This window comes from Aegilops tauschii, chromosome 3, assembly GCF_002575655.3.
Source record: "Aegilops tauschii subsp. strangulata cultivar AL8/78 chromosome 3, Aet v6.0, whole genome shotgun sequence".
Taxonomy (NCBI): domain Eukaryota; kingdom Viridiplantae; phylum Streptophyta; class Magnoliopsida; order Poales; family Poaceae; genus Aegilops; species Aegilops tauschii.
In genome coordinates this window covers 345,712,650-345,784,738 of record NC_053037.3, presented here as the reverse complement: position 1 = coordinate 345,784,738, position 72,089 = coordinate 345,712,650, and the positions used below count along the sequence as shown (strand labels likewise).

The following is a 72,089-nucleotide window of genomic DNA, read 5'->3' as shown; positions in this document are numbered from 1 at the left end:
TCCAAACCTTGCGACTCCAAAACTATTAGGTCTGAGGGGAAAACATGCCTACCTATGGCCAATAGCATCTGAAAACATCCTTGGCTTGCCATATACTCTTCTCCTGGCGAGGTTACTAACATAGGTGTTCTGAGAACTTTGGTGGGCACCTTAAACTTATCCACAAATCCCCTTGATATGTATGAATGCGATGCACCAGTATCAAAAAGAACGAGTGCAGTAAATGACTTAACCAAAAACTTACCCATTACTGCATCTGGCTGAGCTTCAACCTCCTCCACGCTAACGTGGTTCACATGTCCTTTGTTGAAAGGGTTCGGCTTCTTCCCAGAGCTTCCATTGCCATTTCCATTCTGGGCTTCAGGACATTCATTGGCATAATGTCCAGTCTTCTGGCACTTAAAGCAAGTGACTTGGCTCAGGTCTCTCTTAGCTGGGGTTGAAGGGTTGGTACGGTTCTGGCCATTGCTTCCTCCATTCCCATTACCATTCTTGGGGCCATTATGGTTGTGCGAACTACCTCCTCCATGGGTATGCTGAAACTGTCCTCCCGATTTCGGGGTAAAACGTGGCTTCTGCTGAGCTCCAGCATTGTACTTCCCTTGTCCATACTTCCTCTTACGGTTTTCAATCTGCTGCTGCTTCCCTTCAATCATGAGAGCTCTATCTACCAACTCCTGGTAGTTGTTGAAGGTTGCTACCATCAACTGCATGCTCAGCTCATCATTCAGTCCTTCCAGAAACTTCTCTTGCTTGGCTGCATCTGTAGCAACGTCATCTGGAGCATAACGTGCTAACTTACTAAAGCCCTCCACATACTGACCTACGGTGCGTCCTCCTTGGCATAGGTTGCGAAACTCACGCTTCTTCATGGCCATAGCTCCTGCTGAAACATGGGCAGTACGGAAAGCTTGCTGAAACTGGTCCCATGTGACAGTGTCAATAGGGTGTGTGGCTGTGTAATTCTCCCACCATGATGCTGCGGGTCCATCAAGCTGATGTGCGGCAAAACGCACTCTCTCCGCATCTGTGCATCCTGCAGTGGTCAACTCCCTTCCAACTTTGCGGAGCCAATCATCTGCAACAATCGGCTCGGTGCTGCTAGAAAACACCGGCGGATTTAGCCTCAAGAAACGGGCTAAGTGATCAACAGGTGGTGGTGGTGGGTTGTTGTTGTTGTTGCCTTGGTTCTATACTAACACTTGCATCAGGGCATTCTGCTGCTGAATCAACTGAGTGATCTCCGGTGGGAAAACAAATCCGATGTTGCGTCTCGGAGGCATCTGATAGGTTTAGAAAAGATGAGATATAGAATAGAATGAGATCTAGAGGGAAAACACTACCCATATGCTCATGAGACAAACACAATCAATATCACTCCATCAATTCAAACAAGGCATACAATCGATCTAACTATCGTTACTAAGTGCTCGGACTATACTATATACATGGGGGAAAATACTACTACTGATATGGTGGTCTACTAGAAATTTTGATCGGTCGAAGACTCCATGATATCTGCTCCAGCTTCATCAACAAAGTCATCTTCACTGGGGTCCGAGTCGGTGTCGTCGATGATGATGTAGTTATCCGGGCAAGCGCAATCATCATCTTCTCCTCCTGGTGCTAGGTCTCCCATGAATACTCCGATCTTCTTTATCAGGTCGTCATTCTTCTCCAATAGTGTTGCGATTTCCTCCTCATATCCATCGCGTGTAGACTTGATTTCTTCCTCCAACTCCGTGATTTTGGTCAATGCCTTCTTCAGATCTATCATGTCTGCGCACATCTGGTTCTCCTGGCAACGAATGTGTTGGTTTTGCTCCTGGATGAAAGCTGCAATTGATCCATACTTCTTGGTGCTGATCATCTCCCATTGCTCATCTCGGCGTCCACAAATCTGATAAATAGTATCCTTAAGCTCCCTATGGTAGACTTCTCCAATGCGTCCCATAGTGATGTGGGCTGCCATGCTCTTCCCTAAACTCCAGGTTGGTGCATCAAAGGAAAATTCTATAGGCTCAGTGACTGGCGTAAACGTCCTACCTAGAACTTGAACTTGAATCTTCCAGCGCTCCTCTTCTGGTAGTGTGGCTTTGTAAGTCCCGGTGAAGCTTGGTATTCCGATGTTCAGGTACTTAGTGACTTCCTTCAAGTGTCGTCCAAAAGGTGTATCTTCATCCGGTTGCATGAACTTGTTCCTTGCATCCGCCATTCCTAAAAGGGTAGAAAGTGGAGAGGAGTCAAAAATGAGAAGAGAGTAGTGTTCTAGGGTTTAAGCTTAGTGGTCGTGTCCTACAGTCAGCGTGTGCTCTGATACCACCTTTGTAGCAACCAGACCTCAAATAGTCTGATCTACCGTGCACCAGTGTCATCCCTGGATCAGTAATGCTGACACGCACAGTACTTGGAGGATTTATAACAGAGTAGCAATCACACACTTATTATATCGAGTATCTCAAGAGAGAAATAAGTATGACAAATATGGCTTAAGGCCATCTAAAACGATAACAGCGGAAGACTGGAAGATAAGTGAGTCCACCAACTCCAACGGCATCACTGAGTATAAGACCACGACCTAAGGCACCTTACTCGTCGTCTGAAAAGTCTGCAACATGAAACGTTGCAGCCCGAAAACGGGTCAGCACATGGAATATGCTGGCAAAGTAACACATAGAGAGTAATGAACAGAATAATGCTATACTACATGCATATATGGCTGGTAGAAGGCTCTATGCTTACAGTTTTTGCGAAAAGCCAATTTTTCCCTACTGCAAAGGAATAAATTTTATTTAACTATCATGCTGGTTGTTAAACATTGAGAATGGTTGACAGCATTCTCAATCCCAATTAAGTATCATCATCAAAACCCAACAAAATTAATTAAAGTAACATGGTGAGATTCACATGATAATCCAAGTACTAGATACTCAAGATGTCCATAACCGGGGACACGGCTAACCATGATTAGTTTATACACTCTGCAGAGGTTTGTGCACTTTTCCCCACAAGAATCGATCGCCTCCGCTTGATTCTGGCACTACATGATGTTTGAGAAACGGATGACCGAGACACAGTCTTTCAGAAACAATAACTCTTTACTCCGGGTGGACAGTTACACCTACTTTCCCCTACATCTGCTAGCCCACCTCTTCAAGAGATCATGTAACCTACTCAACTATGCTAGAGCCCATAATAGCTTGTGGCTGCACACGGAAGTTTCTAGCATGAATAATCTCATGATCCCTTTGAACCTGGGTGGCGGTCCAAAAGAAAAACAGGCAATCCTGGAATACCCAGGTACCTCAATCCACACAGATGTGAGTTTTAGTTGCCACCTTAAGGTTAACCATTAATTAACAATCTCACATCTGTCATGGTAACACTCAAACCCAATCCACGTCTACTAGCATAGCATAGCAATATGAGCAAACGTAGAAGTAACTCCCAAAGGTTTGATATAAACAGGTAATAGGTACTACCTCAACTACTTCCCAATACCCACAGTTTAATTAGATCCTAATCATGCAATGCTTGAGGATTGATCTAATGCAATAAAACTGGGTAGTATAAGAAGTATGATCAAAGTGTTACTTGCCTTGCTGATGATCCGTGAAACCTAGATATTCGAAGTAGCAAGCGGCGCACTCCGGGTACTCTGTTGCAAAAACACAAGCATACAATAAGCACTCACTAATGCACAGGTAAAACACAAATAAAGAACTAGCCAGAAAGTTCAACTTAAGAACTCCGGTTTGCAAAAAGAATCGAATCAAACGAAGCAACGAAAGTCAAACGGTGAAAGAAACAAGCTTCGCTTACTAATCTCGATCTAGGTCAAATTTTACAGTAGCATAAACTTGTTTGAGTAGGTTAAACGGAAAGAGAATTTCGAGACGAAACTCTAGGCGCTTGAACCGCCTGATTCCGATAAACGAGCGAAAAGATATACCAGAACGAAAATCTGATCAGAAATCGCGATCTAGAATAATCGCGGAAAATCCGACAAAAAAGAAAACTAACGAATAGTTAAACGAACGGACGTTCGTTAACTGCGACTAAACAGCGAATACGTTCGTTAAAACGAACGAACCGGCGAACGTTCACTAACTGCTAAACCGAAGAAAAAATAAACCGATCTATTAAAAAAATCTAGGGTTTCGAAAATAAACCAAGGCGGTTTTTAAAAAAACGGACGGCGAACGGCGGCGGCGGCTAACCTCCGGCGAGGCTCGGGACGGGGCTCCGGCGGGGTTCTGCGGGTGCGGCGAGGGGCGGCGGGGCTCAGGCGTCGTCGGGGGCGGCGAGGGGCGACGGGGCGGCGGCGTTTGGGGCTTGCCGAGGCGGCGGCGATGGGCGGCTCCGGCGCGGCTCCTCCGGGCGGTGTCGGGTGCGGGGCGAGGTGAGGAGAGGGCGGCGGGGCTGGGGTACTTAAAGAGGGGGTGCCGTGGGGGAGGGGTAAGGCGGCGGCGGCGTCGTCCTCGAGTAGGACTCGGGCGGCGGCGGGTCTCCAGGTCGGGGACGACTCGGGCGGGAGCTGGGCCGTCGGCTGGGCTTCGGCCCAGCCGGCGCTCGCGCGTTTTTTTTTAAATTTCACCGAACCTAAAAAAATCGTAGAAAAATAAATAAAAATCCAAAAATGCCAAAACAAATTTTCACCGTCTAATTAATATAATTAGAACGAGATGAACATTTTCTTGGCCCAAAAAATGCAGTTTTGAAAACGTGCAATTTTTCTAATGCAATTAAAATTGCAAATAAAATCCGAATAAAATCAAATATTTGACTTTAATATTTTTCCTCCAATATTTCAATTATTTTGGAGAAGTCATATTTTCTCCTCTCATTTATTTTAATACGAAATATTTTTCGGAGAGAAAAATAATTAAAACCAAAAATCCTCGTTTCATTATTTGATAAAAGTCAATGAAAACCGCGAAAAATCCCCAACTCTCTCCGAGGGTCCTTGAGTTGCTTAGGATTTTCGAGGATTTTGCCAAAATGCAATAAAATATGCTATGCAATGATGATCTAATGTATAACATTCCAAATTGAAAATTTGGGATGTTACATATATACAATGAGATAATTATTTTCAGGGAAGCTTCCATGAAATTTTTACATTGTTTCCATGAGCATGAACACAAGTGCTCAAGGTCGACCCTCACTTCTTCAATGCATAATCTTCCAATCACTTCTCTTATTGAAAAACTTTTTAGGCATGAAAGGCAAGTATTTTTTTTTGAATTTTCATTCTTTTAAAAAAAATTGTATGTTTCACCCACAACTAAGCAGAAACAAAAAGGAAAAACAAAATCTACTTTGTGAAGAAAGCAAACAGACACACACGAGAATATTAACCCCACGCTATTGCTCCCCGGCAACGGCGGCAGAAAAGAGCTTGATAATCCCCAAGTGCAGCGAATCATCGTAGCAATTCCCAATGGTGGAGTGATAAGTATGGAGTGTCGAACCCACAAGGAGCTAAAGGTAAGATCAATATTCTCTCAAGTCCTATCTGCCACTGATACGATGGTGGAGTGATAAGTATAGAGTTAGATTTTGCCTTCATAGGTTATTCAATCTTTGTGTGAGTATTTCAAGTTCCCTGGTGATTGAGTGTTGATTTTCAACATATTCTTCTTCATCTTGAGAGGTACCATACTGTGACAGAATTTCTCCTTCGCTTTCCGAGGAAGTATCTGGTTGACCATTTTCCAATTCCATCTTTTCTTTGTGAATTGTCAATAGTGTCATGACCACAACATAGTGAAGATCTTCAAAGTTTGGTCTTTGCTTGATTTTAGTGACGATTGGATTAAAGGAAGCATCAAGAGCGCCGAACAGCTTGTTAACCACATATCTATCGGTGATATCAGTAACTCCTCTTTGATGAAGCATTTCAACAATGTTTGCCAGTCGATCAGTGAGTTCCATGGCACCTTCCTTTTGAAGACTTCTAAAGTTAGCAAACATGGCACCAAGCATATCAGTGTGGGATCCTATTCAGAGAATTAGTCCTTCATGGTCATTTTTTATGGCATCCCAGAGTTGCTTCGCAGTTTCGACGTCTCTGAACCGAATGAACATTCCTCTTGATAGGTTGCGGCATATGATATATTTTGCATGCGCGTTCAGACGAACGTTAGCTTCATCTTCGGGAGTGGGTGTTTCTGGATGTTGATTTGTGTATCCATTCTCCACTATCTGCCATAGCTCAGTACTGATAGCCTGAAGTCTGATTCTCATTCTTCCTTGCCAATAGACATAGTCATTTCCATCGAAGATAGGAAACCTTTCAGAGTGCGAGGATCTACCGGCGTACAACATACTCAAAACTCCAAGGTTGTTAGACCTTTAATAAACAGAGATAGGGAGAACCTGGCTTTGATACCAATTGTAGGGACTGAGAGTATATCGACCAGAGAGGGAGGGTGAATGGGAGATTCAATAATTCTTGCGAATGTTTTGCATCTGGCCCAAACACAATAGCGGAATAAACTAGAACGAAATGAGCTTTAGACATATATCCTATTGAGGAACAAAACCTTCAATATAGGAAGCAATGATAGCTCGAGCATACTAGATTATGGGCTTGACTATCATGATGGTAATGCAACACATAAGCAATTGCAACAAGATGTATGGAAACTATATGTGAATAGTGAGGTAAATGCAAGCAAAGGTGATTGTACTAAAATACTGCTCGACAGATAAGTGATATATGCAGCAGTTTACACACGAAAGATAAATGATCAATAGATGAACAAATACATGATCATCGCAGCGTACGAAAGATAATTCCTGAATGAAATACAGAGTAAATTGAATGGACCAGTGGTGCTCGATGGCGACAAGTGTATTTGGTAGACTAGTTCATCCTTCTGCCAAAGGACTACATCTGGTTGGATAGACTTGTGATTAAACACATGAGCAAACCTCTCTCCGTCATGTTCTCCTTCAACTGGGAACTGATCAGACTCCGGTTGATTTCACTCATGGTAGATTCTTATCGGTGATCTCCAAACCTTCGACAGACTTCCTTCGCAAATCATAATTACTCTTGGTTGCTGAAATCTTGCTCGGTGAAGACAACAACTCTTCAACACTCGAGCCGACACCTCTCCATCTAGAGAGTGCGCAGCTCTCAAGAGTAATAGGTAGAAGAACTCTAACTCAGAACTACTGTTATGCTCAACCACTGTCTAAGTTTTGGTTCTTGGTGGATTTTAAACTCAAATCTCTCGGAGAGGGTATGCTCAATCAATCTTCTCAAAAATCTTAAGCGAAGCAGCCGACGGACAACGTTTGAGCAGGGTGGCTATTTATAGCCACAACCTTCCCTGATGGGAAATGACCAGAATGGACATGTGGGACAACCAATGGCTGAATGAAACGAGTCCAACTGTCTGATTTTGAGCACAACGGTAACATTTCTCGCGGAGCAAGAAATGCTAACTCCTTAGTCCGAAAGATATCTCCAATAGAAATGAAGATCTACGACTTCTGCTGACAAGTAATCATTTGGAGCATAAAGAGATTCCTCTCATACTTGCATAGGTTTGGGCTAAGCATCACAGCAGATTTAAGCTTCGAGAACCTATACCCCTCTTAATAGTACGGAGGTCCTACAACTCAAGAAAGAGAAGAAGAAGAACGAAATGAATGCTACATCTTAGCTTCGCCTTCGGTCTTCTCAGTCAATTCTCTTTGAACGAACACCGAACCAATTGCTTCTCATCAGCAATAGATTTTATGAGGTCAACTTTTTCACATCAATCTTCTCGCCTGAACAACCTCGAGAGATCGATATGACTGAATCTTCTCTGCATCTCAAATATCCTTCCGTGAAGTTCCTCAAACTCGGCACCAAGGATGGCATTCTCTTCGGTTCTGTATGGACTATTTACCTCTGTTGGCATTAGCAAACAAATCAGTCCACATTTGTTTCTATCAACAATCTCCAAAACACAAGAGGGTAAGAATTGCACCAACAGGTTTTTTTATTGCAGACAGTTACTAAGACAACACCATGGGCGATGACCTCAGATAACCCACACAGTTTGTAGGAAGTAAACGTGCTGGATCAATGAACAATCATAGACGATTTTTGAAGGAAATATGCCCTAGAGGCAATAATAAAGTTGCTATTTATATTTCCTTATATCATGATAAATGTTTATTATTCATGCTAGAATTGTATTAACCGGAAACTTAGTACATGTGTGAATACATAGACAAAACAGAGTGTCCCTAGTATGCCTCTACTTGACTAGCTCGTTGATCAAAGATGGTTATGTTTCCTGACCATAGACATGTGTTGTCATTTAATGAACAGGATCACATCATTAGAGAATGATATGATGGCCAAGACCCATCCATTAGCTTAGCATAATGATCGTTAAGTTTTATTGTTATTGCTTTATTCACGACTTATATATATTCCTCTGACTATGAGATTATGCAACTCCCGAATACCAGAGAAACACCTTGTGTGCTACCAAACGTCACAACGTAACTGGGTGATTATAAAGATGCTCTACAGGTGTCTCCGAAGGTGTTTGTTGGGTTGGCATAGATCAAGATTAGGATTTGTCACTCCGAGTATCAGAGAGATATCTATGGGCCCTTTCGGTAATGCACATCACTATAAGCCTTGCAAGCAATGTGATTAATAAGTTAGTTACAGGATGATGCATTACGGAACGAGTAAAGAGACTTGCCGGTAACAACATTGAACTAGGTACGATGATACCGACGATCGAATCTCGGGCAAGTAACATACCGATGACAAAGGGAATGACGTATGTTGTTATGCGGTTTGACCCATAAAGATCTTCATAGAATATGTAGGAACCAATATGAGCATCCAGGTTCCGCTATTGGTTATTGACCGGAGATGTGTCTCGGTCATGTCTACATAGTTCTCGAACCCGTATGGTCCGCACGCTTAACGTTCAATGACGATTTGTATTATGAGTTATGTGTTTTGATGACCGAAGTTTGGTCGGAGTCCGGGATGAGATCACGGACATGAGGAGGAGTCTCGAAATGGTCGAGAGGTAAAGATTGATATATTGGAAGGTTATATACGGACACCAGAATGGTTTCAAAGAGGTTCGGGGATTTTTCGGAGTACCGGGAGGTTACCGGAACCCCCTGGGAAAGTTAATGGGCCTTATGGGCCATAGTGGAGAGAGGGAGGTAGGCCACAAGAGGTGGCGCGCGCCTCCCCCCTGCCTAATCCGAATTGGACAAGTGGTGGGGACGCCCCCCTTTCCTTCTCCCTCTCCTCTCTTTCCCCTTTCCCCTCTCCATTGGAAAGAAGGGGGGTGAATCCTACTAGGAGTGGAGTCCTAATAGAACCCCCCCCATGGCGCGCCATCCCTAGGGCCGGCCACCTCCTCCTCCCCTCCTTTATAGACGGGGCGGGGGGCACCCCAAAGGCACATCAATTGTTCTCTTAGCCCTGTGTGGTGCCCCCCTCCACAGTTTACTCCTCCGGTCATAGTGTCGTAGTGCTTAAGCGAAGCCTTGCGCAGATCACATCACCATCACCGTCACCACGCTGTCGTGCTGACGGAAATCTCCCTCAACCCTCTACTGGATCAAGAGTTCGAGGGACGTCATCGAGCTGAACGTATGCTGGACTCAGAGGTATCGTACGTTCGGTACTTGGATCGGTTGGATCGGTTGGATCGTGAAGACGCTCGACTACATCAACCGCATTAACCTAACGCTTCCGCTTTCAGTCTACGATGGTACATGGACACACTCTCCCCTCTCGTTGCTATGCATCTCCTAGATAGATCTTGCGTGAGCGTAGGAATTTTTTTGAAATTGCATGCTGCGTTCCCCGACAGTGGCATTCGAGCCAGGTCTCTGCGTAGATGCTATGCATGAGTAGAACACAAAGAGTTGTGGGCGGTGATCATCATACTGCTTACCACCAATGTCTTATTTTGATTCGGCAGTATGTCGGGGAACGTAGCAATAATTCAAAATTTTCCTACGTGTCACCAAGATAAATCTAGGAGATGCTAGCAACGAGAGAGAGGGAGTGCATCTTCATACCCTTGAAGATCGCTAAGCGGAAGCGTTCAAGAGAACGGGGTTGACGGAGTCGTACTCGTCGTGATCCAAATCACCGATGATCCTAGCGCCGAACGGACGGCACCTCCGCGTTCAACACACGTACGGAGCAGGGACGTCTCCTCCTTCTTGATCCAACAAGGGGGGAGGAGAAGTTGATGGAGATCCAGCAGCACGACGGCGTGGTGGTGGAAGTAGCGGGATCCCGGCAGGGCTTCGCCAAGCGCAAGCGGGGAGGAAGAGGTGTCACGGGAGGGAGGGAGGCGCCAGGGCTTGGGGTTGATGCTCCCATGCACCTCCCCACTATATATAGGGGTGGAGGGGGCTGGTTTCTTGCCCTCCAAGTCCATTGGGGCGTTGGCAAAGGTGGGGGAAAGAAATCCCATCATTTCCCTTCCCCACCGATTGTTATCCCCCTTTTTTAGGGATCTTGATCTTATCCCTTTGGGATATGATCTTATTCCTTCTAAGGTGGGATCTTGGTGCGCCTTGACCAGGGGTGTGGGGCCTTGCCCCCACTACCCACGTTCATGTGGGTCCCCCCATGCAGGTGGGCCCCACTTCGGAACCTTCTAGAACCTTCCCGGTACAATACCGAAAAATCCCGAACATTTTCCGGTGGCCAAAATAGGACTTCCCATATATAAATCTTTACCTCCGGACCATTCCGGAACTCCTCGTGATGTCCGGGATCTCATCCGGGACTCCGAACAACTTTCGTTTAACCGCATACTAATATCTCTACAACCCTAGCGTCACCGAACCTTAAGTGTGTAGACCCTACGGGTTCGGGAGACATGCAGACATGACCGAGACGACTCTCCGGTCAATAACCAACAGCGGGATCTGGATACCCATGTTGGCTCCCACATGTTCCACGATGATCTCATCGGATGAACCACGATGTCGAGGATTCAATCAATTCCGTATACAATTCCCTTTGTCAATCGGTACGTTACTTGCCCGAGATTCGATCGTCGGTATCCCAATACCTTGTTCAATCTCGTTACCGGCAAGTCACTTTACTCGTACCGTAATGCATGATCCCGTGGCTAACTCCTTAGTCACATTGAGCTCATTATGATGATGCATTACCGAGTGGGCCTAGAGATACCTCTCCGTCATACAGAGTGACAAATCCCAGTCTCGATTCGTGCCAACCCAACAGACACTTTCGGAGATACCTGTAGTGCACCTTTATAGCCACCCAGTTACGTTGTGACGTTGTGGTACACCCAAAGCATTCCTACGGTATCCGGGAGTTGCACAATCTCATGGTCTAAGGAAATGATACTTGACATTAGAAAAGCTCTAGCAAACGAACTACATGATCTTGTGCTATGCTTAGGATTGGGTCTTGTCCATCACATCATTCTCCTAATGATGTGATCCCGTTATCAATGACATCCAATGTCCATGGTCAGGAAACCATAACCATCTATTGATCAACGAGCTAGTCAACTAGAGGCTTACTAGGGACATGTTGTGGTCTATGTATTCACACATGTATTACGGTTTCCAGTTAATACAATTATAGCATGAACAACAGACAATTATCATGAACAAGGAAATACAATAATAACCATTTTATTATTGCCTCTAGGGCATATTTCCAACAGTCTCCCACTTGCACTAGAGTCAATAATCTAGTTCACATCACCATGTGATTAACACTCAAAGTTCACATCGCCATGTGACTAATACCCAAGAGTTTACTAGAGTCAATAATCTAGTTCACATCACCATGTGATTAACACTCAATGAGTTCTAGGGTTTGATCATGTTATGCTTACGAGAGAGGTTTTAGTCAACGGGTCTGCAACATTCAGATCTGTGTGTGCTTTACAAATCTCTATGTCATCTTGTAGATGCAGCTACCACGCGCTACTTGGAGCTATTCCAAATAACTGCTCTACTATACGTATCCGGTTCACTACTCAGAGTCATCCGAATTAGTGTCAAAGTTTGCATCGACGTAACCCTTTACGACGAACCCCCTTTCCACCTCCATAATCGAGAAAATTCCTTAGTCCACTAGATACTAAGGATAAGTTCGACCGCTGTCATGTGATCCCTTCCTGGATCACTATTGTACCCCTTGACTAACTCATGGCAAGGCACACTTCAGGTGCGGTACACAGCATAGCATATTGTAGAGCCTACGTCTAAAGCATAGGGGACGACCTTCGTCCTTTCTCTTTCTTCTGGCGTGGTCAGGTCCTGAGTCTTACTCAATACTCACACCTTGTAACACAGCCAAGAACTCCAGCTTTGCTGATCTATTTTGAACTCCTTCAAAATCTTGTCACGGTATGTATTCATTTGAAAGTACTATTAAGCGTTTTTGATCTATCCTTATAGATCTTGATGCTCAATGTTCAAGTAGCTTAATCCAGGTTTTCCATTAAAAACACTTTTCAAATAACCCTGGATGCTTTCCAGAAATTCTACATCATTTCTGATCAACAATATGTTAACAACATATACTCATCAAAAATTCTATAGTGCTCCCACTCACTTCTTTGGGAATACAAGTTTCTCATGAACTTTGTATAAACCCAAAATCTTTGATCATCTCATCAAAGCGTTCATTCCAACTCCGAGATGCTTACTCCAATCCTTAGAAGGATTGCTGGAGCTTTGCATACTTGTTAGCATCTTTCAGGATTGACAAAACCTTCTGGTTGTATCACATACAACCTTTCCTCAAGAAAATCGTCGAGGAAACAATGTTTTGACATCCTATCTGCAAGATTTCATAAATAATGCAGTAACTGCTAATATAATTCTAACAGACTCTTAGCATCGCTACGAGTGAGAAAGTCTCATCGCAGTCAACTCCTTGAACTTGCCGGAAAACATCTTAACGATAAGTCGAGCTTTCTTAATGGTGACACTTACCATCATTGTCTGTCTTCCCTTTAAAATCCATCTGTACCCAACAGCCATACGACCATCAAGTAGTTCTTTCAAAGTCTATACTTTGTTTTCATACATGGATCCTCTCGGATTTTATGGCCTCGAGCCATTCGTCGGAATCCGGGCCCACCATCGCTTCTCCATAGCTCATAAGTTCATTGTTGTCTAGCAACATGACTTCCAAGACAGGATTACGTACCACTCTGAAGTAGTATGCATCCTTGTCGTCCTATGAGGTTTGGTAGTGACTTGATCTGAAGTTTCATGATCACTATCATAAGCTTCCACTTCAATTGGTGTAGGTGCCACAGGAACAACTTCCTGTGCCCTGCTACACATTAGTTGAAGTGACGGTTCAATGACCTCATCAAGTCTCCACCATCCTCCCACTCAATTCTTTCGAGAGAAACTTTTCATCAAGAAAGGACCCGTTTCTAGAAACAATCACTTTTGCTTCCAGATCTGAAATAGGAGGTATACCCAACTGTTTTGGGTATTCTATGAAGATGCATTTATCCGCTTTGGGTTCGAGCTTATCAGCCTGAAACTTTTTCACATAAGCGTCGCAGCCCCAAACTTTTAAGAAACGACAGCTTAGGTTTCTCTAAACCATAGTTCACACGGTGTCGTCTCAACGGAATTGCGTGGTGCCCTATTTAAAGTGAATGTGGTTGTCTCTAATGCCTAACCCATAAACGATAGTTGTAATTCGATAAGAGACATCATAGTATGCACCATATCCAATAGGGTGCAGTTATGATGTTCGGACACACCATCACAATATGGTGTTCCAGGCAGTATTAGTCGTGAAACAATTTCCACAATTTCTTAATTGTGTGCCAAACTCGTAACTCAGATATTCATCTCTATGATCATATCATAGACATTTTATCCTCTTGTCACGACGATCTTCAACTTCACTCTGAAATTACTTGAACCTTTCAATAATTCAGACTTGTGTTTCATCAAGTAAATATTCTCAGCATCTACTCAAATCATCTGTGAAGTAAGAGCATAACGATATCCACTGCGTGCCTCAGCACTCATTGGGCTGCACACATCAAATGTATTACTTCCAACAAGTTGCTCTCTTGTTCCATCTTACTGAAAACGAGGCCTTTCAGTCATCTTGCCCATGTGGTATGATTTGCATGTCTCAAGTGATTCAAAATCAAGTGAGTCCAAATGATCCATCTGTATGGACTTTCTTCATGCATATATACTAATAGACATGGTTCGCATGTCTCAATCTTTTCAAAAACGAGTGAGTCCAAAGATCCATCAACATGGAGCTTCTTCATGTGTTTTATACCAATATGACTCAAGTGGCAGTGCCACAAGTATGTGGTACTATCATTACTATCTTATATCTTTTGGCATGAACATGTGTATCACTACGATCGAGATTCAGTAAACCATTCATTTTAGGTGCAAGACCATTGAAGGTATTATTCAAATAGGCAGAGTAACCATTATTCTCCTTTAATGAATAACCGTATTGTGATAAACATAATCCAATCATGTCTATGCTCAACGCAAAAACCAAATAACAATTATTTAGGTTTAACACCAATCTCGATGGTAGAGGGAGCATGCGATGCTTGATCACATCAACCTTGGAAACACTTCCAACACATATCGTCATCTCACCTTTAGCTAATCTCCGTTTATTCCGTAGCCTTTTATTTCGAGTTACCAACACTTAGCAACCGAACCGGTATCTAATACCCTGGTGCTACTAGGAGTACAAGTAAAGTACACATTAATATAATGTATATCCAATATACTTCTGTCGACCTTGCCTGCCTTCTCATCTACCAAGTATCTAGGGTAGTCCTGCTTCAGTGACCGTTCCCCTTATTACAGAAGCACTTAGTCTCGGGTTTGGGTTCAACCTTGGGTTTCTTCACTAGAGCAACAACTGATTTGCCGTTTCATGAAGTATCCCTTCTTTCCCTTGCCCTTCTTGAAACTAGTGGTTTTACTAACCATCAACAATTGATGCTCCTACTTGATTTCTACTTTCGCGGTGTCAAACATCGCGAATTGCTCAAGGATCATCATATCTATCCCTGATTTGTTATAGTTCATCACGAAGCTCTAGTAGCTTGGTGGTAGTGACTTTGGAGAACCATCACTATCTCATCTGGAAGATTAACTCCCACTCGATTCAAGCGATTGTAGTACTCAGACAATCTGAGCACATGCTCAACGATTTAGCTTTTCTCCCTTAGTTTGCAGGCTTAAGAAACTTGTCAGAGGTCTCATACCTCTTGACGTGGGCACTAGTCTGAAATCCCAATTTCAGTCTTTGGAACATCTCATATGTTCTGCGACGTTTCAAAACCGTCTTTGGTGCCACAATTTTAAACCGTTAGCATCACACACTGAACTATCACGTAGTCATCAAAACGTGTATGTCAGATGTTCGCAACATCTACAGACGATGCTCGAGGTTCACACACCGAGCGGTGCATTAAGGACATAAGCCTTCTGTGCAGCAATGAGGACAATCCCCAGTATACGGACCCAGTCCGCATAATTGCTACTGTCAACTTTCAACTAAATTTTCTCTAGGAACATATCTTAGTAGAACTAAAGCGTAAGCTACGACATAATTTGCAAAGACCTTTTGACTATGTTCATGATAATTAAGTTCATCTGATTATTTAATGAACTCCCACTTAGATAGACATCCCTCTAGTCATCTAAGTGATACATGATCCGAATCGACTAGGCCGTGTCCGATCATCACGTGAGACGGACTAGTCAACATCGGTGAACATCTCCATGTTGATCGTATCTACTATACGACTCATGTTCGACCTTTCGGTCTCTTGTGTTCCGAGGCCATGTCTGTACATGCTAGGCTCGTCAAGTCAACCTAAGTGTTTTGCTTGTGCTCCGAGGCCATGTCTGTACATGCTAGGCTCGTCAACACCCGTTGTATGCGAACGTTAGAATCTATCACACCCGATCATCACGTGGTGCTTCGAAACAACGAACCTTTACAATGGTGCACAGTTAGGGGGAACACATCTCTTGAAATTTTAGTGAGGGATCATCTTATTTATGCTACCGTCGTTCTAAGCAAATAAGATGTAAACATGACAAACATCACATGCAAATCATAAAGTGACATGATATGGCCAATATCATCTTGCGCCTTTTGATCTCCATCTTCGAGGCACGGCATGATCACCTTCGTTGATCTCCATCATCGTGTCTTCATGAAGTTGTCTCGCCAACTATTACTTCTACTACTATGGCTAACGGTTAGCAATAAAGTAAAGTAATTACATGGCGTTTTCATTGACATGCAGGTCATACAATAAATTAAGACAACTCCTATGGCTCCTGCCGGTTGTCATACTCATCGACATGCAAGTCGTGATTCCTATTACAAGAACATGATCAATCTCATACATCACATATATCATTCATCACATCCTTTTGGCCATATCACATCACATAGCATACCCTGCAAAAACAAGTTAGACGTCCTCTAATTGTTGTTGCATGTTTTACGTGGCTGCTATGGGTTTCTAGCAAGAACGTTTCTTACCTACGCAAAAGCCACAATGGTGACATGCCAATTGCTATTTACCCTTCATAAGGACCCTTTTCATCGAATCCGATCCGACTAAAGTGGGAGAGACAGACACCCGCTAGCCACCTTATGCATCAAGTGCATGTCAGTCGGTGGAACCTGTCTCACGTAAGAGTACGTGTAAGGTCGGTCCGGGCCGCTTCATCCCACAATGCCGCCGAATCAAGATAAGACTAGTAACGGTAAGCAAATTGAACAAATCGTCGCCCACAACTACTTTGTGTTCTACTCGTGCATAGAATCTACGCATAAACCTGGCTCTGATACCACTGTCGGGGAACGTAGCAATAATTCAAAATTTTCCTACGTGTCACCAAGATCAATCTAGGAGATGCTAGCAACGAGAGAGAGGGAGTGCATCTTCATACCCTTGAAGATCGCTAAGTGGAAGCGTTCAAGAGAACCGGGTTGATGGAGTCGTACTCGTCGTGATCCAAATCACCGATGATCCTAGCGCCGAACAGACGGCACCTCCGCGTTCAACACACGTACGGAGCGGGGACGTCTCCTCCTTCTTGATCCAGCAAGGGGGAGGAGAAGTTGATGGAGATCCAGCAGCACGACGGCGTGGTGGTGGAAGTAGCGGGATCCCGGCAGGGCTTCGCCAAGCGCAAGCGGGGAGGAAGAGGTGTCACGGGAGGGAGGGAGGCGCCAGGGCTTGGGGTTGATGCTCCCATGCGCCTCCCCACTATATATAGGGGTGGAGGGGGCTGGTTTCTTGCCCTCCAAGTCCATTGGGGCGTTGGCAAAGGTGGGGGGAAGAAATCCCATCATTTCCCTTCCCCACCGATTGTTATCCCTCTTTTTTAGGGATCTTGATCTTATCCCTTCGGGATATGATCTTTTTCCTTCTAAGGTGGGATCTTGGTGTGCCTTGACCAGGGGTGTGGGGCCTTGCCCCCACTACCCACGTTCATGTGGGTCCCCCCATGCAGGTGGGCCCCACTTCGGAACCTTCTAGAACCTTCCCGGTACAATACCGAAAAATCCCGAACATTTTCCGGTGGCCAAAATAGGACTTCCCATATATAAATCTTTACCTCCGGACCATTTCGGAACTCCTCGTGATGTCCGGGATCTCATCCGGGACTCCGAACAACTTTCGTTTAACCGCATACTAATATCTCTACAACCCTAGCGTCACCGAACCTTAAGTGTGTAGACCCTACGGGTTCGGGAGACATGCAGACATGACCGAGACGACTCTCCGGTCAATAACCAACAGCGGGATCTGGATACCCATGTTGGCTCCCACATGTTCCACGATGATCTCATCGGATGAACCACGATGTCAAGGATTCAATCAATTCCGTATACAATTCCCTTTGTCAATCGGTACGTTACTTGCCCGAGATTCGATCGTCGGTATCCCAATACCTTGTTCAATCTCGTTACCGGCAAGTCACTTTACTCGTACCGTAATGCATGATCCCGTGGCTAACTCCTTAGTCACATTGAGCTCATTATGATGATGCATTACCGAGTGGGCCCAAAGATACCTCTCCGTCATACGGAGTGACAAATCCCAGTCTCGATTCGTGCCAACCCAACAGACACTTTCGGAGATACCTGTAGTGCACCTTTATAGCCACCCAGTTACGTTGTGATGTTTGGTACACCCAAAGCATTCCTACGGTATCCGGGAGTTGCACAATCTCATGGTCTAAGGAAATGATACTTGACATTAGAAAAGCTCTAGCAAACGAACTACACGATCTTGTGCTATGCTTAGGATTGGGTCTTGTCCATCACATCATTCTCCTAACGATGTGATCCCGTTATCAATGGCATCCAATGTCCATGGTCAGGAAACCATAACCATCTATTGATCAACGAGCTAGTCAACTAGAGGCTTACTAGGGACATGTTGTGGTCTATGTATTCACACATGTATTATGGTTTCCAGTTAATACAATTATAGCATGAACAACAGACAATTATCATGAACAAGGAAATACAATAATAACCGTTTTATTATTGCCTCTAGGGCATATTTCCAACACAGTATTGTGGGATGAAGCGGCCCGGACCAACCTTACATGACCACGTTCATGAGACCGGTTCCACCGACAGACATGCAACTAGTTTTGCATAAAGGTGGCTAGCGGGTGTCTATTTCTCCAACTTTAATTGAATCGAATTTGACTGCGGCTGGTCCTTGTTGAAGGTTAAAACAGCAAACTTGATAAATCACTGTTGTGGTTTTGATGCGTAGGTAAGAACGGTTCTTACTAGAAGCCCGTAGCAGCCACATAAAACTTACAACAACAAAGTAGAGGACGTCTAACTTGTTTTTGCAGGGCATGTTGTGATGTGATATGGTCAAGACATGATGTGATATAAGTTATTGTATGAGATTATCATGTTTTGTAAAATTTATCGGCAACTGGCAGGAGCCTTATGGTTGTCGCTTTATTGTATGAAATGCAAACGCCATGTAATTTCTTTTCTTTATCACTATGCGTTAGCGATAGTTGTAGAAGCAATAGTTGGCGAGACGACCACGATGCTACGATGGAGATCAAGGTGTCAAGCCGGTGACGATGGAGATCATGACGGTGCTTTGGAGATGGAGATCAAAAGCACAAGATGATGATAGCCATATCATGTCACATATTTTGATTGCATGTGATGTTTATCTTTTATGCATCTTATTTTGCTTAGTACGGCGGTAGCATTATAAGAGGATCCCTTAACTAAATTTCAAGGTATATGTTGGGGACATAACTATTGGGTATGACCCGCCCAGGAGAGGCCGGGTTATCCCAATGGCGGTTCATCAAAACAAAGCCCATGAAGATACAGATGATGGCGGTTCATGAAGCAGACTTGTTAAGGGCCCAAAGCCCAAAGGCGGCTTAAGGCCCATAAGTGTAAACCGCCATATATGTATGACTTGTATTGTAAGGTATGTACAGTTAGTCACCGAGCTGGACACGTTTCTGGATGAGTCGGCCGGGACTCCGTGAGCCGCAGGGCGTCAACCTGTGTATATAAAGGGACGACCCGACGGTGGCTTATGGCAAGAAACAATAGATCAAAAGCTAGGTCAAGCGTATTCGCTCCCTGGTAATCAAAACATAAGCAATACCACTTCAAACTGGATTAGGCCTTTACCTTCACCGCAAGGGGCTGAACCAGCATAAACTCCTTGTGTCCTTTGTCCCGTTTAACCCCTTTAAGCTAACCCTGTTGCGATGGCTCCACGACTAAGTCCTTCTGCTAGGACATTTGCCGTGACAATTCCATGACAGTTGGCGCCCACCGTGGGGCCAGCGCATGGTGGTTTCAAGTTCTTACAGGGCAGCTTCGAAGGGATCAAGGGATATGCTATGGGCCGAATGACCAAGAGTCGTCACGGCAAGCTCTACATCGACGATGCAGGCTGGGGCCCCAAGGCCGGCTCAATCGAGTACGGGTACTGGGTCCCCTTCGGCGGAATTCACGTCTTCATCGGCAAGATCGGCGAACCGGGCCCCGAGCCGGACATCTGCACCGACATCATCGAGACGGCTCAGCGTGCACGACCCGCCCGGGTTCAACCCGCCGTGAAGCTTACCTTCGTCGGATTTATCCATGGGGCGGAATTTGAGGAAGGATTTGTGTCTGGCGATGAGACGGCCATCTATTCTGATGGTGAGTCACCCACGGGCGAGACTACTTCATTATATCAACTGCAAGACGGCAGGCTTGGGGGCTATTCCGATGGCGATAGTATTCCGAACCCCTATGAGCTGCTGAACCGGGTTGCAATTTTCATGGCCGGTACACAGCCAGGGCAGAATTCTATGACTACAGCAGCAATGATTTCCGGGTCAGCAACGACAACGGTGGCCGGGGCAGGAGGCCCTGTGCGCCCGCCGGCTCAGGTCTTGTCTGACTTGTTGGACACTTTGACAACATTGTTAACAACAGAGGTTAACCCTGCAAATCAAGCTCAGCATAACGCGGAAGTTGCGAAGCTACGAGACGAGATAGCTCAAGCCAAGGAAGATCTGGCAGCTGAGAACGCTAGGATGACTGCGGAACGGGCTGCTCTAGAGGTTCAGGCGCAACGAATTCAGGCAGAGTCCTTCCGGCTCACATTGGATCAGAATGCTTCAAACGAAGTCATGAGGAGGAGACATCGGAGTCGTTTGCCTCCGGTTTATGAGGCGAGGAACCTCTTCAACACACCTGGTGCAGGGACCAGTGACCGCCAGTGGTAAACCGGATAGTTGAAGCGCCTGGGAGTGGAGCGTCGGTTCAGCCACGAGTCATAGGCTCTCCTCGTATGAACAATACCCCGCCTCAGCATGTTTTGACGCCGCCGGGTCATTATTCCAACCCCATGGACAATATGATTGTTGCGGCAACACGATTGACGGCTCTGCCAGTTGAAGGCAAGTCTCCAATAGCGGTTGAAACACGAAGGGCCAGAGAACTTCTTCAGACAGCATTGGAGCAGCAAGCGGCTTATTCCTATAGTCGTGAGCGGATTCACTCAACCCCTCGTCCAAGCCGGAGTTACAGCCGGCACATTGATTCACCAGCGGTTTCAAGTATGGAGCAGCGCCATAACCAGCCCCGTGGACATGACCCGGCACATGGAGGAGCCAATGCCCAGACTTTGGTGGATCAGGGCAGAGCGCGAAGGGAGGCCGAGCTAGCGGCTCAGCTAGCGGCTCATCAACACGCCCCGGCTTACCCGATGAATTCGGTGGAGGCAGGCATGACCTCCAGAACCTTGGGTGTACCGTGTTTGGTGGCAGCTCTACGTAACGAGAGTCTGCCTAAGGATTTCAAGGGTCCTCGTAAGGTGCCTAATTACACAGCAGATCAGCCCCCTTAAGCTTGGGTGGAGAGTTATGAGATGGCCATGGAGATGCTAGTGGTCAGTGAAGCTGCATGCGCTAAGTATTTCACCATGATGTTGGAAGGGCCGGCTCGTACTTGGTTGAAGGGGCTGCCCGCCAACTCCATTGGGTTGTGGGCGGAGCTGAAGGCCCGTTTTATTCAAAATTTCAAAGATACGTGCAAGCAGCCTATGTCAATCATGGATTTAGTCTCTTGTGTTCAAGGTGAGGGCGAGTCGAAAACCAGTTGGGTGCGACGGGTCTCAACTATCATACACTCATCAGATAGTATCAACATCGGCTCAGCAGTTTTAATGTTGGAGAAAATTGTCGATTCATCCCTCTCAAATAGAAACTTGGGCGGCTTAAGCGCCATTGCAGTGACATGGGGGAGCTCATGGTGGCCCTTGTCAAGTATGCCGAATCTGATGGTACCAAGGACGCCGAGTCTAATGATGAAAGGACAGGCAAGGGAAAGAAGAGTAGCGGCATGAAAGGGCAGCAACACAACCCGGCCAGTCAGGGTGGCAATGGTAAACACAGAGCTGAAGGGAATCTAGACTTCGTGGCTAACACTGGTGCGCAGAATAATTACCAGCGTCGCAAGGGGAGGCCGGCTCAGTCTGGAGGGGGAGAACTCGACCTCGAAGTAGTAATGAACCAGCCGTGTCCAAGGCACGGAACAAAAGAGAGGCCATCTAAACATTTGTGGAAGGATTGTTTTATCATGAAGCAATTCAGAGAGTCTCATCTTTTCCAGCACAACCATGGCCCGAATGGCGGTTCAGGGTCCGGCCCTCATGGTCCGGGTCATGGAGGTGGCGGTTCAAGCTTCGGTTTTCAAAGCGATGGCCATCAGGGTGGTTACAACCAACAGAATAGTCAGGGGAGTCAGCAGCAGCAGTCTGGTTATCAGAGTAACCCGAAGCAGTTGAATAGTGGACAGTACCACGTCTTCACCACTAGCTTATTTAAGCGGGATCAGAAGCTTCATAAAAGGGCATTAAACGCGGTTGAGCCGGCGGTGCCCCGTTATTTGCAGTGGTCTGAACATCCCATTCTCTGGAGTCGTGAAGATCACCCGCCCCGCGTTGAGAATCCGGGTCACTTGGCGCTGGTGGTGGCGCCTCAGGTTGGAGAATACAAATTCACTAAGGTGCTCATGGATGGAGGCAGCAGCATCAATATCCTTTACTATGAAACTTTCCGTCGCATGGGATTGACCGACAAAAACCTTAAGCCGTCGAACACTGTTTTTTACGGTGTGGTGCCTGGTAAGTCGGCATATCCAGTCGGTAAAGTATCTTTGGAGGTTGCTTTTGGAGATGAGTATGATTCTAGATCTGAGACGTTGACCTTTGAAGTGGTTAAAATCAAGAGCCCTTATCATGCTCTGTTCGGGCGGCCGGCTTACGCTAAATTCATGGCGAGGCCTTGTTATGTTTACTTACAGCTTAAGATGCCGGGTCACAAAGGCACCATCACAGTACATGGGAGTCGCAAGGTAGCCTTGGAGTGTGAAGAAGGTGATGCTGCTTATGCTGAGTCTATTTGTGCAACAGAGGAGCTGAAGTTTTACAAGGATAATGTTGACCCGACGGATATGACATCTTTGAAGAAGCCAACCACAGAGCATGATCCTTTGTTGAAGTTTAAATCGGTAGATGACACTAAATTAGTTGACTTCATTCCTGGCGACTCATCCAAGCAGTTCAGCATCAGTGCTAATTTGCATCCGAAATAGGAAAGCGTGCTCATCGAGTTCATCCGTGGAAGCCTTCAGACATGCCAGGTGTATAGAGGGAACTCGTTGAGCACACTCTCAATATTGATCCAAAGTTTAAACCGGTCAAGCAATTCCTTCGCCATTTTAGTGAAGAGAGGCGTAAGGCTATTGGTGAGGAGGTCGCCCGGCTCTTGGCGGCTGGTTTCATTGTTGAAGTTTTTCATCCTGAGTGGTTGGCTAACCCGGTGCTGGTGCTTAAGAAAAACAGCACCTGGCGCATGTGTGTGGATTACATGGACTTAAACAAGGCTTGTCCGGCTGATCCCTTTGCTCTCCCCCGTATTGATCAGATTATCGATGCTACGGCGGGTTGTGAGCGTTTGAGCTTTTTGGATGCTTATTTTGGTTATCATCAGATCAAGATGGCAGTTAAGGACCAGGAGAAGACAACTTTCATTACTCCGTTTGGAGCCTTCTGCTATGTGTCTATGCCTTTTGGGCTCAAGAGTGCCCAGGCGACCTACCAACGGTGTGTGCAAAATTGCCTTCATAATCAAATCAGGCGTAATGTTCATGCTTATGTGGATGATATTGTGGTGAAGTCCAGGAAGAAGGAGACCCTGATTGATGATTTGAAGGAGACCTTTGACAATCTTCGGATTTATAAGATGATGCTTAACCCGACCAAGTGTGTTTTTGGTGTACCAACTGGTAAGCTTTTGGGTTTTCTGGTTTCCGAATGGGGTATTGAGGCTAACCCGGAGAAGATAAAGGCTATCACCTCTCTAGCTAAGCCGGCGTGTATCAATGATGTTTAGCGTTTGGCGGGTCGTATTGCGGCTTTAAGCCGGTTCATAAGCCGGTTGGGTGAGAAGGCTATCCCTCTGTACCAGATGATGAAGAAGACATATCACTTTGTCTGGAGTGATGCTGCTGATCAGGCATTTGAGGCCTTGAAGAAAAAATTGGCTGAGCCGCCAGTTCTTGCCGCTCCCATTGATAAAGAGCTTTTGTTGTTATATGTGGCTACCAATAGCCAAGCGGTCAGTGTAGCCATTGTGGTGGAAAGAAAGGAGTCAGGGAAGGAGCATCCGATTCAACGGCCGGTTTACTACATCAGTGAGGTGCTTATTGAGTCCAAACAGAGGTATCCACATTGGCAGAAGCTTGTGTATGGGGTTTTCATGGCTAGCCAGAAGCTTAAGCAGTATTTTCTGGGTCATCCTATCACTGTGGTTAGTTCTACCCCTTTAGGGGATATCATCCAAAACAGAGAAGCCACAGGTCGGGTAGCCAAATGGGCCATTGAGCTTGGACCTCATGGTTTAAAGTATGTGCCTCGTACAGCCATCAAGTCTCAAGCACTTGTGGATTTTATCAATGATTGGACAGAGTTGCAGATGCCTGAGGAGAAGCCGGATAGCACATATTGGACTATTCACTTTGATGGGTCCAGGCAGTTGGAAGGCTCGGGGGCTGGAGTTGTCTTGACTTCCCCACAAGGTGATAAATTTTATTATGTTCTCCGGTTGATGTTCCCTTGTACTGACAATGCAACTGAGTATGAGGCATTGCTCCATGGTCTTCGGATGGCTAAGGAGATGAACTTAAGCTGGGTGAGGTGTTTCAGCGACTCAGATCTAGTAGCTCAGCAAGTTTCTGGCACTTGGGATTCTAAGGATCCACTCATGGCGGCTTATCCTCGACAGATTGATGCTATTGCGGGTCACTTTAAGGGTTATCAAGTTGAACATGTTGTCGCAGGAAAAATGAGGCGGCGGATGCTTTAAGCCGGTTAGGATCTCAGCGTAAGCCGGTGCCACCTAACATTTTCCTGGATATTCTGCATAACCCTTCTGTCAAATTACCTACAGAGGAGGATCTTGCTATTCCTGGCCCGGAAGCACAATTGGTGGCGGCTCTTCATGCTATTCCTGATTGGACAATTCCGTATTTCGCTTATATGACCCGGGGTGAGTTACCTGAGGATGAAACTTTGGCCAGGCAGATAACCCGGCGGTCTAAGTCAATGACTATTGTCAATGGAGAGTTGCATCATCACAGTGTCACAGGGGCGTTTCAACGTTGTGTTTCTCCTGAAGAAGGCTGTGAGATTCTATGGGAGATTCATGAAGGAGATTGCGGTCATCATGCCGGCTCTAAATCTCTGGTAGCCAAAGCTTTCCGTCATGGGTTTTATTGGCTGATGGCTCATGCTGATGCTGAGGATCTGGTCAGTAAATGTGATGGTTGTCAGAAGTTCTCACGACGAGCTCATGTGCCGGCTCAAAAATTGAGGATGATTCCAATCACTTGGCCATTTGCGAAATGGGGGCTTGATATGGTTGGGCCTTTTAAAAGGTCCAAGGATAAAAAACCCACCTTTTGGTGACGGTTGACAAATTTACAAAGTGGGTTGAAGCAGAGTCGGTTAGTAAGTGTGACGCAGCAACGGCGGTTCAATTCATCAAAAAGGTGATTTTCCATTTTGGATTTCCACACAGCATTATAACTGATAATGGCACTAATCTGTCCAAGGGTGCTATGAAAGAATTTTGTCAACGAGAGCATATTCGACTTGATGTATCCTCAGTTGCTCACCCCCAGTCCAATGGTCAAGCTGAGCGAGCTAATCAAGAGATTCTACAAGGTATCAAGCCCCGACTTATGGTCCCTTTGCAAAGGACGCCGGGTTGTTGGGTGGAGGAATTACCCTCAGTGTTATGGAGTATCAATACTACCCCCAACAAATCTACGGGTTACACACCTTTCTTCATGGTTTATGGAGCGGAGGCGGTTCTTCCTACTGACATCCATCACGATTCGCCCCGTGTGGCGGCTTATGTTGAAGCTGATAATGAAAAAGCATGTCAGGATGCACTTGACCTGTTGGATGAGGAGCGTGACCTCGCGGCAGCTCGTTCGGCAATTTATCAGCAAGATCTGCGTCGTTATCACAGCCTCCGGGTTAAAACCAGAACCTTTCAAGAAGGCGACTTGGTGCTCCGGCTTATCCAGGATCAGACTGATATGCATAAACTAACCCCACCTTGGGAAGGGCCTTTTGTGGTCAGCAAGAATCTGAATAATGGGTCATATTATCTTATTGACGTTCGAGACCACAAGGACTCACGCAAATCGGAGGAGGAGACCCGGCGGCCGTGGAATATTGCTCATCTTCGGCCTTACTATACTTGAGCCACGGCTCTCATGATGTACATAGTTTGACGATGTATATATTATAATAAGTATAATAAAGCCGGCACCCCTGATAATTTAGGGCCTCTGTCGTTTTCACTTCTTTGATACTAAGTCTTTATTGTCATTTCACATGATCACTTAAGAGGCTTGACGCCCAAATAACAGGGACCAAAGAGAGTTGGATGCATAGCACAGCTCAAACATAGGTACCCGCTGAGCACAACTTAGAAATATATCACTTGGGGGCTTCCTGTTCAATGAGCATAGATAAAACTACCCTCTTGATTGGCATGGATGCCAGGTGTATTCACCAAAAATCCGGGTTATCCAGCCTGTATCCAAGATGCTCTTCGACCAGGTAATCCTGGATGACCTGCCTTGTTCTTAACAAGTCAATCCCTTAAATGAGACCATGAACTTGTTAAGGTTAAGACATTGATTGGGTCATGAAAGAGTCGGCTTACAGAACGCAAGGAGAAGCTCAGGCTGATAAGCCGCCTTCCTTGAAACTTGGTTAAACCGGCCTATTTTGCATGATGCTACTCCGACCCCGCCATACTCTCGATAAGTCAATCTTTTAAAGACCCTGAACTTATCCAGGTTAAAATGTCGATTGGGTCATGTGAGAGCCGGCTCACAGAAAGCGCGGATACTCCAGCGTCTATCACGCTAGTTTCATTGAAGAAGATATTTTGGCTCGGCGGCCTATGAAAGCCTCGTATTTTTCGGATTTTTTCTTCATCTTGGATTTATATCATTTCTTTTTCTTACATATGGTTTTCACAAGTCGGCCCAAGCAGCCTTGTCTATGTCTCATATTTGAGCATCTTTGGGTTTTTTATAACCCACCATGATGGCGGACTCTAAGTCGCCAGAAAATAATAATCTTGTGTTTAGAGTTATGGCTCTAAAGCTTGGGATGTTACCCCTTATTTACGGCATTGTAAGCCTATAGCATGAGTCTATTGAATATGGCGATGCGTTCTCAATCTTTGGGTTGGAACCCTTCCTGCATGGATCTGATAGCCGGCAGTCTAAGCAAATACCACAGGAATGATATTTTATTAACAATTGTATAAAGATTGCGGTTATACCGGCCCTGGTTATGGACTATTCGTCCCCAGTGGTTTAATACGGGGTATTGTGACCCGTCCTGCGGTAAACCGCCAGGGCACTTGTGATATGTTTGTGTGCAGGGTAATGCTAAATCTGATCTGCATAAATTGACGCTATCATAAGCATAAAGTGGTAGCTTTTCAACTGGCAGATCAGCAGTGTTGCACAAAACAAAACATGCACGATGGACGGCAGATCAAAGTTTCACTAGCCTATTACATGACTCAGTGAGCCAAAGTGATCAAGTGTTTTCAGAAGATCAATATATGAACTGCCCAGCGGATCAATCTTCTTGGCCTTGACGGCTTGAAGCTTCTGGATCATCCTTCTCCGATTCTTTGACCTCCCCTGTTGTCTGGAAGTTTGGTGATGACCAATCGATGCCACACAAGGCTTGGAATTTAGCTTCATCATCTATAAGTTCGGACGGATCAACTTCAGGGGAGAAAGTATGCTTACGGATTGGGGGGATCAGGTCCATCACTTTATAAGCCGGCGTGGGCATCTTCTGATTCTCCATATCATAAGCCGGTTGATATCTTGAAAGATCCGTTTAATCAGTAATCAGACTGGCCAGGGGACGTATTTCTTTCACGCAGGCAGAGAAGTCTTTCTTGTCAAAAGGAGTGCCATCTTCTTTCAAGCTTGGATACGCAGTAGCTAGCTCGGCCGGGTCTAGCTCTGCTTGCCATGCCTTAGCCCCGCTTAAAGCCGTAACGGCACCGGCTCTTGCAGATGACCGCTTCATCTCTTCAATCCTAGAAGGCAGAACAGAGTTTTTTCAAGACATCACTTTAAAAGAGTGGGTGCTTGTTTAGTTGGAGAAATCATGGCCAGCGCGCACTGAGTTCCAGTATATAGCTGTTCAACAAGTGTATATACGGCCTTGAGCTTCACAAGCATTTCTTGACCAAGATTGCTACTCCTGGGACCTGTGTAATAATTATGGATTGATCAGAGACGGTTTGTACCATGAAAGATAAGACTCAATTTTGATGCTGGCAAACCTACTCACCAAAGATAGTAGAAACCATCTGGGATATACGGTGTTTTAAACCGATAAGCTCAGTGGTCACCTCTTGAAGAGCAGCTTCCGCTTTTTCAGCCCGCTGCGTCAGAGCAGTTTTCTCTTCAGCCCAGGCGGTTCTTTCAACATCAAAACTGGTCTTCAGTTTTTCTGTTTCATCCAGACTAAATTTGAATTTTGAGTCGGCTTTCCGGGTCTCAGATTCTTGATGCTCCAGTCAGGTTTTCACATCAGCCAATGGCGATTGAAGTTGAGCAGTGGCGTCCTGTATATGCACAGATAGAAACATATTCATATTTTGGTTACAGGAATAAAGTCCCAAGCCTTTTGCAAGCAACAATGCTTGGCACTTGGGGGCTAATGCGTACAGAAAAATTCTTCATACAATGGCAAAATATGAATAAGTCCCAAGCACTTGCAAGCAAGAGCACTCGTCACTTGGGGGCTAATGCATATTGCTCGCGTTTCATTACTACTTTATGATGACCCGGTTGTGCCGCAAACAACCACAGCCGGCTCATGGGGGCTACACAAGTAAGCTTTCATTTATAAACAATGGTGAACAATATCGGTTCATTCATGCTGATTAAACCGGCCCTTGGGGGCTACGGATGCAATGTTAATTGTTAAAGACCCAGTTTAACTCTGACGGTGAAAGCTGGCCTTTGAAGGATTCTACCAAAGATGCTTTTTATACACATGGCTATTCTAAGTCTACAACATATTCAATCTTATCATACACAGTAGACTTGGGGGCTGACAGGATATGCATAATGTATCAAGCAAGAGTTCATACCTCATATTTCTGATGCATCTGTTTCACCATGTCAATTTCAAGATCGCGGCTGGTATGCACTTGGTTGAGATAACTAGAGAGTACTTCACTGATGTTTAATTGAGAATAATTGGCAATATCAAATCTCACTTTCCGCCTTTCAATGAACTCCTCTTTGGCGGAGTGCTTGGCCAAGACAGTAGGTTTTCCTGGTTCTTTGAAGCCGGTGCCAGTGATTACAACATCGTCGGCATGTGTTCCTGACGGTTTAATTGGGCTTGATGATTCAGTGCTCAAAGGGTTGAGGTTTGTATGGTCACTTGAGAGTTCAGGAATTTCTGGTGGAACATCATGGACAGGCTCTTCGGGTTGTGGCACGGAGGTGTCAGATGCTGGAATTTGTTGTTCCGGTTCATGGACTTTGGGGTCTTCAGCCGGCTTGATCACCTTTGCCTTCTTGCTAGGCTTTGCTTTTCCACTACATGGGTTATGAGAGGTCGGTATAAGAGCATAAGGAGGTAGAGAATAAAAAGTAATTGTTGTTACCCAGGGGCAGTTTTGAAAGCCGGCAGCTGGGTCTGTGATGAGTCGCCGGAAGAAGAGTGAGAAGCCTCCTGATAGTTTGAATCGGAAGAATTAAGTGGCTGGAGAATGAGACCCGCGAGTGGATAAAAAGAGTTTAAATTTGGAAGGACCTCGTTTCGACATTTTCGCGGAGCTGGAGTATATGGTAAGCCGGAGGATAACTCTTCACCTCCGCTGGTCCGAGTTTGTCGTCGGTTATCATGCTGCTGTTGCTTCAAAAGAAAGTGAGGATCCAAATGATCTAAGGGGTGTGAAAAGCTTACTTTCCAGGTTACCCGTCGAATTTTCTATCTTGGCAAAGGTGCTGAGTCGGAGGAAATAATAGTTACCTCTTCTTCGACCGCTTGACTGGCCCTTGTGTCATCCTGATGATAATCAGTGTCAATAAGATAGTTGAAAAAGGAGCCAAGGGAATCAAGGGCTACCTCAGACTCAGAACTGTCATCCAGTTCAAACATCTCGGAAGCGCTTAATTTCTTCTTATTCTTCTTGGCGGCTCTTTTAGCGGCTTTCGATTTGGCCCTCGCTTTCTTGGCAGCTTCATGGTCATATTCCTTATTCCAAAAATCGGATTCAGCCTGTGAAAATCATCAAAGTTGAGTTAATAGAACATTTGAATGATAAGGTGAAGTAAGTGATTTAGAAACTCACATCTGGTGGCAGGTTAAGTTTGCAGAAAGGGTTCAGTCCCACTTTGCTGCAGCTTTCCAGGCTCTCATTCAGAAGGGTCTTTTCATTTCATTGACTGCATTATCAGTTAAGCACACAGAGTTGTGGCGCAGTGGATCTTTTGCACCACCCGTGTAAGTGCACATTAAGTCGGATCGGCGGCTCAAGGGTATGATTCGCCAAGAAACCCAGTACCGAACCAAGTCAATACCGGTTAACCCATTTCCCAGCACGGCATTGACCTTTGGAATAGTGGGTGCAAGCTTTGCACATTCAGCAGTGGTAAGCTTTTCGGGAAGATGATGCTTTGGGTCGAGCCGCTGGAGACGATAACCCGGCAGTGGATTTTCATCAGCCGGAGAAGTATCTTTACAATAGAACCATGTTTGGTTCCAATCTTTGGCGTGACTCGGCAGGCGAGCATAGGGGAAGATAACATCTCTTCTTCGTTGAATTGAGAGCCCACCAAGTTCTAAGCTGGGTCCGTTAGTAAACTCGTTTTGCCGGTTCAGATAAAAATATTCCCTGAAGAGTTCAACACTGGGTTCCTCTTGAAGGTATACTTCGCAGAAAACTTGAAAATTGCAGATGTTTGACACGGAATTGGGTCCGATGTCTTGAGGATGAAGTTGAAAGAAGTGCAGAACGTCTAAGAAATTTTTGGATCCAGGTGGGGAGAACCCCCGATTCATGTGATCAGTAAAAATAATGACCTCACCATCCTTTGGCTGAGGTCTTTCTTCGCCTGGTTTGGGGGCGCGCCAATGCATGATATTTTTTGCTGGTAAATAGCCGATTTTGACAAAATCTTTGAGCGTGTCTTCGGTAACAATGGAGGGAACCCAATTACATGAAGTGACTGTCTTCGGCATTGTGAAGGAAGAAGCCTAAAAGAAAGAAAATTGGCCGGTTTAAGTTGATTCGTTAAGCCGGAGGTGAACGCTGCAGTATATATTTAGATTGGCGGATTAAATGGGGCCTAATGACATATGACTAGTTATAACTGGTCATGTAAGCCGCCATGACAATACGAATATTTAAGATCTATCAAGAGCAAATTCTGCTAAGTGTTGGATAAACAGGTTTTATACATTGGTGCAGTCGATTTTGGATCTGACGCTGTTCGGAAAAGAAAGATAAAATCAAAGTCTAATATCACAGCGGCCAAGGAACTAGCGTATTGGCAAGATTTCCGCGTCTAAGAAGCGTATTTGGTGATTAAGGGAAGGTACAGAAACAGATTCCGCATGTTTTAAGAGTTATCTTTGGATCAAAATAAAGATTAAACAGAGGTAGGGTGAAGAACGACGACGAACTCCTAAGAACTTCAGAAACCCTAATGGAGATCGACAGTGGGGAAAAGTGATGTTTTTACTAGGTCTGTTGAGCAACGGAGAGGCGCCGCAGTTCTCTGGATTCGTTCAGGTCGATGCAGCGGCCGAAGTTGAGGAAGCTGACGAGCTCGGCGGCGGCGGTGCCCAGGTGTGCAGATGCGTCGCGAAGAGAGAGGTTGAAGATGAGAAGGAGAAGGGGGAAATGAAAAGGTTACCTGACCCTATTTATAAGAAAAGGGGTAACAGGCGGGCGCGAAAATCGAGGAGGCCAAAGAATGATTATCTAGCCGCTCGGATGCCTCGATCTTCGAGATGGTTATTAAAGATAAGGATCTATTAAGATATGCTGGGTATTGTGCGAAATTAATGACAGATGACATCATGGCAGGTTTCCGTAATTCCAGGAGATGACGTCATGGCGGGTTACAATATCTTGCAAGAACAAGTGAAGAAGGATTTTTTTTCTAAGTGTTGAAGATTGACATGAACAAGTTCAAATCAACCTGGGGCCTAATGTTGGGGATATAACTATTGGGTATGACCCTCCCAGGAGAGGCCGGGTTATCCCAATGGCGGTTCATCAAAACAAAGCCCATGAAGATATAGATGATGGCGGTTCATGAAGCAGACTTGTTAAGGGCCCAAAGCCCAAAGGCGGCTTAAGGCCCATAAGTGTAATCCGCCATGTATGTATGACTTGTATTGTAAGGTATGTACAGTTAGTCACCGAGCCGGACACGTTTGTGGATGAGCCGGCCGGGACTCCGTGAGCCGCGGGGCATCAACCTGTGTATATAAAGGGACGACCCGGCGGCGGCTTAGGGCAAGAAACAACAGATTGAAAGCTAGGTCAAGCGTATTCGCTCCCTGGTAATCAAAACATAAGCAATACCACCTCAAACTGGATTAGGCCTTTACCTTCACCGCAAGGAGCCGAACCAGTATAAACTCCTTCTGTCCTTTGTCCCATTTAACCCCTTTAAGCTAACCCTGTTGCGATGGCTCCACGACTAAGTCCTTCTGCTAGGACATCTGCCGTGACAATTCCACGACAGTATAAGTGTTCTCCCTGAGTATGCACCGTTGCGAAAGTTCTTCGCGCCGAGACACCACGTGATGATCCGGTGTGATAAGCTCTACGTTCACATACAAGGGTTGAAGAGAGTTTTGTGCATGCAGAATAATCGGGTTAAACTTGACGAGCCTAGCATGCACAGACATGGCCTCAGAACGCTGGAGACCGAAAAGTCGAGCGTGAATCATATAGTAGATATGATCAACATAGAGATGTTCACCATTGAAAACTACTCCATCTCACGTGATGATCGGACATGGTTTAGTTGATTTGGATCACGTGATCATTTAGATGACTCGAGGGATGTCTATCTAAGTGGGAGTTCTTAAGTAATTTGATTAACTGAACTTTAATTTATCATGAACTTAGTCCTGATAGTATTTGCAAATTATGTTGTAGATCAATAGCTCGTGTTATAGCTCCCTATGTTTTTTGATATGTTCCTAGAGAAAACTAAGATGAAAGATGATAGTAGCAATGATGTGGACTGGGTCCGTGATCTGAGGATTATCCTCATTGCTGCACAAAAGAATTATGTCCTTGATGCACCGCTAGGTGACAGACCTATCGCAGGAGCAGATGCAGACGTTATGAACGTTTGGCAAGCTCGATATGATAACTACTTGATAGTTTAGTGCGCCATGCTTTACGGCTTAGAACTAGGACTTCAAAAATGTTTTGAACACAACGGATCATATGAGATGTTCCAAGAGTTGAAAATGGTATTTCAGACTCATGCCCATGTCGAGAGGTATGAGACCTCTGACAAGTACTTTGCCTACAGGATGGAGGAGAATAGCTCAACCAGTGAGCATGTATTCAGAATGTCTGAGTACTACAATCGCTTGAATCAAGTGGGAGTTAATCTTCCAGATAAGTTAGTGATTGACAGAGTTCTCTAGTCACTATCACCAAGCTACTAGAACTTCGTGGTGAACTATAATATGCAAGAGATGACGAAAATGATTCCCGAGCTCTTTGCGATGCTGAAATCGACGAAGGTAGAAATCAAGAAAGAGCATCAAGTGTTGATGGTTGACAAGACCACTAGTTTCAAGTAAAAGGGCAAGGGAAAGAAAGGGAACTTCAAGAATAATGGCAAGCAAGTTGCCACTCCCATGAAGAAGCCCAAAGCTAGACCTAAGCCTGAAACTGAGTGCGTCGACTGCAAAGGGAATGGTCACTGGAAGCGGAACTACCCCAAATACATGGCGGATAAGAAGGATGGCAAAGTGAACAAAGGTATATTTGATATACAGATTATTGATGTGTACCTTACTAGTGTTCATAGTAGCCCCTGGGTATTTTATACCGGTTCAGTTGCTAAGATTAGTAACTTGAAACAGGAGTTGCAGAATGAACAGAGACTAGTTAAGGGTGAGGTGACGATGTGTTGGAAGTGATTCCAAGGTTGATACGATCACCATCGCGCACTCCCTCTACCTTCGGGATTAGTGTTGAACCTAAAATAAATGTTATTGGGTGTTTGCGTTAAGCATGAATACAATTAGATCATGTTTATTGCAAAATGGTTATTCATTTAAGTCAGAGAATAATTCTTGTTTTGTTTACATGAATAAAACCTTCTGTGGTCATACACCCAAGGTGAATGGTTTATTGAATCTCGATCATAGTGATACACATATTCATAATATTGATGCCAAAATATGCAAAGTTAATAATGATAGTGCAACATACGTGTGGCACTGCCGTTTAGGTCATATTGGTGTAAAGCGCATGGAGAAACTCCATGCAGATGGATTTTTGGAATCACTTGATTATGAATCATTTGATGCTTGCGAACCATGCCTCAGGGGCAAGATGACTAAAACTCCGTTCTCCGGAACAATGGAGCGAGCTACTGACTTATTGGAAATAATACATACCGATGTATGCGGTCCGATGAGTGTTGAGGCTCGCGGCGGGTATCATTATTTTCTGACCTTCACAGATGATTTGAGCAGATATGGGTATATCTACTTAATGAAACACAAGTCTGAAACATTTGAAAAGTTCAAAGAATTTCAAAGTGAAGTGGAGAATCATCATAACAAGAAAATAAAGTTTCTACGATTTGATTGCGGAGGCGAATATTTGAGTTACGAGTTTGGCCTTCATTTAAAACAATGTGGAATAGTTTCACAACTCACGCCACCTGGAACACCACAATGTAATGGTGTGTACGAATGTCGTAACCGTACTTTATTAGATATGGTGCGGTCTATGATGTCTCTTACCGATTTTCCGCTATCATTTTGGGGTTATGCATTAGAGACAGCTGCATTCACGTTAAATAGGGCACCATCTAAATCCGTTGAGACGACACTGTATGAACTATGGTTTGTCAAGAAACCTAAGCTATCGTTTCTTAAAGTTTGGGTTTGTGATGCTTATGTGAAAAAGCTTCAGCCTGATAAGCTCGAACCCAAATCGAAGAAGTGTGTCTTCATAGGATACCCAAAAGAAACTGTTGGGTACACCTTCTATCACAGATCCGAGGGCAAGATCTTTGTTGCTAAGAATGGATCCTTTCTAGAGAAGGAGTTTCTCTCAAAAGAAGTGAGTGGGAGGAAAGTAAAACTTGATGAGGTAATTGTACCTTCTCTCGAATTGGAAAGTAGCTCATCACAGAAAACCGTTCCCGTGATGCCTACACAACCTAGAGAGGAAGCTAATGATAATGATCATGAAACTTCAGATCAAGTTACTACCAAACCTCGTAGGTCAACCAGAGCACGTTCCGCACCAAAGTGGTACGGTAATCCTGTCCTGGAAGTCATGTTACTAGACCATGACAAACCTACGGACTATGAGGAAGCGATGATGAGCCCAGATTCCGATAAATGGCTTGAGGCCATGAAATCTGAGATAGGATCCATATAGAAGAACAAAGTGTGGACTTTGGTGGACATGCCCGATGATCGGCAAGCCATTGAGAATAAATGGATCTTCAAGAGGAAGACGAACGCTGATAGTAGTGTTACTATCTACAAAGCTCGACTTGTCGAAAAAGGTTTTTGACAAGTTCAAGGTGTTGACTACGACGAGATTTTCTCACTCGTATCAATGCTTAAAGTCTGTCCGAATCATGTTTGCAATTGCCACATTTTATGAAATCTGGCAAATGGATGTCAAAACTGCATTTCTTAATGGATTTATTAAAGAAGAGTTGTATATGATGCAACCAGAAGGTTTTGTCGATCCTAAAGGTGCTAACAAAGTGTGCAAGCTCCAGCGATCCATTTATGGACTGGTGCAAGCATCTCAGAGTTGGAATATACGCTTTGATGAGGTTATCAAAGTATAAGGTTTTATACAGACTTTTGGAGAAGTCTGTATTTACAAGAAAGTGAGTGGGAGCTCTGTAGCATTTCTAATATTATATGTGGATGACATATTGTTGATTGAAAATGATATAGAATTTCTGGATAGCATAAAAGGATACTTGAATAAGAGTTTTTCAATGAAAGACCTCGGTGAAGCTGCTTATATATTGGGCATCAAGATCTATAGGGATAGATCGAGACACTTAATAGGACTTTCACAAAGTATATACCTTGGCAAAATTTTGAAGAAGTTCAAAATAGATCAGTCAAAGAAAGGGTTCTTGTCTGTGTTGCAAGGTGTGAAGTTGAGTAAGACTCAAAACCCGACCACGACAGAAAATAGAAAGAGAATGAAAGGAATTCCCTATGCCTCAGCCATAGGTTCTATAAAGTATGATATGCTGTGTACCAGACCTATTGTGTACCTTGCCATGAGTTTGGCAAGGAGGTACAATAGTGATCCAGGAGTGGATCACTTGACAACGGTCAAAGTTATCCTTAGTTACCTAAGAGGACTAAGGAAATATTTATCGGTTATGGAGGTGATAAAGAGATCGCTGTAAAGAGTTACGTCGATGCAAGCTTTGACACTGATCCGGATGACTCTGAGTCTCAATCTGGATACATATTGAAAGTGGGAGCAATTAACTAAAGTAGCTACGTGCAGAGCATTGTAGACATAGAAATTTGCAAAATACATACGGATCTGAATGTGGCAGACCCGCTGACTAAACTTCTCTCACAAGAAAAACATGATCACACCTTAGTACTCTTGGGTGTTAATCACATGGCGATGTGAACTAGATTATTGACTCTAGTAAACCCTTTGGGTGTTTGTCACATGGCAATGTGAACTATGGGTGTTAATCACATGATGATGTGAACTATTAATGTTTAATCACATGGCGATGTGAACTAGATTATTGACTCTAGTGCAAGTGGGAGACTGAAGGAAATATGCCCTAGAGGCAATAATAAAGTTGCTATTTATATTTCCTTATATCATGATAAATGTTTATTATTCATGCTAGAATTGTATTAACCGGAAACTTAGTACATGTGTGAATACATAGACAAAACAGAGTGTCCCTAGTATGCCTCTACTTGACTAGCTCGTTGATCAAAGATGGTTATGTTTCCTGACCATAGACATGTGTTGTCATTTAATGAACAGGATCACATCATTAGAGAATGATATGATGGCCAAGACCCATCCATTAGCTTAGCATAATGATCGTTAAGTTTTATTGTTATTGCTTTATTCACGACTTATATATATTCCTCTGACTATGAGATTATGCAACTCCCGAATACCAGAGAAACACCTTGTGTGCTACCAAACGTCACAACGTAACTGGGTGATTATAAAGATGCTCTACAGGTGTCTCCGAAGGTGTTTGTTGGGTTGGCATAGATCAAGATTAGGATTTGTCACTCCGAGTATCAGAGAGATATCTATGGGCCCTTTCGGTAATGCACATCACTATAAGCCTTGCAAGCAATGTGATTAATAAGTTAGTTACAGGATGATGCATTACGGAACGAGTAAAGAGACTTGCCGGTAACAACATTGAACTAGGTACGATGATACCGACGATCGAATCTCGGGCAAGTAACATACCGATGACAAAGGGAATGACGTATGTTGTTATGCGGTTTGACCCATAAAGATCTTCGTAGAATATGTATTAATCAGTATGAGCATCCAGGTTCCGCTATTGGTTATTGACCGGAGATGTGTCTCGGTCATGTCTACATAGTTCTCGAACCCGTATGGTCCGCACGCTTAATGTTCGATGACGATTTGTATTATGAGTTATGTGTTTTGGTGACCGAAGTTTGTTCGGAGTCCCATATGAGATCACGGACATGACGAGGAGTCTCGAAATGGTCAAGAGGTAAAGATTGATATATTGGAAGGTTATATACGGACACCGGAATGGCTCCGAAGAGGTTCGGGGATTTTTCGGAGTACTGGGAGGTTACCGGAACCCCCCGGGAAAGTTAATAGGCCTCATGGGCCATGGTGGAGAGAAGGAGGCAGGCCACAAGAGGTGGCGCGTGCCTCCCTGACACGTCTCCAACGTATATACTTTTCCAAACACTTTTGCCTTTGTTTTGGACTATAACTTGCATGATTTGAATGGAACTAACCCGGACTGACGCTGTTTTCAGCAGAATTGCCATGGTGTTATTTTTGTGCAGAAATTAAAGTTCTCGGAATGACCTGAAAATCCACGGAGACACGTTTTGGAAATAATAAAAAATACTGGCAAAGAATCAGCATCAGGGGGCCCACATCCTGTCCACGGGGGTGCAGGGCACGCCCCTGCCTCGTGGGCCCCCTGGGACTCCACCGACCTCAACCCCAACTCCATATATTCACTTTCGGGGAGAAAAAAATCAGAGAGAAGGATTCATCGTGTTTTACGATACGGAGCCGCCGCCAAGCCCTAATCTCTCTCGGGAGGGCTGATCTGGAGTCCGTTCGGGGCTCCGGAGAGGGGAATCCGTCCCCGTCGTCATCATCAACCATCCTCCATCACCAATTTCATGATGCTCACCGTCGTGCGTGAGTAATCCCATCGTAGGCTTGCTCGACGATGATGGGTTGGATGAGATTTATCATGTAATCGAGTTAGTTTTGTTAGGGTTTGATCCCTAGTATCCATTTTGTTCTGAGATTGGTGTTGCTATGACTTTGCTATGCTTAATGCTTGTCACTAGGGCCCGAGTGCCATGATTTCAGATCTGAACCTATTATGTTTTCTTGAATATATGTGAGTTCTTGATCCTATCTTGCAAGTTAATAGTCACCTACTATGTGTTATGATCCGGCAACCCCGAAGACAATAATCGGGACCACTCCCGGTGATGACCGTAGTTTGAGGAGTTCATGTATTCACTAAGTGTTAATGCTTTGGTCTGGTACTCTATTAAAAGGAGGCCTTAATATCCCTTAGTTTCCAATAGGACCCCGCTGCCACGGGAGGGTATTACAAAAGATGGCATGCAAGTTCTTTTCCATAAGCACGTATGACTATATTCGGAATACATGCCTACATTACATTGATGAACTAGAGCTAGTTCTATGTCACCCTATGTTATAACTGTTGCATGAGGAATCGCATCCGACATAATTATCCATCACTGATCCATTGCCTACGAGCTTTTCGCATATTGATCTTTGCTTAGTTACTTTTCCGTTGCCACTGTTACAATTACTACAAAAACTGCTACTGTTACTTCTGCCACCGTTACCGTTATTTCCATACTACTTTGCTACTAAATATTTTGCTGCAGATATTAAGTCTTTCAGGTGTGGTTGAACTGACAACTCAACTTTTAATACTTGAGAATATTCTTTGGCTCCCCTTGTGTCGAATCAATAAACTTGGGTTGAATACTCTACCCTCAAAAACTGTTGTGATCCCCTATACCTGTGGGTTATCACTCCCCCTGCCCAATCCGAATTGGACAATGGGTGGGGGCGCGGCCCCCCTTTCCTTCTCCCTCTCCTCTCTTTCCCCTTTCCCCTCTCCATTGGAAGGAAGGGGGGGGGGCGAATCCTACTAGGAGTGGACTCCTAGTAGGACTCCCCCCCATGGTGCGCCACCCCTAGGGTCGGCCACCTCCTCCTCCCCTCCTTTATAGACGGGGGCGGGGGCACCCCAAAGGCACATCAATTGTTCTCTTAGCCGTGTGCGGTGCCCCCCTCCATAGTTTACTCCTCCGGTCATAGCGTCGTAGTGCTTAGGCGAAGCCCTGCGCGGATCACATCACCGTCACCGTCACCACGCCGTCGTGCTGACGGAAGTCTCCCTCGACCCTCTGCTGGATCAAGAGTTCGAGGGACGTCATCGAGCTGAACGTGTGCTGAACTCGGAGGTGTCGTACGTTCGGTACTTGGATCGGTTGGATCGTGAAGACGTTCGACTACATCAACCGCTTTAACCTAACGCTTTCGCTTTCGGTCTACGAGGGTACGTGGACACACTCTCCCCCTCTCGTTGCTATGCATCTCCTAGATAGATCTTGCGTGAGCGTAGGATTTTTTTTTGAAATTGCATGCTGCGTTCCCCAACAATTTTCTCTGGACAACTATTTGCGTCAGGCCACCTTGGACAAACGTTTTCCACATAAAAAGTGTGTGTGACAGATAGCCTATGCCACACAGTTTCTTCTAGTCACCGTGCGTGATGCATTCGATAATGCAAAATGATAAAATTATAAATATAGTCTGCAATGGCAACGCTATCACAAATGATGTGATGTGGAAAATTGTGTGTGATATACATACAAATGGAAACGTTTGTTTGGGATTCTCTGTGTGGGATGTACATATGAATGGAAACATTTGCCCGGGATTCACTGTGTGGGATGTATATACGAATAGAAACTTTTGTCTGGGATTCACTATTTGGAATGTACATACGAGCGGAAGCGGTTGTGCATGTATAATTGTCTACGATGGCTCGCCCGATCGCACATGAGCTCTTTTTGCCCCGCATGTGTGACCGGAGGACCTATCGCCGTCAGTTTCTGGGTCATCTTGGATGGACCCTCCTTATCGCACACACATGCAAGGCGACGGTTTAAAAACTCTATCACGAAAAGGGGTTAAAAACCGTTTGTATAGCACGCCGCTGCGCTAGTGATTATTCGGAAGTTTCGGTGGGGGTGTAAGCAAGAAGAGCGCAAATTAGCTTTGGGTCTCATGGAAAGTAATGACAAGACCAAAGTACCCGCCTTGGTTTTAGGGCATGGCCAATGCATAGCCTCATGGTGATGCCCATGTGCCATGTAGGATCGGATGTTATGAATAGTAGGTTCGGATAGAGAAGCGGGATCCTTTGCAAGAGGCAGGTGCTTGGGAAGAAAAAGTGTGGTCCGATGTAAAAAGCTGAAAAAGTTAAAGTGAGGAGTAGAGATGCATATGTATTAAATTATCCACTTCTATTTCTTATGAGGCTCACTAGTAGTAGCTTGCAAGACAATAGTACACGCCCCTGACCTTCGACACGGCCCCCACGTCGCCTAGCCTAGGCGACACGGGCTGCAGCCCCCTGACCGCGCTGCCACCAGCCCCCTCCTCCGGCCAGTCCCTCGCCGTTGCCGGAAGCCACCACCGAGTGAAGCTCGCACTGTGGTAGCGGTGGCGGGGCCTCCTCCCTTTGCGTGGCTCTCCTCGTGCGGCTTCCCCGCGGTTGGCAGCCCGCGTCGTGTTGGTCCGTTGGCGCCTCTCCCGGCGTTCTGGCGGCCGACGGCGCGCCTCCCGAAGGTGGATCCGGTGCCTCCGCTCCCTCCCGCGCCTCCTGGTGGCCGTCTTGGCGGTGCTCCTCCCAGGAACCCCTCCTGGTGGTGGATCTGGCATCGTCTCCGTGTCTCCTCCTCGCCGTCGTCGCCGGCGCTGCCCGGTGCGGTGCGCCCCCTCCTTCCACCCTCCCCTGCGCTCCACCTTGCCCGGACACCCACCCCCGGGGCCCTGGCTTTCCGGTGTCCTCTCAGTGGTAGGATCTCATCCCGGCCAAGCCTCCTCTCGGACTGGTCGTGGTGGTGCTATGGGCCCTCCTACATCCGGCCGTCCAGCGTCCTTCCGGCGGCGGAGCCTCATCCCGGGCATGCCTCTTCTCGTGCTGGCCGTAGTGGGCTGATGGCGGCAGATTTGGGCCTCCCCTGGCTCGATCTGGTCCGCCGTGGTTGTCGGTGGTGGTGGAGCGTTCGGCGGCGCCCCTCGTCACCTACCCCGGTGCTGGGTGCGGCTCTTCTTGCGACAGTTGTGGTCTTGGCCTGCCATGGTTTCCACATCTTCGATTCTTGATCCGCAACCTTTGGGATCGCGCGGACTTTGGCCGGGGCGAAAGCCCTGACCGGCTTGCCGATGTTGGCGGCGTCGACACCTGCGGGTGCCGTTTCCTTCTTGGAGGCGCAACCATGGCCTTTTTCTCCGTGCCCCTACTTGAGTATCAGGGGAAACCCTAGATCTAGTTCACTAGATTGGACGGCGGCGGCGGCTTGACGTTGTACCCTTCTTGAAGGTGTCGTCTTGTTGCTCGTGATATGTTCGGTGTTGGATTCGAAGATTGTGGACGCTTTGTTTGTCAGGGTTGCTCCTCGCGGCGTGGGCACTGGGCGCAATGTACGGCCTCGACGACGCTCTTTCCATGGCTTCTCCTTCCAATCCGGCCTGGTCTTGCACCCCACTTGTCGATCCTCTAGGCGCATAGGTGGGAGGTACGTCGACCCTGTGCGGCCTGGAGTTGTGGTCGTGCGATGATGGTGCTCGGCGTCAGTCGCGACGCGGTCTAGATGCCTTGTATCTCGTCTCTTTGCCCTGTCGGCTGGAGTTCGAGCTAGGAGAGCTTTGTGCTTTGTGTATCTCTTTGTTTTTCCCACACCTTGGGTGGTGCTCCTCTCATTTTCTCATGTATGCCCCTGTTATTTCTCTTCTACCTATCAATAAAAGATACGCAAGCTTTGCATATTCGCGAGGTAAAAGGTAGCAGCTTGCGTTGGGGAGAAAAAATCAATGTAATTGCCTTAAGCTACTTTTTCTCATGGGGCATCTGTATCCATATGTCATCATTGTACATGCCCTTAGAGACATGGAACTTTTTAATTTTTGTTGGCAAGACATGCCTAGAGACTATTGCACATATAGCTTCCCCATCAAAATGCACCACACAAAAGATCAAAAGATCAACGCAAAATTTCTAACAGTATTTTTCCTTGTGCACAAAATTTCAAAAGTTGCTGCAATTAGAAGGCAGCAAGTACGAAAAACCTTTTTTTTCCTGGGGAAAACATGAAAGTAGCCTGCCCAAAGGAGGGAGAAGGAATCTAACCAAATTTGGAAAGGAACCCAACTAACTTCCACTACGGGGGCGTGCAGATCTACGCTTACTGCCCTGCAAAATTCTTTCTCGTAAAAATGCCCCAAAAACGAAAGGTGCCCCCGTCTTGTACCCGAAAAGAGCCCAAATGTTCCGTCAGTTTCGTACGCATATCTGACACTGACAATGTGGTCCGATCATCATCTGCTCAGGGATAACCCTGCATCCACGCTAGTCACACGGTTGGGCGACACGTAGGGATACCGACAATGTTGCCCCACATGCTAGCCTCGGGGGCGTGCACACCATAGCCACGTAACACCGTGACGCGCCCTCTTAGACGCAGAGGCTGCACGCGGGCCCCCTCGAGATGTGTCCCGGCCTGTCAGCTTTAGATATTCGTTCGCACTTCCCATCATCCACATCTCCGCGACAAGTGTACGCGGCGACGGATAGAGATTAGGGAGGAGGGAGCAGAGGTTAGGCGCGGACAGAAGTGGGAAATTAGATTTTAACCCCATTTCTTCCTCCGCATCGCATCGAGCTATATAAAGGTAGGCGAGAGGGAAGCGCGGAGGGAGGGTTTTGGAATTTGGCCGCCGTTAACCGCGCGTGAGCTGAGAACCGAGACCCAGCGGAAGCGGAGGAGACGCTGCTGCTGCTGCGAGCCCGGCCCTCTTAACACACACAGCGGAAGCGGAGGAGGAGGAGCTGTTTTGGCGGCGGTTCCCGGCGGCGAGGATGAGCGGCGGAGGAGGGGGAGGGAGGGGGCCGGCCGCGGGACCGGTGCCGGCGTCCGCGAGGAAGCTGGTGCAGGGGCTCAAGGAGATCGTGAGCCGCTCCGACTCAGAGATCTACGCGGCGCTGCGCGACTGCGGCATGGACCCTGACGAGGCGGTCAGCCGCCTCCTCTCCCAAGGTCCCATCTACTCTGCAGCACCCCGCCCCCCCTCTTTCCCTGCACCCCTTAAGGTCTTTGCTCAAGTTTTGGCTGCGTTGGTTAGCCTTTGGGCTGTGTTTGTGGCCAATGGATTGGAACAAACGTGCCCGTTTCATTCCACCTCAGGGATTTATGCTGATTTGGTACTGTGCTGATGGACTCCCCAGTCCCGGGCTGTTACGAAGATTTGTTCCTCTGTAGAGTTTTTCTTTTTTGCGTTTATTAGGCCTCTTGTTTAGGATGGGGTTGTACGTTATTTGCTCGTTTTCTTTTTGTGCTATTTTTAGTGGTGTTTTTATATTTCCGAGTACGTCAGCATTAACCTTCTGGTTTTGATGAGAGGAGCAGTAGCACATGGATGGAATAATTTGGAATTTTTTTCTTGTCGTAAGGCTATGTTCCGTTTTGTGTTTGACGGTGGATGAAATAATATTTTGAACTTGGGACTAGCCTGCGGTTGTTGAACTATGCTATGCTGAAATGTAGAATATAGTTAGTTAAGGGATGCTTACTAATTCAAGCAAGATTTTGGTGTTGCATCCAAATGTAGAAGTCTGTCAATAGCTATAATGCCCCCAAAGAGAAACAATTAAGGGCTTTTGAAAAGCTAAGCACAGCCTACCTTGATGGGGAGATCGTAGTTGACCCTTTAGGGTAAGGGAAGGAGAAGATGAAAAAGCAAAGCCTTCGATCAAATGCCATGGAGGACCCAAAACCTAGGTTGGTTTTGGATCGTAAGTTCCTTCGTCGTATCCAAGTTCTATTGAACTGGATTTAGGGCCTAACTATCTAAGTCTGTGTTTTATTAGCAATTGAAGATAAGAGGATATGTGGTATAAAAAATGGGTCAATAACATCTGGGATCTTCTTCAACGACGATAGTCCTAAAAAGTTGGTTTCTTCATTCTTCAATTTGAATTAGCAAATGATCAAAGCAATGTGGTTTTGTCCCTTTGATAGTTTTTATTCCTTCCATATCTTGTGTGTGGAGCAGAATTTAGATGAACTTGGCTCGGTTTTATTTTGGAACGAGGCTTAATGTAGGTCTGTTTCACGGGGGACAAAAACCAAATGGAGGGGACAAAAGGTGATGGAGATGGAGGATACCGGCTTCAAGCTGTGGTACATGGGACTACTACAACAGAAACAGAGGGGACAAAAGGCAAAGGAGGTGGAGGATACCGGCTTCAAGTTGTGGTACACAGGACAACTACAAACAAAAATGTAGTAGACATCTTGATCAACAAGAGCCTCAAGTATGGAGTGGTAGACGTCAAGAGGCAAGGGGACCGGATTATCCTGGTCAAGCTGGTAGTTGGGGACTTGGTTCTGAATGTTATCAACGCGTATCCCCCGCAAGCAAGCCACAATGAGAGCACAAGAAGCTCTTCATCGGAGGAGATCTCAATGGCCACGTGGGTACATCTAACACAGGTTTTGAAGGTTTGTATGGGGACTTTGTCTATGACATCAAGAATCAAGAAGGAGATGATGTCTTAAGCTTTGCTCTAGCCTACGACATGATCGTAGCTAACACCTCTTTAAAAGAGGGAATCCCATCTAGTGACTTTTAGTAGTGGTCAACACTCTAGCCAGATTGATTTTGTCCTCTCAAGAGAAGAAATGTGTGCTTTCATAGATTGTAAGGTGATGTTTGGAGAGTGTTGTTGATAGGAGCTAGGGCCCTACCGGATCTAGGGCGTAGGTTGTAGGGAAAGGAGGGGGAAGGGCGAGGGCTGGTGCGCGGTGGCCGGCGGCGTGGCGCTGTCCTTGCGACGGGAGCAGCGGCGACGAAGGCAGGAGGCGGCTAGGGTTTAGGTCTCCCGGCTCCCTAAGGGAAGCCGAGCAAATATTGATTGCTTCTTGCTTGATTAGATTGATACATCTCCTCTCCTTATATAGAGAGGTTTACTTGACTCCTAAGCAAACGATCCTAATACGATAAGATAATTGGGCTAAGCCCCTAATTAAGATACTTGGGCCATAACCCACTGGGCTAAGCCCCTATGCCGGTCATAACACTTCTCCCCGCCTGCACAAACAGCTCGTCCTCGAGCTGTAAGGTGGGGAAGCGCTTGCTGAACTCCTCGAGGTGATCAACCAGCGTCAAACACCTTCGCGACAGCTGGGGCGGCAAGGTCGGCGGCGACGGCGTCCTCCGGAATGTAGTCTGCAACCTCCAGGTAGAAGAGTCGCGGGCAGGCGTGGCCGGGCGTGTAGGGCTCGTCGCAGTTGAAGCACAACCCTTGGCGGCGACGCTCGAGTAGCTCGGCCGAGGTGAGCCGGCGGAACGGGCGCGCCACGGTCGCGGCGAGGGGTGCCGCGGAAGCCTGAGCAGGCCGACCCTGAGCGGATCTGGCCAGGGTAGCGACCCAGTGGCCCGGGACGGTGACTCCTGCTGGACAGCCACCGCGCGGCGCTCGAACGCGCGGGCGTAGTACATGGCTGTCTGGATATCCTGGGGTCCCCGAAGCTCCACGTCCACGCGGATGTGAACCGGAAGTCCACCGACAAAGAGGTCGGCCCGCTGCTGCGCCGTCACGCCCGACGCGTGGCATGCCAGGGCCTGGAAACGGTCGGCGAAGTCCTGAACCGTGGAGGTGAAGGGAAGGCGGCCTAGCTCCGCCAGGCGGCTCCCGCGGATCGGGGGGCCCAAAACGAAGGAGGCAGAGCTCGCGGAAGCGCTCCCAAGGGGGCATGCTGCCCTCGTCCTGCTCGAGGGCGTAGTACCAGGTCTGTGCCGCGCCGCGGAGGTGGTAAGAGGCGAGCCAGGTGCGCTCCGAGGCGAGGGTGCGCTGCCCGCGAAAGAACTGGTCGCACTGGTTGAGCCAGTTGAGGGGGTCCTCCGTGCCGTCATAGGTGGCGAAGTCGATCTTGGCGAACCGTGGCGGTGTCTGGGTCGGAGCGCCGTGTCGAGCTGGCTCGGAGGTGCGGAGCAGCGAGGCGGGTGGCGCCTGGTCGGAGTACTCCGGGTAAGGACCCGCGGAGCTGGATGGCCCGCTGAATTGCGGAAACGGGGTCGGCTGCTCCGGAGCCGTGGTGTAGACCGGCGATGGCGAAGACCCAGCCGCCCAAGCTGGTAGTGGCGACGGGGAGGCCGGAAACCGGACCTGATGTATCGGAAGGCCGGCCGGCGAGGATGCCCCTGAGCTGGGCAGAGGTGGCGCCGGTGGTTGCAGCGTCGGCTGTGGAGGGTGGGCGGGTGCGTCGGTTGCCGCGGGGGAAGGCGGCTGCAGATGCCAGAGGGGAGCTGCAGCTGGCGGCAGCGGCAGATGCCACAGAGGAGCCGCGGCCGGAGTGGTCCCGCCGGGGTGCCCCGCCTGGAACGGCAGCAGCGGCAGCCCGGTGCAGGCCGGCGCGCCCTGGGCCGGCCACGGCAGCGCGGGGGGCCCCGCCTGGAACGGCAGCAGCGGCTGCCCGCTGTAGGCAGGCGCACCTTGGGACGGCCACGGCAGCGCTAGGGGGGGCGCCTGGAACGGCAGCAGCGGCTGCCCGTTGTAGGCAGGCGCGCCCTGGGACGGCCACGGCAGCGTGGGGTGGCCGTAGGCGGCGATCGGCGCAGCCGGCGGAGGTGCGTACGGCCCGGCCATGTACGGTTGGTACTGGTTCAGAATGAGTCCCTGGACGGCCGTCACGAGATCCCGCAAGGTATTGGTGACCTGTTCCGGCGTGAAGATGGCGGTCGTTGGCGGCGCGGAAGTGATGGGGCCGGCGGCGGTGGGGATCCCACGGTGGTGACTGGGCCCAGCAGCAAGGGGGTCCCGGCGGTGGTCACCGGGGCGGTGGTCATCGGCGCGGAGGTGACGACGGGCAGCGGCGGCGAGGGTGTTGATGAAGACATGGTCGGACCCAAGTCTCTGGATACCAAATTGGTAGGAGCTAGGGCCCTACCGGATCTAGGGCGTAGGTTGTAGGGAAAGGAGGGGGAAGGGCGAGGGCTGGTGCGCGGCGGCCGGCGGCGTGGCGCCGTCCTTGCGACAGGAGCAGCGGCGGCGAAGGCAGGAGGCGGCTAGGGTTTAGGTCTCCCGGCTCCCTAAGGGAAGCCGAGCAAATATTGATTGCTTCTTGCTTAATTAGATTGATACATCTCCTCTCCTTATATAGAGAGGTTTACTTGACTCCTAAGCAAACGATCCTAATACGATAAGATAATTGGGCTAAGCCCCTAATTAAGATACTTGGGCCATAACCCACTTGGCTAAGCCCCTATGCCGGTCATAACAGTTGTCCTGTCCCTCAACCTAAGCTTCTGGGTGGTTGACTTTTGCTTTCGGATTCGTGTCCAGTGGGATAAGCGCGCCAAAATTGCTAGAACGAAGTGGTGGAAGCTTAAGGGGGAGAAACTAAGGCTTTCAAGGTGAGGGTTATTAAGGAGGGCCCTTGGGACTGGGAGAAGAGGGTGATGCAAACAATATGTGGATGAAGAGGTGACTTGCATTCGTAAGGGGGCTTTAGAGGAGTTTGGGCTGACTGGGTGGGGTGGGGGTAGTAGAAGCGAATATCCTATACCTGGATATGAGTGCAGACGTACAACGTGGCAAAGAAGGCCGCAAAGCGAGCCGTGAGTGAAGTTAGGGGTCGGGCATATGACGACCTCTACTAGTGCTTAGACACGAAGGCAGGCGAAAGGGACATCTATAAGATGGCCAAGATCCGGGAGAGGAAGACGACGGGTGTCAACCAAGTCAAATGCATCAAAGACGAAGCAGTTCAACTCCCGGTGAAGGACGAGGATATCAAGTATAGACGACAGGAGTACTTTGACAAACTGTTCAATGGAGAGAACGAGAGCTCTATCGTTGAGCTGGACGACTCCTTTGATGATACCAGAAGGCGTTTTGTGCAACGAATCCAGGAGTCTGAGGTTAGAAAGGTTTTAAAAAGGATGAAAGGAGGCAAGGCGATGGGCCTTGATTGTATCCCCATTGAGGTGTGGAGAGGCATCAGAGGCATAATGATAGTATGACTAAGCTTTTCAACTCATTTTTCGGGCAAACAAGATGCTAGAAGAATGGAGGCGTACTATATTAGTACCAATCTTCAAGAACAAGTGGGATGTTAAAGTTGTACTAATTACCATGGAATTAAGCTAATGAGCCATACAATGAAGCTATGGGAGAGAGAGCCATTGAGCACCACTTAAGAGGAATGACAAGTGTGACCAATCAATTTGGTTTCATGCCTGGGAGGTCGACAATAGAAGCCATTTTCTTGGTACGACAACTTATGGAGAGATATAGGGAGCAAAAGGACCTGCATATGGTGTTCATTGACTTGGAGAAGGCCTACGATAAGATACCGTGGAATGTCATGTGGTGGGCCTTGGAGAAACACAAAGTTCCAACAAAGTACATTTCCCTTATCAAGGGCATCTACGATAATGTTCTGACAAGTGTTCAAACAAGTGATGACGACACGGATGACTTTCTGATTAAAATAGGACTGCACCAAGCGTTAGCTTTGAGCCCTTATCCTTTTGCCTTGATGATGGATGAGGTCACAAGGGATATACAAGGAGATATCCCATGGTATATGCTCTTTGTGGTTGATGTGGTGCTAGTCAATGGTAGTCAGACAAGGGTTAATAGAAAGTTAGAGCTAGAAGACAAACTTTGGAATTGAAAGGTTTAGGCTTAGTAGAACTAAAACTGATTACATGAGGTGCAATTTCAGTACTACTAGGCATGAGGAGGAGGTTAGTGTTGATGGGCAGGTGATACCTTAGAAGGACACCTTTCTATATTTGAGGTCAATGCTGCAAAAGGATGGTGATATCAGTAAAGATGTGAGCCATGGAATCAAAGCCGGATGGATGAAGTGGTGCCTAGCTTCTAGCGTTCTCTGTGACAAGAGAGTGCGCCACAAAAGCTAAAAGGTAGGTTCTGTAGGACGGGGATTCGACCCGCAATGTTTTATGGTGCTAAGTGTTGGCTGATTAAAAGGCGACATATTCAACATAGACCCGGGCATGGACAGCCTGTCCGGCCAGCCTGGCCTGAAAGCCCGACATACGGGCCAGGCTCGGGCTCAGCTTTTCCGCCCAAAGCCTGGCCCGAAAGCCCGAAGAGAAGCCCGAACATGGCATAAATCACTATTTATTAGAAATATAGGTATCATATATCATTTAAATATCCCAAAATTCATTATTTTAATTCAAAAAATGCACTGTTCATGTGTTTCAGGCTGGGCCGGGCTTGGGATTTTGAGGTTGGGCTTTGCAAAGCCTGGCCCGAACCAGGCCCGGCCTGGAGGATGCCCAGGTTTAATTCAATACTCGGGTGTAGCGGAAATGACATGTTTAGATGGATGTGTGGCCACACAAGAAAGGATCGGGTCCGGAATGATGATATATGTGGTAGAGTTGGGACAACGCCGATTGAAGAGAAGCTTGTCCAACATTGTTCAAGATGGTTTGGGCATATACAATGCAGACCTCCAGAAGCTCCAGTGCATAGTGGATGGTTAAAGCGTGCTGAGAATGTCAAGAGAGGTCAGCGTAGACCAAACTTGACATGGGAGGCATCCGTAAAAAGAGATCTGAAGGACTGGAATATCACCAAAGAACTAGCCATGGACAGGGGTGTGTGGAAGTTAGCTATCCACGTGCTAGAACCATGAGTTGGTTTCGAGATCTTATGGGTTTCAGCTCTAGCTTACCCTAACTTGTTTAGGGCTTTGTGGGTCTGTTTGGAAGGAGACTAGTCTTGTTCTTGAATAACCCACAAGTATAAGTTCAGATTTCTGTTAAGATATTCAAGCTGTCTCCCCTGGATATGTGCTATTGAAGCTTATACAAAAGCTTAAACTGGCCAAGACAGATCTTTCTGTTTGGAAGGAGACTAGTCTTGTTCTTGAATAACCCACAAGTATAAGTTCAGATTTCTGTTGAGATGTTCAAGCTGTCTCCCCTGGATATGTGCTATTGAAGCTTATACAAAAGCTTAAACTGTCCAAGACAGATCTGAAACAGTGAAATAGTACTGCCTTGGCTGCTTCCCTGGTTTGGTCTTCTGTCTTCGCAGTAGCCGCTGAGAGGCTGAAAGTGATGTTTATGGTTTGAGACTCACATGCTCTGTTTTTTCATTTATTTGTCTTTAACAGAACTAGTAAATGCGTGCGTGCAATGCACATTGATATCTGGGAAGAAATTAATTACACGTTCATATTAGGTAGGATATCAATCACGTGTTAATTATATGATTAGCACATACGTTGAAATTTAGTATGATATTAATTGCACGCTAAACATGTTGAGCGCTCACCATTGGAGCAATCTAGGTCACTGGATTAGCATGGTTTAATGGCCCAGATTGATTGGATCTGCCCCTTTGGGTCTTTTTATATTGGTATAGATAGTTACTTGATTTCTCCTGTTGGTTAGTGCTTTCTTTTTTCCATTGGTTACCGTTTACTATTGACTGTAGTGCATTTTCTTTGGCTCATTGTTTATCACTCATGATCCTTATTTGCATCTCTTGTCATTTGTTGTAAGAGGTACCTTGAGTTTGTAAGTTGTAAAATACCTAAATTTGCGAGGAAAGATGAGACTTGCGTGTGTGGGAGCTGGAATCTTATTTAATTTAATGCTCGTAGTTGCCTATGTGACTTTGCACTTTGTCCATTTGCATACCTTAAGATCGCTACCACTTGTCTCTTACTTTCATGCAAGGAACTGGGGCCTAATTCCTTAGTGGCTTGGTGCCTCCCATTTCATTCTTGTTACAACAGCCCAATTGCTACCACAGAGTTTCTTTGATTTGTATTATCAACCTTTTATTAATCCAAAGATTATGACTGAACATTGTGGATATACTGAGTGAATTATTGCCTCGTCTATATTACTATTTGAATTACATGACCGTCTTTCTTTGATTTACCTGGCATGACAGGAAGTTAATACTAACAGCAGTTTGAGATTGATCTGATGTTATTTCATAGTCCCAGTAGTCTTCTTATGTAAGGCAGCTCACACATTGCCTATCTTTTTCCAGATACTTTTCAAGAGGTAAAGAACAAGCGCGATAAGAAAAAGGAGGTCAGTTGAATATGATACTCAACTTGTATCTGTGCCACTTAGCAAACTTGTAGCTAATATTATTTTTAGTAGGGTCTTCCAGCTCTTCAAAATGAAAAGAAGGCTTGCAGCTAATCTAGTATTGACCATATAAATTTAGTTACTAGGATGAATGAAAGCAATAATAATTTGTCAATATATCAGGCATTTAATTTGTTCACTGTTGGTAAACTTTTGTGTTAGAAAGTTTAAATATCCAACTAATTTCCTAATTATTGATTTACCATGCCATGCTTTAGTCTTGAGAACTTACATCAAGCATGTATTGAAATTTCACACAGGTGAATAAAGGTACACCTGAGCCAAGATCCCGAGGAACAAATAACTCAAACAGTCGTGCTGCTAGAGTTGGCACAGATCGTACTAACCGAAGCAGTTCAGCTCGGTCTGTATCCGGCGGAGTTGGTAAGATAAAATAATGTTTGTATCCATGAGTTTTCACATTTCTTTTTCTCATGTTCATTTCAATCCTACTAGATAACGTGGCTTCAAGGTCATCAATATTGGGACCTGGTGTTCCATCAACCAATTCCGCTCAGAAGCCAACAGTTCCGAGGTAATGAAGGCTGAAGATGTAGAAGTTTCTGCTGGTCTATTTGTGTTTTATTTATTATTATTAACTGACCTTTTTGCTTTCTATGTTGCAGTTCCTTTGCAAACAACGATGTGGTTCCTGATGGATTATGCGGAGCATCACAATCATCGTCAGGATTTCAGCAGAATTGGTGTGGGGTGCCTGGTCAGATGTCAATGGCTGATATAGTTAAAATGGGCAGACCTCAAGGAAGGTCTTCTAGCAAGTCTGCGGCTACGGCAGACAAAGCATTTGCTGGCCAAAACCCATCTTTGTCAAATGAAAAGAACCATAACACAAAACAATCCGCAAGCACAGTCGCCCCGACAACATTTGACCAAGGATTTCCAGCTCTTCCAGATCCCATTCCCCAAGTTATAAATTCTAATCACGCTTCGGCAGACAGCCACCAAACACATGAAAATGTTTGGTTTACACAGGACGGACCACCATCACAAAATCAATTCACAGCCCCTGGGCCATCTGGCGGCCCATTATCATTTGTGGCATCATTGGAGTCATCAGTGCTGGTTGCTGATGCCGTTAACTTGCATGAGAAGTCTCACACAGAAGATAACGCCTCAATTGTAAAGCAGACATCAATACCTTCTGAGAGACACTCGGAAGTTCTTCACGACAAAGTTCAATTCGGTGATGAATTATTGCAGAACTCAAGTACATACCAATCTCAAATGCATTCATTTGCCGATGAAGGTTAGTATAGATCTCAAATCGCAAATCTTGTGACCAATGGAACTTCCTTTTCTGGTTATGCGTCTTAAAAGTCAATTACCGATGTGTTATTTTTTTCTGTCACAAAGTAGATGCTCATACTTTTTGGAGGCTGGATAATGAATAGAATGATCTTTGTATTTCTTTGTGAGGAAACACTGTTCTGTTATCTGATAGGTGATAGCTGTCCTTGGGGAGGTTGAAACGTTCCTCCAACTGGCTAGTCTGATGTTTGGACGTTTGGCACCCTCACCCCTGACCAGCCAACCACCTTAAGTACGTTGAGCATCAAGTGCATATTTCTGTTGTAGTACGACATCACATAAACATGGATCAGGCATACTGTCTAGTGGCTCCCAGGGATGTCTTTCAATATTTAATGGCATTGCCTTTGCGAAAACGAAAACAAGTAGCCGCTCATTGCTCAGTTTTGCACTTTCCGTTTTGCCCTTTGATGCTGTAAAGTGACACATGTTCATGGAGGCTGTGGTGGTTGCAGTTTTGCAAAACTGCTACGCATGGAGATTGCCTTACTGGCTTATTATTTGTTCTACACATCATCTTTATGTGCTACCGATACAAGTGAAAATATTGTTTAGTCCTTTTTTCTATGTTCATTCACTAACAAACTTTTCTTTGTATATGCTATGTCCTTATTGCCTTAAACACTGTTCTTTTATACTTATAACATATATAATTACTAATAAGGAATCTGATGACGCAATCGTTTGCAGTTGAGGTTTCCAACGTTGATGTGGACTCAGCTGCAACGAACTTTCAGCATCTAAGCTTGCAAAAGGAAGATCAAGCAGCAGCTAATTCTGCTGATGATAATCCAGCGGTTATAATCCCCGATCATCTACAACTTGAAAATACAGACTGCGCGCATCTGAGCTTTGGTAGTTTTGAATCTGGTGCCTTCTCTGGGTTGCTTCCATCCAAGGTCCCTAAATATAGTATGGAAGAGGTGCCCAACTCAGATGAAACTCCAGCAGTTGATCAAATAGATATCAGGTGCAAACTAATTTCCTGCTATGTTCCTACTCATGACACAAAATGCATCTTGTCTTATGGCACATTTCTTACAGGAATCAAGATTACTATGACAATGGTGCTCTACAGTCATCAGCAAATGAGGATGTTGAAACCAGAATAGGTACCGACATTGAGAATATTGATGCCCCTTCAGTTTCGCAGCCTGATATACTGATGCAAGGTGCTCTAGATGTGTCTGGTCTTCAGTATAACCCACCATCAGTTTCAGATCATGTGTATCCGAACACAACACAGCCAAGTATAATGGAGAGCCAACAAGGAAACGCTCAAGCACAACATCTTTCTCATTTTTCAAGCTTGCTGGTATAGTTGTCTTCTTCAAGATATGGGATCACATATATAGTGGGTAGTTTGATTCTAAAGGGAAACCAATAAACTTATCTTTCCATCACGAACATAGTGGGTAGTTTCATTCTAAAGGGAACCAATAAAACTTATCTTTTCATCATATGTTTAGCACCTGAACTTTTGATTTATCACCTTGATGATAGCATAGGCACCGTGTGGGAGTCTGGGACTAATATAAGACTTTCATGACGTTGGGACTTGCTGAAGCTTTAGAACTGCATGTTTAGCTTGTTATTTAGTTTTGTTAGAGTGCATATGTAAGCTGTAACTGTTACAAAAGGGTCTTTGTTATTCCTAGACAAATGTGCTACATATAAGGTTGGTCTGTAGCTTATGCATGAAAAATATGCAGTGCATTTAGAACTGCATAGGTATAACAATCAATGTAAATCGTAGACCATACTAATATATAATCTAAAAAAGCTAGATTGGTTTCAAGTTTTTACACGTTTATTGATGTAAGGTTAGCTTTATCTAGTACTGAAATGGTAGAGCCGCTGGATCACTAATGGGAAATATACCTGTGCAAGAGTGGTTCTATTTTGTACGTGCCCGCAAGCACGAAGATCATGCTGTTCTGGGAAGGGTCACGAGAGGCACAACATCCTTTTCTCACTTGGGAACCATTCTCTCTGCCACCCGTCCTCTTCTTTACCCCCAAATCGTGAGAAGGCGATTAATTGTTGCCTTCCTCCCTGTTTGCTACCTCTAGGTTCTGGCTCCAGCTCTATCGTGGCTGCGCCATCATCATGCTTTAGCTATACACACCTTCGATGTTACATGTGCACGTTCCTAGCTCTGGTGAGTCTGTACTGCAGTTTTCTTTGCTCTAGCAATATGGCAGCACACTAAGCGTATCACTTGAGTGTGTTCACTTCTTCCATGAGATGAACAATGCAGTTAGGTTTGTGGCAAGCACAGCTCCTATAGGATGAACTTGTCCCTCTCCACCTGTGCTCCATGTTGTATGTGGTGCCCCTCCTCTTACAACGGCGATCTACTAGCTGTTGTGAAGACACAGATGCGAGTGCTTGATGAGAGCCTCTGGGGCTTGCCTTGGGGACATTGCCAGGGTTTACATTCTTTTCAAAATTCTAACTGAGATGTTCAAACTTTTGATGATCCGAGGAATACCAATTTATTTGTCTCAAAATTGAAAGTCAAATCCATACTGAATTTAAAACTCACCGAAAATCATTTAAGAAAATTCCTGGGGTTATCTCTGATCATTTCGAGGGGACTGAAACCACATCATCACTAGAGTGCAGGCTCGCCAGAAGGTGGGATTACTGCAGATCATCCTGCAGTGCTTGGTCACCTTGTTCCGCAGACCAGCAATCTAGTCCGCCGCTCTCCTGAGAATCAGTTTGCAATCGGCCTAAAATCCATCAATCGACAACCAAATTATCAAGAATTCGAGATATATGTTATTCTCTTCTTTAGAGATCGATGCTTGTGCAAGAAATAGTAATGCAGGGCCATGCGAATTAGTGATTTGAGATACCTTGCTGATGTTTGGAACAAGCAACATACCCAGGCTTCTTCCTTCACTTCCACTCCGCCAGGAGGTTCTTGCACTATTGATATATACATACATTTGCAGATCTGTTAGTAGCGATGGCTCAAAGTAGGGGAGTGTCTCATCTGCCTTCTCTCTGGCATGCATCCTCGCCCAGATCAATGCTGCTCTAGTGCTCGACAAAGGGCCGAGAGAGCTGTTGATTGCACTCTGTGGGGTCAGTGAAGGACCAAAGAAGAGGATTTCGGTGTTGTGGCATGGATAACTGAGGGGATGGTGCTACATACGTACTCGAGCTAGTCTTTTAGGTTGAGAATATTGTGAAGCTTTATTTGTTGGTTAATCACAATCAGATGTGAGCCCAGTTTGATTTGTGAGGTTAGTAGGGGCGTTGCACAGTGAAGGACCAAAGAAGAGGATTTCGGTGTTCTGGCATGGATAACTGAGGGGATGGTGCTACATACGTACTTGAGCTAGTCTTTTAGGTTGAGAATATTGTGAAGCTTTATTTGTTGGTTAATCACAATCAGATGTGAGCCCAGTTTGATTTGTAAGGTTAGTAGGGGCGTTGCACAGTGGAGAGGTAGGAGTTATGACACTGCAACCACCAACTCCAACTTATAAGTTAGCAAAAGATATATAATGATGTATTCCCTCCGTTCCAAAATAATTGAAGTTCTAGGATTGTCCTAAGTCAAATTTCATTAAGTTTGACCAAGTCTATATAAAAATACATCAACATCTACAAAACCAAATTTACTTCATTAAATTCGTTATGAAATATATTTTCATATTATATATATGTGATATTGTAGATAGTTGCGGATTTTTCTAGACTTTAGTCAAACTTTAATGACTTAGAAAAATGAAAGATCATAGAACTTCAATTATTTTGGAACGGATGGAGTAGAATCTGTGTCTGCTTGGTGAATGGCGAAAATGTTTCTTTTTTGTTGCATGCTGCTCTGGTTATATTTATGTACTACACTACTACTTCTCTTTACCTTAATTGTGCTGGTTCCTGGACAATGTGACTGTTAATATATGAAGGTGTCTGAAATTAAATCAATCCTCTCATACTCAGCAACGAATTTCTTACAGTAGTGAGTGGGATGGGATTGTACTTCTTTGTTGTATTGCCTTTCTCCTAATTTTCCTTCTGTTTTACACTTACAGGCACAGCAAGCTAACACTCTGCAAAGCAACTTCTTGGGGTCAAATCTTACCCAGCACCGGGATTTTGACTTCTCACCGTTTTTATCAGCACAGTCAGCAATGAAATATAACCCAGCTGTGCCAACAACCAGTTACCCAATCTCCATGCAAGAGGTAATTACAATCTTTGCATTGTTTCCTCTTTTATGTTGGTGCGCTTGTTCTGAAGTAAGTCAGATGTAATAGTTTTAGTTCAGAAGTTTAGAAAGAAGTCACACCCTCTATTTTGGGCAATGAATGTAGTAGTGTGCCAAGATGCATCTTTTATGTGTGGAACTTATTTTGGACAGTGAATGTACTAGCGACTTCATAAAATATTTTGGTAGGCATAAGCATAATATCTCGTGGGTACCAAATTTCCAACTGGAAGGTTCTCCTATATTGTTTTGGATGTTCTTCTAATCTTCTGCAATATGAAGGAGCAACTCCAGTGTGAAGTGAAGAGAAGTGGTCAAGAAGAGAAAAGAGAAATAACACTATCATGGCGTGTGTCATTAACATTTAGGTGCTGCTGTTTGAACTTCTGTTCTTCTGAGTTTCAGTTTTTTCTGAATATTCTTGCAGAATTTAAACCAAGGGGGTTTCTCCAACACTCAATCTACACAAAATCCTCCCAGTACGAGCATTCCGTCAGGGCTACCTCAACCTCAGCAATTATCTTTACATCCGTACTCTCAGCCAACTCTACCCCTAGGGCCTTTTGCCAGTTTAGTCGGCTATCCATACTTGCCTCAAAACTACTATGTACCACCAGCAGCCTTCCAGCAAGCGTATTCAAGTAATGGACCTTTCCATCAATCTGGTGGTGCTGCTGTGCCTGGATCTGCTATGAAATATTCGATGCCACAGTACAAGAGTGGCCTTCCTGTCACAAGCCCACCACAGCATTCATCAGCAGTCTCTGGTTATGGAGGCTTTGGAAGCTCAAGTAATATACCGAATTTTGGCCAAAACCAGAGTGCCTCCCCTGCCACGACTATGGGGATTGATGAAGCTTTAAGTTCACAGTTCAAAGAGGCCAATCACTATATGGCCCTACAGCAGGTAAAGGGTGCTACATTCTTTCGTCTAGCTTTTGAAATTCTGGCATACTTGTTTTGTACTACTGAGGATTTGCTCATTTCATTCTGGGGTGTTCATCTGTGGCTCTTTTCAGAGCGACAACTCAGCGATGTGGCTTCATGGAGCTGCTGGTTCAAGAGCTGTTTCAGCTGTTCCACCTGGTAACTTTTACGGCTTCCAGGGCCAGAGCGCGCAGGGTGGCTTCCGCGAGGTGCAACAGCCCTCTCAGTATGGTGGCCTTGGGCACCCGAGCTTCTACCAGTCGCAGAATGGTATGCAGCAGGAGCACCCGCAGAACCCTGCGGAGGGAAGCCTGAACAGCTCCCAGACTGCCCCGTCTCAGCCATCACACCAGATGTGGCAGCACAGCTACTAAGATGTAGGTCTGCTTCTGTGGAAGAAGCACCTTGGCATGCGCCGTGAAGCAAACAGACCAGCTGAGCTGCCTTCTTGAGCGCCAAGAAGGGGAGGTCGATGCGCTTCTATAGTTTCGAAGTATGTTGGTTTTCCTTTTTTCTCTCACTCTTCTTCCTCACTTGTTGTGTGTCTCGGGAGTCGGGACTAGTTTCAGATCGTCGTGAGTTCTACTCGATAGTGAGCTGCTTTCTTGTAACAGTAAGACCTAACTCATCTAACAGGAGCTGCTTCTTATACCACTTTCTGTTGATGCCTCACTCATTCTGCATTTTGCTGCCTCCTGCTAGTCTTGAGCTCGTCTCCTGGGCGCTGGAGGCGTCGGGATGATTATTGGTGAACTTTTTGCATTTCAGGGATGTCTGGAAGGCAGCTTCGGCTTTGAAGATCATTTTTTTTCTTTGACTAAATCCTCTAACGTCATGGCCTGACGGACGTGAAATGCCCTCTTTGTCAGAGTTTGAAGAAGTTGACCACATTTTATCTAGACTAGAGATGCTCTTTGCCAGATTTATGTGGAGTTGTGTCAGGTCGCTTCCCGATGCAGTTGGAACCCTTCCTGCGTTGCTATATTTTCTTTCATCTTCAGTGCCATGAACACAATTCTGGCTGAGCTCACTAGGGTTCGTGTACTTGTTTTTGTTGATGACGTCTTAATCTACAGCAGGGTATGACAGGCCAAGTTCGTAGACCCTTTTTTTTTTGTAACATCCCACTAAAGATAAGTAGATCAAAGCAGAGTATTAGAACCATTTGTGGCCAGCTCCATCACGCGGGATGGCGCTGAACAAATCAACAGTGCTACTCTTAACTGGTTCACAAGACAACGCAATGGCATAGGCTACAATTTTGGCGTCCCGATCAGTGCTGGTGGAGTAATTTATTTGTTGAAACCTTGTTTATTCTTGCTGGGTTGTTTGCTTTACTGTCTGTAGTTTTTTCACGGGCAGACTACTTGTGTTCAGTTATAGTTTTTCAGTTGCCGGGCTAATTGTGTTCAGTTGTAGTTTTTCGTCGGACATGCCCGTGCCTCGGCGGTGTGGTGAGAATTTAGCAGTACCGGGTCACGTCGCTGCTTGACTTGTAGTCGGGGTGAAAAACCAAGGAATAGAATAATCATCTCGAAAACCTATTTCTCAACAAAGAAATTTGTTATTGTAGCCTCTTCACGGGCAGGAGCATCTCCAACAGCAGCCCTATAACAGGACATAACTGCATTTTATGTGGAGCTACTAATTGAGGAGCGCTCCTTTGGGAGCCTCCTAACAATCACTTCATGCGGATTGAGAGCGCGCCACCATGTGTTGAGCTTTGGGCATTTCCTCCGAAATTTATTTTTTATTTCATTTTTTCGCATGCGTTTTTAGCTTTTTTTAGATGTTTTTTTGGGGTTTTTTTGACTTTTCGTTTTTTCACCGGTCTTTCTTAGCTTTTCAAGAAAAAAGTCAAATTTCTTTTTATGCGAAAAAATATGTTTTTTTCCGGGAGAGCATGGTTTACCTTCCACGAATGGCATGGGTTTGCTTCCATGAGAAGCATGGCCGTGCCTCTCGGAAACGAAAAAAACATGCTTTTTTTTTCCTTCTGCGAAAGGCATGGTTTAGTTTCTACGAGTGGCATGGATTTGCTTATGTGAGAGGCACGGTCGTGCCTCTCGGAAACGAGATTTTTTTTGTTTTGCTCCCGTGGGGGGCACAATTTTGCTTCCGCGAAAGGCATGGCCGTGCCTCTCGAAAACGAAAAAAACATGTTTTATTTTTTCTTTTTGCTTCTGCGAGAGGCACGATCGTGCCTGTTGGAAACGGCTTTCGAAAAGGGGAAAAAACATTGCTTGGTTCGGTTTTTTCGTCCGATTTTTTTCGTAAAAGAAAAAGTTCGTCAAAACCTATCAACATGGAATCTAGGTTGAATCTAGGTTTGAAGATCTCGACGCGAGGAATACAACGGTGAAAACGGTTCGAGATTTGAACGCACCATTTAAGAGATAAAATGTTTTGAATAAACAAATCTACGAAAAGAAAAGAAAACGTTGCAACAAGTGATGCACATGCAGGGCGCCACATGTCGCAACCTGGGAAGATGGAAGTGATCTTTCTAAGGAGTACTACTCAATTAGTGATTTCGCTTTCTAGGGCTTCTAGACGAAAAAAAACATCTCCAACAGCTGCCTTAATTGCAAAAAATAAAAAAATAAAAATAAATAAATTGGGCAGCCCTTTCATTGGTAATAGGATGGATCAACGATGGCCTAGCTTATTTATGAAATTTAGTTAATTAGGAGGATCTTTACTAGTTTTAGTGATATTTTTGGGTTACACCACAAAAGAATGTGCTTCCACCAAACTTATGAAAAGCTACCACAATGCAAAACAGAGTGTCACGACCCAAGTATAGAGATCGAACAGATAGATAATTCAACACCAATATTCGATACAAATTCAGAGGGTACAGAGGAATTTGGGGTGAGAAATTAGCAAAGAGGGGGTGAGATACAGTAGCAGCAGGGGAAGAGGAACGAGAGCAGAGGAAGAGAAGGTTAAAGACGATTCATTCATTCGCTGCCGTTCCATGTGCTCTCCCGGTTGTATATGTAGGCTATGCCGTGTGGGAACAAACCTCCAATGGACGGCCCATCTCGTAGCCCAGGCCCGGTTACGAAGTATAGGGTAACAGCCCATGGGTGGGGTGTTACGCTCTTCCTCCCTTGAAATTCGGCTTGCCCTCAAGCCGATGAGTAACATCCTTGAATCAGGAATGCCGCCACACTCGCCTAACCGAAGAACTAAGCCACCTGGATCATATGGTCGAAGCATGTGCTTGGTGACGATCGTACTGCGAATCACAAGCTGATGAAGGAAATTGCAATGCTCTTCATAAGTGTGCTTGGTAGTGTTCAGTCCTCCCAACTCAATGCCAATTTTCTGATTATTTTCTATCGCACCACCAGGGAAACGACCATGCTGGCCAGAGCAGAACACAGTCTTGAGTATTTGGTTCGACGAAGAGTCCTTCAAAGGAGCATTGTCAACCATCTTAGAAAGCACCAGAGGGTGAAGCATCAATGCTTGCTTCAAGAGCTCAACAACTGTTGACTTGTTAGCATGATCAAAAACATCTTCAGATGCCACCTCACGTTCAAGATAGAACCATGCAATGGCTAGAGAAAATAACAAATTGGGGAACAGCCAAAGAGAGTTATCAGACTGGCACTCTTCGACAAACTTCTCCAACCATTTGTACTGCTGAGAAGTGTCTATTTGCACTGGAAAGTGTCTATTTGCACTGAGAAGTGTCCATTTGTACTGCTGAGAAGTGCTATTTGCACTGACGAGTGATGTTCTCCAGAATATTTGAACTTATCAGCAAATATTTATACTGAGTCTGGACAGTAGGGATATTTCTCTAATATAATAGCAATAGCATTGAGGTCATTGGCTGATTCGGCGGCGTCAAACAATTCCTGCACATGGCTGACTGAAGAATCATATGCGTACCTGAAATAATTCAAACTGCCCTTTGTCTCAACAAAATCCATTGACATTGACTTATCCCATGGTGGCCAGTACACTCTACAGTCGCACCTTTTTTCTTCCTTGTGGCCATGACCACCAAGAAATAAGCAGCTGGTAAGTACATTGGAGATGTTGCATCAGCCTGACTGCAGTTCCTATGCTGTCTTGATGATTCATCTCATAATTAAGCCATCCTCTGAACATCCGCACATGCTTATACATTGTGATACGAGGTGTCCACTCATGAATTTACCTTGCATTAGATGGGAACCACCACCTATAAGTGAGCATCGGATCCCAAGGGAACATATCTCAATTTTGCAGGTCCGAAGAAATACAAGGCACTGAAAGTGGATAATGTTTAGAGGTCCCCCAGTAAGAAATTCATTTCCTTTTGTATCCAGCGATTTGACTCCAACAATTGAATGTATTTCTCTTTGCTAAACTTTTATGTCAACATGAGGTAGAGTGGTTGTAACCAGAGATAACCATCCTATATTTGACTCCAAGAAGTGTAAGCACGACCAACCTTGTGCAAAATCAAGCATCACCTCACTCATGTACAGAACCACATGAAGGGCACTCGGGAACTGATAGTCAACAAGTGAGGGAAGCAGCTTCGATCCAAAAAGAAGAAATTATGTCCCGTCAACACACACACCCAGGAAGGGTAGGTGCATGCTAATCACAGAACTAAAAAGTAGAATTCCTTAATCCCATGTTCTTGGTGTCATGTTCGGATTGACACTTACCATTTTATACAGCTTCAGGCTCTCCAGTTCCAAGTTTACACCATGTAAATAACACTCAACTGCTACTCTCTGAAACTCGAGGACATCCACCATCAATTGCTTTTCAGTGTAATTGTTCAAGAGATTGTTGGTGCCAGCCTTCCTCCTCCCAACAAACACATGAAGCAGGTTAGACATCCAGAATCCATCATGTTCTAGTTTGTTCATCACACCTCCACTGCTTTCACTCGTCCATGGATCCGAACATGGTTTTAGCTCAATCAGTGGTAGAATAGGATCATTCCCTGATAGCAACAACACCGGCATGTTTGTGGTGGCGGCCATGACGGCTGGCCAACTCCCCTTGCACAGAGCTCTACTTGCGGAGGTCGCAGCTATGGTTGGGATGCGACCACCTTCAGCGACAGTGAACCCAGTAACACTGCACACCAATTCTTCTTGCACCACCTGACCCGGGCGACATTGACGAAGGTGGCAACCTCAATTCCATTCCAGTCGATCTGTTCTCGAACAAGGAAAGACCATGGTGGTTTTGGTGGGGCGTTGCCTTGGTGGTCGCCGAACAACAGTCGTGAAAGCATGGCGTGGGGGTGCAGGTATGCATAGCCCTCTCCATTGAGCTGCAGCCAGGCTTCGGAGCTAATATCAATATGCTGCGGCTTCTCATCATGAATATGATCTGTAGTGACCTCATCGGCATCCACACGCACCAAAAGTGTTGAAGGGACAGAGTGGATGTTGCCGAGCAGTGGGGTGGTTGAGGTAGATGCACCCAGCGTGACAACATGTGTCCCCTTGTTGGCCTCGTCACTGGGGCATTCCGTCGAACACCTGTTGGGCGTCAGTGTTTCCATCTCAGAGACTGGCATAGTCTCCGCGGGTGCTGCAACAGCCGGAAACATGCCTGTAGAAGGTGGGAATTCGCTTGTGATTCGGGTGTTGTTGGCCTTGTGGTCGTTGGCCTGTGTGTGTGGAGCTACGACGGCTGCCCGCTGCCTCTTGCCAACATTCTCGGTGCTCACTGATGCGGAGTCTGACGGTGGCGATGCTCCGGTAGATGCAGCGGTGGTGGACAAGGCCTCCATCCTTGTGAGAGCCTCCTCCAAACTCGCCCGGAGCTATGCCCAGTTGTTGGTGGTCGACCGTGGCAGCGATGGCGTGATTGGCAGGTGTTGCTGCAGTTGGGGTGGGCGGTTGGTGAGCAGGGGTGGTCCGTCGTTGATGAGGCGCACCAACGGGGTGGGCATGGTCACCGGCGGTGATGGCCTAACCGGTGGCAGCAAAGGCGGGCGAACTTGCTGGTCTTGAGTTGGCCGCACCTCGATGGTGAGAGAAGCGGCCAAGCCCGTGGCAGCCGCACTCCATGGCTCTGCGGCGGAGGTCGCGCCCGGTGAGGCAGCTCAGAGCGCGTTGGCCAGATCAGCCTGGGTGAGCCCGATCTGGTTTCCCAAACTCCTGAGATCCTGCGACACCTGCTTGTTGAACGCGAGCTCGAATAGCTTGTCCGTGACGGCCTGCTAGTCATCGAAGCGGTTCAGCAACTGTTCCATGAGCTTGGTGAGGCTTCCCGTGCTCTCTTCCATGGGGGATAGGAGGTGATGAGTGTGAGTGAGTGGTTGGGATGGCGTCGTTGCGACTGTTGCCGAAGATCGAATCCCGTGGCGGATTTCAGGCGGCCTCTCGGAAGAAGTCGCACCGAACTTGATGGATGTTACTGTCGAGGGGACGAACAAATCATGGGGCAGCGAAAATTTTGGTTGGATCAACCGGCTCTGATTACCAAATTGTCACAACCCAAGTACAGAGATCGAACAGATAGATAATTCAACACCAATATTCGATACAAATTCAAAGGATACAGAGGAATTTGGGGTGAGAAATTAGCAAAGAGGAGGTGAGATACAATAGCAGCAGGGGAAGAGGAACGAGAGCAGAGGAAGAGAAGGTTGAAGACGATTCATTCATTCACTGCCGTTCCATGTGCTCTCCCGGTTGCATATGTAGGCTATGCCGTGTGGGAACAAACCTCCAATGGACAGCCCATCTCTTAGCCCAGGCCCGGTTACGAAGTATAGGGTGACAGCCCATGGGTGGGGTGTTACACTCTTCCTCCCTTGAAATTCGGCTTGCCCTCAAGCCGATGAGTAAAATCCTTGAATCAGGAATGCCGCCACACTCGCCTAACCGAAGAACTAAGCCACCTGGATCATATGGTCGAAGTATGTGCTTGGTGACGATCGTATTGCTAATCACAAGCTGATGAAGGAAATTGCAATGCTCTTCATAAGTGTGCTTGGTTGTGTTCTGTCCTCCCAACTCAATGCCAATTTTCTAATTATTTTCTATCGCACCACCAGGGAAACGACCATGTTGGCCAGAGCAGAACACATTCTTGAGTATTTGGTTCGATGAAGAGTCCTTCAAAGGAGGGTTGTCAACCATCTTAGAAAGCACCAGAGGGTGAAGCATCAATGCTTGCTTCAAGAGCTCAACAACTGTTGACTTGTTAGCATGATCAAAAACATCTTCAGATGCCACCTCAGATTCAAGATAGAACCATGCAATGGCTAGAGAAAATAACAAATTGGGGAACAGCCAAAGAGAGTTATCAGACTGGTGCTTTTCAGCAAACTTTTCCAACCATTTGTACTGTTGAGAAGTGTCTATTTGCACTAAGAAGTATCCATTTGTACTGCTGAGAAGTGTCTATTTGCACTGACGAGTGATGTTCTCCAGAATATTTGAACTTATCAGCAAATGTTAATAGTGAGTCTGGACGGTAGGGATATTTCTCTAATATAATAGCAATAGCATTGAGGTCATTGGCTGATTCAGCGGCGTCAAACAATTCCTGCACATGGCTGACTGAAGAATCATATGCGTACGTGAAATAATTCAAACTGCCCTTTGTCTCAACAAAATCCATTGACATTGACTTATCCCATGGTGGCCAGTACACTCTGCAGTGTCGCACCTTTTTTCTTGCTTGCGGCCATGACCACCAAGAAATAAGCAGCTGGTAAGTACGTTGGAGATGTTGCATCAGCCTGACTGCAATTCCTATGCTGTCTTGATGATTCATCTCATAATTAAGCCATCCTCTGAACATCCGCACATGCTTATACATTGTGATACGAGGTGTCCACTCACGAATTGACCTTGCATTAGATGGGAACCACCACCTATAAGTGAGCATCGGATCCCAAGGGAACATATCTCAATTTTGCAGGTCCGAAGAAATACAAGGCACTGAAAGTGGATAATGTTTAGAGGTCCCCCAGTAAGAAATTCATTTCCTTTTATATCCAGCGATTTGACTCCAACAATTGAATGTATTTCTCTTTGCTGAACTTTTATGTCAACATGAGGTAGAGTGGTTGTAACCAGTGATAACCATCTGGTATTTGACTCCAAGAAGTGCAAACACGGCCAACCTTGTGCAAAATCAAGCATCACCTCACTCATGTACAAAACCACATGAAGGGCACTCGGGAACTGATAGTCAACAAGTGAGGGAAGCAGCTTCGATCCAAAAAGAAGAAATTCTGCCCGTCAACACACACACCCAGGAAGGGTAGGTGCATGCTAATCACAGAACTAAAAAGTAGAATTCCTGGATCCCATGTTCTTGGTGTCATGTTCGGATTGACACTTACCATTTTATACAGCTTCAGGCTCTCCAGTTCCAAGTTTACACCATGTAAATAACACTCAATTGCTACTCTATGAAACTCGAGGACATCCACCATCAATTGCTTTTCAGTGTAATTGTTCAAGAGATTGTTGGTGCCATCCTTCCTCCTCCCAACAAACACATGAAGCAGGTTAGACATCCAAAATCCATCATGTTCTAGTTTGTTCATTACACCTCCACTGCTTTCACTCGTCCATGGATCCGGCCATGGTTTCAGCTCAATCAGTGGCAAAATAGGATCATTCCCTGATAGCAACAACACCGCGCATGTTTGTGGTGGCGGCCATGACGGCTGGCCAACTCCCCTGGCACAGAGCTCCACTTGCGAAGGTCGCAGCCATGGTTATGCGACCACCTTCAGCGACAGTGAACACAGTAACACTACACACCAATTCTTCTTGCACCACCTGACCCGGGCGACATTAGCGAAGGTGGCAACCTCAATTCCATTCCACCCGATCTGTTCTTGAACAAGGAAAGACCATGGTGGTTTTTGTGATGCCCTCGATTCAATCGTACACTAATCATGGACGCAAACATGTAGGATCAAGATGAGGGACTCACGGGAAGATATCACAACACAACTCTAAAAACATAAATAAGTCATACAAGCATCATAATACAAGCCAGGGGCCTCGAGGGCTCGAATACAAGTGCTCGATCATAGATGAGTCAGCGGAAGCAACAATATCTGAGTACAGACATAAGTTAAACAAGGTGCCATAAGATGGCTAGCACAAACTGGGATACAGATCGAAAGAGGCGCAGGCCTCCTGCCTTGGATCCTCCTAAACTACTCCTGGTCGTCGTCAGCGGCCTGCACTTAGTAGTAGGCACCTCCGGTGTAGCAGGAGTCGTCGTCGACGGTGGCGTCTGGCTCCTGGGCTCCAGCATCTGGCTGCGACAACCAGGAAGAAAGGAAAAGGGGGAAAAGGGGGAGCAAAGCAACCGTGAGTACTCATCCAAAGTACTCGCAAGCAAGGATCTACACTACATATGCATGGGTATCTGTGTAAAGGGGCTATATCGGTGGACTGAACTGCAGAATGCCAGAATAAGAGGGGGATAGCTAATCATGTCGAAGACTACGATTCTGGCAGCCTCCATCTTGCAGCATGTAGAAGAGAGTAGATGGTAAGTTCACCAAGTAGCATCGTATAGCATACTCCTACTCGGCGATCCTCTCCTCGTCGCCCTGTTAGAGAGCGACCACCGGGTTGTATCTGGCACTTGGAAGGGTGTGTTTTATTAAGTATCCGGTTCTAGTTGTCATAAGGTCAAGGTACAACTCCAAGTCGTCCTGTTACCGAAGATCACGGCTATTCGAATAGATAAACTTCCTTGCAAGGGTGCACCACATTACCCGACACGCTCGATCCCCTTTGGCCGGACACACTTTCCTGGGTCATGCCCGGCCTCGGAAGATCAACACGTCACAGCCCTACCTAGGCACAACAGAGAGATCAGCACGCCGGTCTAAATCCTATGCACGCAGGGGTCTGGGCCCATCGCCCATTGCACACCTGCATGTTGCGAACGCGGCCGGAAGCAGACCTAGCCTACCTTATACAAGAGTAGGCGTTTCAGTCCAATCCGGCACGCGCCGCTCAGTCGCTGACACCACGAAGGCCTCGGCTGATACCACGACGCCGATTGCCCATATCTTGTCCCACGTGGCGGTTAGTGCGTATAAGGTCAACGACCCAACTCAGATCAAATACCAAGATCTTGTTAAGCATGTTATTATGAAGTAACCGCGGACGCCGACCAGGGCCAGGCCCACCTCTCTCCTAGGTGGTCTCAACCTCCCCTGTCGCTCCGCCACAAAGATCCACTCACGGGCACTCTACGAGCCGACCCGACTTTAGTCACCACAGGTATCATGTAAATTATATAAGTATATACCCGTGATCACCTCCCGAGTGATCATGGCCCGATAGTATAGCAAGGCAGACGGACAAGAATGTAGGGCCACAGATGGAATACTAGCATCCTATACTAAGCATGTAGGATTGCAGGTAAAGGTAACAACAGTAGTAGCAAGGTCAGGCTATGCAGCAGAATAGTATTAACGGAAAGCAGTAACATGCTACACTACTCTAATGAAAGCAGTAGAGAGTAGAATAGGCGATATCTGGTGATCAAGGGGGGGGGGCTTACCTGGAAGCTCAGCCGAGAAGGAGGGGTCGTCAACACCGTAGTCGTACTGGGTAGCAGCGGCGTCGGTCTCGGTGTCTAGAGAGAGGAGAGGGGGAAGAAACAATAAATACAATGCAAACAAATGCATGACGATGCATGACATGACAAAGCGTGATGCTAGGTGTGTCCTAACGCGGTAGTAGGTGATACCAACAAAGGGGGGAAACATCCGGGAAAGTATTCCCGGTGTTTCGCGCTTTCGGACAAATGAACCGGAGGGTGAAAATTGCGAGTTTGCTATGCTAGGGATGTGTGGCGGACGAACGGGCTGCGTATCCGGATTCGTCTCGTCGTTCTGAGCAACTTTCATGTAGAAAGTATTTTCATCTGAGCTACGGTTTATTTTATATGATTTTCTAAAGTTTTAAATCATTTTTAGAATTTATTTAATTAATTTAAGGGAAAATTTTGTTTTTGCCATTCTAGATTTTGCCTATTTTCCTTATGCCACTCTAGATTTTGACATTTCATTTTTGCCACTCTTAGTTTTGGACAATTATCACAATTGCCATTCCCATGGCAAAAGCAAAAAATTTAGAGTGGCAATTGTGATAATTGTCAAAAGCTAAGAGTGGCAAAAACAAAATAAAATTATTTTGCTTTTGCCACTGAATGGCAATTGTGATAATTATCAAAAACTATGAGTGGCAAAAGTGAATTGTCAAAATCTTGAGTGGCATAAGGAAAATTGGCAAAATCTAGAGTGGCAAAAACAAAAATTTCCCTTAGTTTAATTCAACATTATCCAGAATAGTGCATGCTGACGTCATCATGACCTCAGCATGACGTCAGTAGTCAACAGAGGTGTTGACTGGTCAAACTGACGTGTGGGTCCAGTGGGACCCACCTGTCATACTCTGTTTAGGTTAATTAGGGTTTAGTTAAACTAATTACCGTTTAATTAAACTAACAAGTTAATCAGATTAATTAAATAGGATTAATTACCTTAATTAATTCACTAATTAATTAATTAATTTTATTAATTCATTTTTATTTTCATTTTTATTTTAAAACGTTCTGGGGCTTGGCCCACCAGTCATTGTCACAGGGGGGCGGGGCCCAGCTGTCATAGGGCCAGCGGGCCTTAGCGGGCACGATGTAAACGGGCGGTGGTGCGGACGCCCAAACGGACGGGTGCCCGAGGGGCACTGAGCAGGCCCGACGCACGCCGGGGTCGGCCAGAGCCAGGGGATGCGGCGGAGGTGGCTGCGGCAGCGAGCAGCAGGGCGGTGGCGCGCCGATGGCGGGATGTATGGCGCGGCGCGGCGGGTGGCCTCCGGCGAGCAGTGACGAGGGCGCGCGCGTGCGTGCGGTTGGAGGGCCGCAGCGGCATGGCGAGGCGGGCGCGTCGCGGGTGCAGTGATGCAGAGCAGCAGCATCCGGTGCGGGAGCAGCAACAGCAAGCACGCGGGCACGGGCACGGCTGGGAGCAGCGGCGGCCGTGGCGGTGCAGCGCGGGGTTGGCGGTGGCCGAACGCGGCCACGGCAGGCGCGCGCGCAGACGAGGCGGGGTGAGGCCAGCACGGGCCGGCCGGAGCCGCGAGCGGCAGCGGGCGTGGCCCCACGTGGGCGGTCGCGCGGTAGGACTGCAGGAGGGGGGCACGAGGCACTCACCGCGGGGGTGCGGTGCGCGGCACGGGTTCGAGCGCGTGCGCGGGGAAGGAAGAGAGGAGGATCAGGGTCGCTCACGGGGGTCGTAGGGTTCGTGGCAACGGGAGGCGAGGAGGAGGACGGAGACGACCGGCAACGAGGAGGCAGGCCGGTGAGGAGGAGGCAGGCCGGTGAGGAGGAGGCAGTCCGGCGGGGAAGCTCCGGGCGCCGGCGTCGGCGTCAGGGGTGGAGGGGCGAGGGTATCGGGCTCCTCCCGATCCAGATCCAATCGAGGGGGAGCGAGTGGGGCGACGGGGGGAGAACGGCTAGGGTTTCGGGGGGGGGTTATGGAGAGGGAGTGGGCCGGCCGGTTGGTTGGGCCAGGTGGGCCGGTCGGGCGGCCTAGTGGCCTGCTAGGCCGTGGCCCGGGGGGTTTGTTTCCTTTTTTTGATTTAATTCTTTCATTTATTTTCTGTATTTCCTTTAAAATATTTAGGCACTTTATAAAAAAATATTTTCTCCACAATAATTACCAATGCAATATTTGGCACCCACCGAACATTTTTGTTTCAAGGTTTGAAAACTTTTGTTGTTTGACATATTTTGAATTTGATTTTTGAATCGGTTTTTGAACTAACGAGAGATTAGCAACAGTAATGAAGGTGACGTGGCATCATTAGCAGAGCTTCACTGTAGCTTAATTATCCGGGCGTTACAAATCTCCTCCACTACAAGAAATCTCGTCCCGAGATTTAGGAGGTAGAAGGAAATGGCGCGGGGTATCCATCACATAGGCGATCCTCGCGTTCCCAAGTGGCTTCATCTTCAGAATGGTGCGACCACTGGACTTTGAGGAACTTGATCGCCTTCTGACGTGTGCGGCGTTCAGTTTGCTCGAGAATGCGGACTGGATGCTCTTTATAGGAGAGGTCCTGTTGCAATTCGAGCACTTCATGATCCACTGCTCGGATTGGGTCCTTGAAGCAACGGTGGAGCTGTGACACGTGGAACACATCGTGAACCTGAGAAAGGTTCGGCGAAAGTTCCTGTTGATATGCCACTTTTCCACGCCTTTCCAAAATAGTGAATGGGCCAATATAGCGAGGAGCTAGCTTGCCCTTGATCCCGAAGCGGTGAGCACCCTTCATTGGTGTAACTCGAAGATAAGCCTTTTCGCCAGGTTGATAGACCATGTCTTTATGTTTACAGTCATACTGACTCTTCTGACGCGACTGAGCAGTCGTGAGATTCTCGCGAATAATGCGGACTTGTTCTTCGGCATGTT

At 46.3% G+C, this 72,089-nt stretch overlaps 1 protein-coding gene across 1 annotated transcript; it reads left to right on the top strand.

Moving 5' to 3' along the window:
* The first annotated feature begins 43,465 nt into the window (after window positions 1–43,465).
* On the top strand, window positions 43,466–59,317 carry LOC109749291 (uncharacterized). Its single transcript, XM_020308259.4, has 10 exons — window positions 43,466–44,042; window positions 52,055–52,098; window positions 52,419–52,542; window positions 52,615–52,693; window positions 52,785–53,425; window positions 54,178–54,457; window positions 54,532–54,802; window positions 57,543–57,695; window positions 58,146–58,625; window positions 58,738–59,317. Exons 1-10 carry the CDS (start codon window positions 43,865–43,867, stop codon window positions 59,017–59,019), a joined length of 2,532 nt encoding a protein of 843 aa, XP_020163848.1. The 5' UTR covers window positions 43,466–43,864; the 3' UTR covers window positions 59,020–59,317.
* Window positions 59,318–72,089: the final 12,772 nt, after the last annotated feature.

What these genes read in the sequence shown, in the direction of transcription:
- LOC109749291 (XM_020308259.4), top strand. Translation starts at nt 43,865, where the DNA reads ATGAGCGGCGGAGGAGGGGGAGGGAGGGGGCCGGCCGCGGGACCGGTG. An exon ending in CTCATTTTTCAAGCTTGCTG is followed by an intron (nt 54,803 to 57,542) that starts GTATAGTTGTCT and finishes TTACACTTACAG; the next exon opens with GCACAGCAAGCTAACACTCT. An exon ending in ACCCAATCTCCATGCAAGAG is followed by an intron (nt 57,696 to 58,145) that starts GTAATTACAATC and finishes ATATTCTTGCAG; the next exon opens with AATTTAAACCAAGGGGGTTT.